At 41.8% G+C, this 72,089-nt stretch overlaps 1 protein-coding gene across 2 annotated transcripts; it reads right to left on the reverse strand.

The window, feature by feature from the left end:
* Positions 1-6,757: 6,757 nt before the first annotated feature.
* Positions 6,758-44,988, reverse strand: MRPS9 (mitochondrial ribosomal protein S9). Of its 2 annotated transcripts, none has more exons than XM_083610918.1 (11): positions 44,832-44,988; positions 35,621-35,800; positions 26,555-26,617; positions 26,434-26,464; positions 24,810-24,889; positions 18,013-18,101; positions 15,785-15,860; positions 12,981-13,149; positions 9,550-9,658; positions 7,941-8,110; positions 6,758-6,962 (listed from the first exon to the last, which is right to left on the reverse strand). In XM_083610918.1, exons 1-11 carry the CDS (start codon positions 44,919-44,921, stop codon positions 6,871-6,873), a joined length of 1,149 nt encoding a protein of 382 aa, XP_083467044.1. In that variant the 5' UTR covers positions 44,922-44,988; the 3' UTR covers positions 6,758-6,870. The 2 variants fall into 2 exon arrangements, with proteins under 2 accessions (XP_083467044.1, XP_083467045.1); XM_083610919.1 differs by lacking the exon at positions 44,832-44,988 and adding an exon at positions 44,674-44,721.
* Between the last annotated feature and the right edge of the window lie 27,101 nt (positions 44,989-72,089).

A 72,089-nucleotide genomic window follows, 5' to 3' on the forward strand; every position in this document is an offset into this window, starting at 1 on the left:
GCCATAGTGGCCATGCTGGCCGGCCATAGTGCATGCCATAGTGGCTTTGACTGGCCGGCTGAACCTGCATGTGAAGGTAGGCTCCAGTGGATTGAATAGAGGAGACAAATAGTGGGTCCAACAGTCGAGAAGGTGCTTTTTGGCTTGTTCACCTGGGAAGGTAGCCCATCTAGGAGAAGGAAAACTCTGATCCTAAACCTCCACTGGCTTGTGGGATATCTTTGGGAGATGAAAAGGCTAAGGAGTGTACCCTACACAAATCCAGAGTGCAGTCCCCAAGACGGTTGGATGGTGCTTTGTACACCTTCCTTCTGGCAACTCCGGCAACTAAGCTGGTGCCAAACATACTGCTCTGCTTTCATTTGGACCACTTCAGCGAGGTCTTGTCTGGGCAGCAGCAGCCCAGGACTTCCATAGTGTGCCCAAGTTTGCATCCCAGGGAGATCACTTCAACACTTTGACTCCACAGATGGGTGCCTTTTCACACCCACCCACAACATAATTGAAGGACTGGCATCCTGCATTCATAGAATCCTAGAATGGTAGGGCTAGAAGGGACCTCAAGGGTTATATAGTCCAACTTCCTGCAATGCATAAATCTTTTGTGCGACGTGAGGCTCGAACCCACGACCTGAGATTAAAAGCCTCCTGATCTACCAACAGAGTTATCAGTCAAGAGAAAACTATGTGGCTCGCATGGAACATTTCCCCATTTCCCTCTCCTTATCACCAACTAATAAATAAAAAGCAATGAAGTGAGCAAAGACAACAAAAACTACATCTGCAGAACATTTAGAGCCACTCCCAAAGCACACAGAGTAAGGAGCTTGCATCTGTATGTAAACTGTAATTGTGCCACTTTCTTCTTGACATTACCATCTTCATAAAACATAATAGATTGCTAATTATCCACTGGAATGAAAGTCAAGCTTCAAGAGCAGCTTAGGTGGGGAAGAATGGTCCACAAGGGAGAGAGGGAAAACATCTCATCACAAGAATCAAAGTCAGGAAGGCAGTGCCACGATTCAAGAGATGCCGGTTTATAAAACATTTTGGAGCATTTATTCATGATGTTTGCATAAAAGGGACCCTGACAACAGAGATCTTTAAGAAGCTTTCTTCAAAATGAAGAAAACAAGATTGATCAGGAACATAGATCCTAAGAGTGAACATTCCTTTTAAAGGGCAACCCAGAGGTGATTTGACAACCACCATACATTAAAGGACAATGTATCTGCAAATATTTTGGGGTCCTCCAATACTTAGATGCAAATTACCGTATTCATGGAAGACAATCATACTCAGTTATGAGTGATCACCAAAGGTCAGTAGTCATGGTGACTCTAATTACTATTGCTTAAACATTTTAAAGCAATAATAATTAGAGTCACCATGACTACTGACCACCTTCTTTCGTGATCACTCATAACTGAGGAAGATTGTCTCCCATGAACACAGTCTTAACAGTGAGTCCGGAAGTAACTGTGCAGGCCACAGTGGGGACACAGGTTTCCGGGCAGGAGTTGAACACATTGAGGATTTGCCAAGCGTGCCTTCCTCTAAGCTTGTTTCTTCTTTTTGTCCTGAGTTCGTGCTTTTTCAAAGTCCATGATGCTTTTGGTAAACGCTCCCCAATTAGGAGCGCTCACAGGCCAGAGTTTCCCAATTTTCTGTGCTTATAACTGCATTTTTAAAGATTTGCCTTGAGAGCGTATTTAAACCTCTTTTGTAGTCCACCAGTATTTTGCTTTCCATTCTACTGACTTACCTTACAGGGTCCTTGCTAGTGCTACGCTAGCGATAATCTACAAGCAGATTTGTCCACACTATCAGGAATACTGCAGTTTTTTTGTGTCCATCCCACTTTAAGACAGGCTGCAGCCGCTCCAGAACTCTGCAGTGATTTTTGAGTGGAATACCTGGACATGCAGCTATTACCTTTATGCTGAGGGAAAGGCACTGGCTACTGACTAGTCACAGGGCCATGTAAACGTTTATTAACATTATAAAGCCCACAAAAACTTTGGGGCAGGGTACTCATCTCAATACAGACTTCTAAGATCACCCAGGGAAACGTTACTCATGGCACCACTCTACAGAACATAGGATGATGGCTCTAAAATGGGCATTTTGTGCTGCTGCTACACCACTTTGGAATGCCTTTCACTCTGCCATATGTGAAGCAACAATTATTTGCTTCAGATATCTTCAGATGTATCTGTTTGTGCCAGCTTTCCCTGATCTCTGAATCAACGGGCTTCTGTTTTGATATTGATTTAAGTGTTTTTCTGTTGATTCATACTGTTGCATACCACTTGGAAACGTTTAAAACATTAAGCGGTTTTGAAATACTTTTAAATTTAATTCAATAAATACAATATTCTAAGGGGGAAAAATACTTTTTTTAAAAAAGATGGAAGAGTAAAGCTAAAGGCATTGTACAGGTGTCAAGCCTGTGTTACTCTTTCATTCTTCTGAAAATTCCCTTTTTGGCAGAAGAGCCATTGAGGAAAAACAGGATGACAATGATTGGATGATGGCGTCGTGTAAGTGAAGAATGGCAATTCCACTCTAAGCACATGGTGTGGAAGCATCTTCCCCACAATGGTCAGAAGAAAGTTGTGTTCCAGCTGTCTTCTCTGCAAAATCTTCTGGTGCAAATTTAAATTTCAAGGACTGGGTGTTCTTTGGTTCGGTTCAGACATGCTGGTCTAAATAGCTTGTCAAAATACTGGTGCTGCTGGCTTCTCATAGAGGAATGCTGTGATTTCCTCTTTTCAGAATATGCTTTCCTCTTGTGCCTTGAAGTACATTATTTACATTGGGAGGGTAGGCAGCTGCTGTCTCTGGGCATCCTTACAGGTGATGCAACAACAAAACAAAACTGGTTACCCACAATGCACTATCCAGCTTCTTTTCTTGCAACTACTGCATTGTCACCGGTGTAGGCCGTGGTTCCATGATGCTGGGGCTGCTGCCCAGCCTTTCACAGGCTAGGCTGTATAGAAAGCCACTGTCCATAGAAAAGCTTGTTACGGAAATTACGGGGGGGGGGGGGAGGCATCTTTAAAGTTGTTAAATGTTACAAACATTATGCATAAATGTATCCTTTCGACTTGACAGGGAAGTTACCTAGCTTTAAAAATCATATAAAATCAACTCCTTTGCTAGTTTCCTTCATTCCACCGCCAATTTGCTTCATTGGCCAAGGACTTGGAAACCACTCAGTCCCCGCCATAATCCCTCAAGCTGGAGGTCACATACTCACAGGAGTACTCACTCATAGGTGTCAATTGCTGGGCAAAGGCACTCCTCCGGACTTGCCCAGGTGTTGGCATGTATGCAAACCAAAGTTCTATTGTCCCTTTGTAGTAGGTGCTTAGAATGTACTTCCCAATACATATCCTGTATCCGCCTGTTGCCCCAACACATTCCTCCTATACTAATCATGTATAACCCTCCCCTTTTCTGATGTAGCAATGATGTAGTGATGATGATTCATGAACCGTATGCTGGGATAAAACAGAAACTTTTAAAAGTCCTTGTCACCCCATCCTTGGGGTTCAAAATTCCTATTTGAACCTGCTGCGCAGTAAACTTTGGTCTACAGCTATTTGCTCTGGTTGGTGGCTGAACTCCATCCTTTATTCCGCAGGGACCCGTGGGCTTTGCCTGATGAGCTGAGTGACTGAGCAGGCTCGCACCTAGATTTTTCCGTTACAGCTGCTAATTGAATTTATCAACACTGTTTTAGATTCCTAGAATTGTAGAGTTGGAAGGGACCCTAAGGATCATCCAGTCCAACCCCCTGCAATGCGGGACTGTGCAGCCGACCCATACAGGGATCAAACTTGCAACCTTGGCGTGATCAGCACAACACTCTAACCAACTGAGCTATCCAGGCTGTTGTTTACAATGGGAAGAGATAATGATCATGCAATGCACCAATACAGAGACATGTTATTTACCGTATTTTTCGCTCTATAACACGCACCTGACCATAACACGCACGTAGTTTTTAGAGGAAGAAAACAAGAAAAAAATATTCTAAACAAAACAGTGGATGTATGATTTTTGTGGTTCATGCTGTGGCCACAGACGTGATCTGACGGTGAGTTTGGGGTAGCCCAATGCAAAAATCCTGAGGATCCATGTGGATCCATGCTTTGTAACCACGTTTTTGCGCCATTGCAGCCCCATGAAACAGTGGGTGCGTGTGTGTTTTTTGGTGCAGGCTGTAGCCATGGATATGCTATGTGATCTGATGGTGAACTTGGGGTGACCCAGTGCAAAAATCCTGAGGATCCATCTGGATCCGTGCTTTGTAACCACACTTTAAGTGGGGAGGGAAGGAAAAGCATTCAAGGGACAAGGAGCACGTGTGGGATGTGTGGAGAAGGATGCTGCTAATAATGCAGAAGAGGGGTTTAAGGGAAGAAGGAACACGTGTGGGGTGTGTGGAGAAGGATGCTGCTAATGATGCAGAAGAGGGGTTTAAGGGGAGAAGGAACACGCGTGGGGTGTGTGGAGAAGGATGCGGCTAATAATGCAGGCGAGGGGTCTAAGGGGAGAAGGAACACGAATGGGGTGTGTAGAGAACGATGCTGCTAATAATGCAGGAGAGGGGTTTAAGGGGAGAAGGAACACGCATGGGGTGTGTAGAGAAGGATGCTGCTAATGATGCAGGAGAGGGGTTTAAGGGGAGAAGGAACACGCGTGGGGTGGGTGGAGAAGGATGCTGCTAATGATGCAGGAGAGGGGTTTAAGGGGAGAAAGAGCTCGAGTGGGGTGTGTGGAAAAGGAGCTTTTCGGCGAGCTGAGCGGGGAGGGGGGAGGGAAAGAGCACTGTTGCTTTAAAGGAGCCAACCGGACAGCAGCCACTTACAGCAGTGTAAGCAGCTCCTTTTCTCTCCCGCTTTGCTCCTTCTCTCCCTCTTTGCTGCTTTACGCAGCTAATGGCGAATCCCCTGCAACCCAAGTCCTGCTCAGCAGATCAGCTGAGACGCTGGGAGAATCGTAATTTCCCCCTCTCCCTCATCCCGTGCCCTCCTGTCCCCAGCAGCCTTTTTAAAAAGTTTTTTACTGGTTTTCACTGCGCTCGTGGCTCAGAGCCCTCCTGTGCCCTGCCGTCCCTCTGCAGCCTCATTGCTCCGTTTAGAGAGCACACGGACCTTTGCTAGCTGAGGCTGCAGCAGCTGTTGCTGGCTACGGGGCGCTTTTTCCAGCTCGCTATGGCTCCCGTCTGTCCCTCCTCGCGTGTAAGCGGCTGCTGCCCGCTTTGCTGCCATGGCTCTCCTTCCCTCTCTCCTCCTTGGCTCCCCCCCTCCTCCTGGCTGTAAAGCAAGCAAAGCTAGAGCCGTGCAAAGCCCTGCAAGTGGCTCCCGCTTTGCTTGACTGACGGCAGCCATGGCTCCGGTCAAGTGCATTCGCTCTGTAACACGCACAGGCATTTTCCCTTACTTTCTAGGAGCAAAAAAGTGCGTGTTTTGGAGCGAAAATTACGATACCTACTGCCTGAATTCACTGTATCTGTTCCTGTATAGCTCACACAATTATTCCTCTATCCTCAGTGGGTCTTTGACATTAACGTAAGTCTCCCACAGCATTCCTCCCCTCCCAAATAATAATTGTTAGGGCTAGTAATTAAGATAATCATAGTACATTAACTGTATGATAATTGCATAAATCTGCATACGAATAAAATAATTCTGGAGAGAGAAAAAAAACGCATTCTTCACTTTTAGATAATGCATACAGGTGTTGAAGCACAAATTATTTTAGAGAAGATGTCTCTTAAGATGCTATCTGCTTCCTGGGGTTTTTGTAATGACTTGTATTAAACACAGGCTGCCTGATTAACAGGGACACCTTTTTAGTTTATCAGAAGGTTTGCAAATTGATTACTCTAACCAATCAACTAATTATTGCAACCCTCATAATGTTCAAGCAATTAAAAACCCTCCAAATTAGTGACCTTACTTACACTAGTTAGGCAGCAATGCAAAAAAAAAAAAAGTATTGTGTAAAACGGTCTGGGCTCTAACAATAACTGAACTCATGATTTAAATAGTTTCATAAGCATATGTGTGTGAAAAAGTCTGATGCAATTCTACACAATCTCCACATTTCCTTATTTTTGCCCCCTTTGGAAACCTATGTAATTTAGTATGGTAGACTGTAAACAGCTCCATCTTGTGGTAATAAGGTTGTATTGACAGCCAGAATTAAATTCAATTTTTAAAACTGATTAAAATAGTTTGTGTGTGGATTAAAAGCCACAAAGAAGGTATACATTTTTCATGCAAACAGTGACTTGGGGCATCACAGATTCTAAATATGGCTTGCATATGATGACAGAACATGCTGTCATAGACCAAACATGCTGTTTTCAGAAAGAGGATTCCTAATAGTTTCACCAAGGAAGAAATAATTCATCGTCCTGCTTTTTCATACTGAAGGCTCGATACTTTTGTACCTTCTGCTTTAACAACAAATGGCAGAGCTCTTGAAGAGCAACTCACATTGCCTCCCTATTCATCCTACAACTGCTGCCTCGTTCTGCACTTCCTTCCATGTTTAGCTGCCTCTATTCTGTTCCGCTCTATCCTGTCCCCACGTTTATTAAAGTTAGTTCCCGCTGCTCATTCAGCAGGAAAGCAACTTTGACATCAAGCAAGTTTAATACCTCCAACTGATACCTCTTTTTGTTTTGTCCTTTTCGTAAAAGAAGAAAAAACATGAACGGGAATTGGGGGTGGGTGGGAGAGAAACAATTTAATTACAAATATATAGATATATATTTACACGCATCCACATGTCTAAAATTTATCCATCGCAACAGCTGCAATGCACTTTGTTTCACTTCTGAATTTAGCGCTTCTGCCAGGTGAACTTTTTGCGGGATCCCGCTTGGCCGGGCTTCTTCCGCTCTCTCACCCGTGGGTCAACTGCTAGGAGACCAGCTGCAGGGGCAAGAGAAAGGTTAGAAGAAGTTCAGTCACGGTGCTTCTATATTACACTCAGAACAGCAGCTGAACTTGGGAGAAGAAAACGGGAAGGTGCAAGCTGAAGCCCAGAGGGGTGAGATCAGCTAATGATGAGATTGTACACTTAAAAATATGAAGTACGTTTCCATTGTTTCTGGATTATATTTTTTGGTTTTTGTCTTATCAAAGACAAATGTTTAAATGATTATTTATGTAGACAAGGATTAAGCGTAAGGTATTGGTTGTGTTTAGAATAGATTTATGAAAGATTTAGAAAACTTATTGATTAGAATATTTGTATGAGATTGTATGGGAAAAATACAGAGTAACAGATACAAATTTGCTTAAAATGTATATAGGAAATGCAGTGTAAGCGATGGAAGTCAATCAATGAAGTTTTATTGTTGAGATATTTGTGGAGTGAATTTGGAGGAAATTCTTCCAATTTTTCTCCTTTTTCCAATTTTTCTTCTTATTTTTCTTTTTCCTTTTCATCCTTTTCTCTTTTTTGTTCATTTTTATGTATGTGTGCTTATCTGAAAAATATATGTTTGTATGTATTTGTATGTATTTTGCTTGTCTTTTGTAATAATTATGTTAAACAAAATTTAATAAAATATATATATATATGAAGTACGACCACTTTTAATGAGTGGGTTTCAAAAGAGTTGCAGCCAATGGATTCCATGCCTCAAGGAATAGATTTCTGTTCAGGCAGCAAGAATTCCTCTTTTTCTCCCTCCCCCTCATCTGCTCTGGACGGTTAGGGGACCTTCTGGAGCAATTGGAGGGGGGGGCGGGTACAAAGGGTTTTCTGGGGGTGGAAGAGGAAAGAAGGCTGAAGTCCTGCTGTGTGAATGGATGTCCACTTAAGCAATGCTTGGATTCAGCCCAAACGTATCTAATGTAAAACACACAGATGAGCCAGGGCAACTTTCTTCTTCACGACTGTACCTTGCCTCATGGACTCCACCTCGTTTTCGGTGACGAAGCTACACAACGCTCTTGCGGAAGCTAAGCGGATCGCTCCGGCCTGTGATGCTCTTCCTCCCCCAGAAACAGAGCAGACCATGTCGTGCTTCTCCAGGCGATCGAGAAACTGGAAGGGGAACATCAGCTGTTCTCTGAAAAACATACAAATGAATCCAGCATTACTGGCTCGCGTAGTCCAGTTGTAACACCAGCAATCAGGGAGACAGGTAGAAATGATCTAGATCAGTGGATCCCGATCTTTCCCCACATAATTGTGGAGGGTCTGGGTGGACCGCTTGATTATTTTTCCCCTCTGTTGTATCAACTGTAATGCACTGTGCTAGACGCTGTATGGTTTGTAATTGCATTTTTATCCCTCCTTTCACTTCTTTTATGTTGCATATATATATTCCATAAAATTCAGCTTGCCTTTAATGGCAAACATAGCATGGTTGCCAGCAAAATGATGTTACTATAAAACTATGTCAAATGAAAACTCCCAAGGCAAATATCTAGAACAGGCTCATTTGCAAAGAAAGAAAGAAAGAAAGATAACCAACATAACCCCCCCCTCTTTTTTGCAGTGCCACAGACAACAAACAAATGAGTTTTCTTAAGCTTCTGGAAGGCTGCATTTGGCTTGGTGGGGAACAACTTATGCAGGCCTCTATAGATCAGTTTCCAATAAGGAAACTGCAGCCTTCTTGTGAGTTTAAATGCATTAATCTAGCCTTAGTTACAAACAGGATGCCTTTGGTCCAATCTGGTAGGGGGCTCTTGCATAAATGGCACCTAGGATACCCCTCTGTTCCAATCTGTGCCCAAGATTAACTAGACTAGATGCATTATATCTCTGAAAACTTGGCTTGATAAATGGATTTGCATCATCACTCTCTCACGTTGCATGGAACATTTTCTCAAGTGGAACAATCCACTTGGTGAGAAGATGAACAAACACAGAGCTTCAGATCAGCTTCAAGGTGGCCCCAGGATTCCGACTTGTATTAGGTGCTATGACAAAAGTAAGAGCATGCAGTTTGAGTGCAAAAAACAAAAACAAAAATACAGTGATAGAAGGAAATAGTTTAGCCCAGGAGAGAACATTTTTTATTTTTAATATACAGTATTTATGCCACTCATTCAGCCATAGTCTAATTGTTTACAAATGCTTTTGGCTTTGGTGTTTTTCAGTGCAATCCTGCAATCGGGGATCCCAGGTTTTATCCGGTGGCATGGAAGAGTCTCCAGGTGAGATCTCTTTTGTCCATCATCTTCCTGGGCGGTGTTCAACTCAGACATTTGTGACTTTGGTTAAACAATGGCAAGAAATAAGATGCTCCCATTTTTTTGTAAGTATTGATGGTAGGGTGGTGTGCACATGTAATGCAACCTCAATCTTTAAACAAAAATGAAAACTGAAGAAACTGAGAAACCTATTCAATTCATATCCCTACCTTCCTCTCGAAGTCACCCAGGGCAGCAGCCTTTGCTAAGACTAGACTGGCTATAGTCTTTGTTTCAGCAACATATTCCCTTGAAAAATTCTAAATAAAATATATATCTACAGTAAACACTGACTTAGTTCACTCACCTGTCCTGCAACACTGGAAAGTAAAGTATATAATCATCTCCATTTATAGTAATTTTCCCACTTCCATTGTCATAAACCTTAACGGTTGCTTTTGCTGTCTTTCTCCAGCCTTGAAAAAATAACACACATTTATATTTAGCATCTCAAAAATCACACGTGGCATGCTCATCATGGGAAAATCCTTGCAAAAGTGAAATTCTCTCATAATAAATATTATTTATTCCAAGTTCATCAAACAGCATTCTTTCCTAGCCAATTGCAATACTGCCCATGTTTCTTTTTCCTATGAGGCAAAGTTTCTATTTGTAATGTAACAAAAGCTATTTTATCCATCCTGGGGCCCAATACTGATTTAGTGCCTAAATTTGTTCCGGAATAGGAAAGACTTGAGTTGCCAGCCTTTTGACACTTCCGTATGGGTGAAGCTGCCTCAGATGTTCAGGTAATGGAAACAACAGAGAGTCCATCTCATAGCCAATAAATAGGGACTGTTATTCTAGGTATTGGCCGTTGAGTGGGTTCTGATGCTTCCTGTTTATCTGTGGTTGCTAAAATGATACCAAGGAAATTTGCATTATTATTATTATTTATTATTTAGCTGCTGGGAAACCCAAGTGGTATGGCTAAGCCCTGAGATTAGTATTATTGTCTTATGGCAGAAACACTAGCATCTTTCAACAACAAAGGCTTTACACATAATCTCTCTCCATCCGTGCAAGTAGTTGTTATAAAAATACTGAAAAGATTTGAATAAATTGAAAAAAGGGATAAACAGCAAGAACAAAAATGTCTCATCCCATTAAAGAAAAATGGGACATGGTGGATAAAATATTCATATTGCCGCCATTGCTATGAATATTTCTTTTTTTCCTCCAGCAGAGGGAAGCATACTCTGAGAATTCAAAATGGCAGCCAGCATCTTCAACAGAGAAACTGGATTTTGACAAGATAAATAGTTAGTTAGATTCAGACCTTTGCAACATACATGGAGAATTATTCATTAATAATGACCGAAAACTCTGTTTAAGCATAAATACTTAGCAGCTCGTCTCATTTACTTCAAATGAAATAAGATATGCTTAAAGCCATAGGACTTCAGATAAAGTGATTTTTAAGGTTAGCTCAATGTGCCACTGCAAGATTTTAGGGCAGTGAGATTTCCCCAGCTGTTGATTATTGTTGATTAATTTCTGTTTGATTTTACAATTTTTAAAACTGTCGTAAGCAGCATTGAGAACAGCAAATGCAATGGAATGGTAGGCTATAAGTATTTTAAATAATAAGTATGAAGAAATGATGGACCTGGACCTTAAGGCAACTTGTTGCGAACTGGGAAGAACGTTTATCAACGAAGAAACGGCACATTAGCCCAATCAATGGCTGTGTTCGTACATCGTAGTAATTTATAGCTAATGGTTTACTGTGAATGTGCAGATGCACACACAACACCCTTCCGCTAGGGTGAAAAGGAGACCAAACCACAACCCCCGACTTAGCATTACTTCCAAACTAGGGATCATGGTTTGCAGTGGCGTAGCGTGGGGGGTGCAGGGGGGGCCGGCCGCACCGGGCGCAACATCTGGGGGTTAGGGTTAGGGGGCGCAAATCCACGGGTTAGGGGGCGCAAATTACTTGCCTTGCCCCGGGTGCTGACAACCCACGCTACGCCACTGATGGTTTGTTCAACTTCAAACCAACCCTGATTTGAAGCCAAGTTTTTTCTTGGCTTCAGATCATAGTTTGGAGTCAAACAAACACAGCTTGTTACAATCCCCAGTTCAGATGTATTGTTAAGTTAGAGATGGTGGTATGTTGCTCTTGGTATGGGATGAGCAATGTGGGAGTAATCTCTGTGTTCACAGTAAAACAGTAACTGCAGCTTACTATGGCCTGTGAACAGGTCATACATGGGACTATGTCTATGTTTTTGAGACTGCAATCCCATATTCACTTTCCTGGGAGTAAGTCCCACTGAACTCAGTTACAAATTGTTTTGATCATGCCCATTATGCATTTAGGGATGTAAGAAAAGAAAATGATGCAATCTACTACTGATACAAAGAATCCTTTCAGAAACGAATTCCTTACTATTATGTAGAGGTTTCAGATAATCTTTACACATAGGAGACTGAAAATCTTTAAACAAAAGATTATGCTTTTCAACAAATACCAGTATTTGTTTGATTAAGTCTTGTTGGTATGAAAATTTCACTAGCATGTTTAGAAGATTCAGCCCTAGTCTTTAATCTTTCTCAGCATAGACTGTAATATTAAATAGAAGAATTAACACACACACAAGCCCAGAATGTTATCAATCCGAGTCACTGTGGTGTTGTGAAAACTGGGTTAACAACAGGTGAAATTTAAACAGCTTTGCTTGTTAAGAAAATAAGGTACTGAACTAGCCCAAATGAACTGTCAGGTTAAAAAACCCCCACATAAATGACAAACACCGCTTAATAGATAGTCATAATGCATTGTATTCTTTTATCATGAAACCAGGTGTGAATACAGCCTGATCGTAAGCCTGTGTGTTTACTCAGAAGTAAAACCCAGTGACTTCAATGGGACTACTATGTGCCATTTTTCCGCATACGTCTGCCAAATTGTTATCTGCCCACCCAAGGAAAGCTGCTAATGGGTCCTTATGCCCTAGCAAAACAATTTCATGAAACAAGTACGACAACATAGGCTCTAGTTCAAATTTCACCTCAAATCTTGGGGCAGCATTTCTTGGTTCAACATCATAGGAGAATAGGAAGCTGCCATATGATCCATCTTGCACAGACCTCTAATCCATCTTACACAGTATTGTCTACACATTGATTGGCAGCTGCCCTTCAGAGTTTAAGACAAGAGGTGCTCACAGCACTATCTGGAAATGCTGGGGAATTTGAACCTGTGTCCTTCTGTAAAGGTAAAGGTAAAGGGACCCCTGACCATTAGGTCCAGTCATGACAGACTCTGGGGTTGCGCGCTCATCTATAGGCCGAGGGAGCCGGCGTTTGTCCGCAGACAGCTTCTGGGTCATGTGGCCAGCATGACTAAGCCACTTCTGGCAAACCAGAGCAGCACACGGAAACGCCGTTTACCTTCCCGCTGGATTGGTACCTATTTATCTACTTGCACTTTGACGTGCTTTCGAACTGCTAGGTTGGCAGGAGCTGGGACCGAGCAACGGGAGCTCACCCTGTCGCAGGGATTCGAACCACTTCTGATCGGCAAGTCCTAGGCTTTGTGGTTTAACCCACAGCGCCACCCGCGTCCCTCTGTGTCCTTCTGTACACAATGCAAATGCTCTAGCCCTGAGATATGGCCCTTTCCATGCTTGTGAATGGACAACCAGGAAAATACTAGAACATCTTTGATTTCTCAGGTTTACCAGGAACTGCCCTTCTCTCTACAAAGGAAAAACAAGAACAAAAAGTTACCTTCTGCGGCACTGAAGGCCAGGCCCTGTTCATCATACTGTAGGGGTTCTATGTTCTGCTTTTTGGATTGCACAGGTAATTGCTTACGGAATTTTTGCACATAGTCATCTTCAATCTCATGGCACGGTATTGCGACCAGTTTTTCTAGCAGCTGAATACACCGTGAATACTGTAGACAATTAAAAAAATATCATTAAGGGGTGGGGGTGCAAGTGTAATTGCATTTGCCAACAACTTCTATTTTTACATGCTTGATCTTTCCAGTTCTGCTCTTATTGATAACTTTTGACAGGATGACACTTCTGCATTTGCATGCTGCTTTCAAAACAACATGCAGATGTATCATTTTCTATGCGAATAAAGATACCTAATCCTTTTTTTTTTTTAACCCTAGCAACAAATGAATCCAGAATTCAAAAAAAATACAACCAACCTCTTTGTAAGACGGGATTACCACATTAAAATGAAGTTCATCTTAATTTTCAAAGAAATATTTTGCAGGCCTCAAAACAGAATCCAACTCTTTGCTGAAGAGTGGCAAGAGGTAAGCTTCACAACTCATTTCAAACAAGTTGATATGTACATTTAAATGGAAATAATTTTATTTTCCTAAACGCCACTTCTTAGGTGATTATATTTCGTAATACATACGGAAAATGTGTATCTATGCCACTGGCTGTTCAGTCGGGAGTTACTTTAAATGTTTATAATTTTCTTTTTAAACCAAACAATCAAGCTTCTCAAAAATTCAAGAGATACTTGACTTAAAGGGCAACCTCTTGAAATAAATTATCCTTTGCTACTGTGTGCTTCGCTCCCTACATCGTGAACATGTGATTAGAAAGTAAAACGCTGCACTGCTAGTACATGGTCTTGTTATTAAGGCTTATCTGAAGGCCTTGTGGCAACAAGAAATTTAAGAAGTGGCTGTCAGTATAAAGTCTTTCACACACATGTTTGTGTCGATGACGAATGTTGTATTGATGACCACAGATCTTAAATACCTGTTTAGTGCACACACAAAAGGCAGAAATAAAGAACATAATTAATTGGGGGGGGGGGGGAGAAGAGAGCAACAGAGGTGACATAATGAAGATGCAGGTAATTCTTTGTTGTACAGAGTACCTGATCTCTCATCATCCCCTTTTTATTACAAGTAATCCAATTGGCAGACGTAGCAGTATTTGTTTGGCATAAGCCCTCTTCATTTGTCCCTCCCCACACAATTATAATCACATGGAGAGAGAACATGGGGCTGCACCCACTGCCTTTGGGGTCACACCAACCTTGCCCCTTCCTGCTCTCTACATATTTTGGAGCATGTTGTTAAAGAGAAGCCTGCTGAATGCCCATAAACACTTCCCACCAAGTGGGGAGAGCCTGAGTGTGCAATAGGCTTTCCCTTTACAAACATCCCCCCTAAAGCAGCGGTTCTCAACCTGCGGGTCCCCAGATGTTGTTGGACTACAACTCCCATCACCCCTAGCTAGCAAGGCCAGAGATCAGGGATGATGGGAGTTGTAGTCCAGCAACATCTGGGGACCCACAGGTTGAGAACTGCTGCCCTAAAGTGTGAGCAGTGGGGAAGGCAGGAGCAGCAGGGGACCCAATAGTAGGGACAGGGGTGCAGCCCTGCATGCTCTCTTCACACAACTACCATCACATGGAGACTAACAAATGAAAAGGTTATCCTAAGTTCCCCAAAATATTCTGCATATTACACACTTACACACACACACACACACACACACACACACACTGTTGGACATTTGTTTAACACCACCACCACATGCTAGGGATTATATAGGGCTAGCACATTACGAGCCATTATTATTTTGTTTCTGCAGTGTTCTTGTAGATTTTATGTTTCTCTTAATAAATAAACTCTTTGTTATGGGGTTCCCTGCTGCACCAACGCTGTGAAAAGTGCCTTCCAGGTCTCCAACCTTTAGGTAGTACTGCCCCCACCTTGCTTTTAAGTTTCCAAGTCAGCAGGCAGCAGGAAAGCTCACAGCCTTTAAGCGCTTATCTTGGGATTTAGGAAATCGCCCACTTCCTCTCTTCATATTCCCTGCTTCCACAAACCTTGAAGCCTGTTGCCAGAGTGGCCAGGCTCATGGGACATAAAGCAGTGAAGTAAAGTGACTAGCCAATCCTCCTGTTTTCCAAATAAGAGTTCATTTAAGGGAAAAAAATAGTGAATAAGAAGAATGCATATCAAAATGAAAACAAACTTAGGATCTAGCTAGCTAGCCTTACACTTTGAGCATGCTAGGAAGTTCAGCTAGCATGCTTGGAATATGCATGACTCTTTGAGATGTTTCAATGAAGCCAAAGAAAATTAAAAGAAACACCTTGGGTGGCAGAAGGTTGGATAGGGAAAAGCCAACCAATGAGGAAGAGAACAGGGACACCAGGAAGCAGGTCAAATAGACAGGAAACTTTTGCAGATGGATGCTTGGGACAATTATCATTTTGTTCAAACAGGGGAAGAAGTTAAACTGGAAGGATCTCCTCTTGGGTTCCTGTCAGACAGATTTAACTAAAGAGAAGTGCTGCTTTGAGAGAATCCATTCAGTCTCTCAAGATTTTAGTGAACATGTTGTCCAAATGTGGCTTACGTAATTTGTATAGGAATCAATACAGATTCTTCAATATGTGTGTTTATGTGCACGAAAGAGACCAAGAACATGAATAAGTCCTGTCTCCAAAGAAAAGATTTTTTCAGAATCCTTAAAGAAAAACTCATGTAGCTGTTCCGTTAAAATACAAGGTTCATTAAATAAAGGAGATTAATTACTCACATCTTGATCTGACAGTTTTTCCACTATCATTTCTTCCAATTCCTCTTTAATCAGCCATCTGCTGCCAATCAGGTTTCTGTTTAAAATATCACATATATTCTCTTTTTAACTAATCATGCAATTAGACTAAGATTGCAAAGGGCCACACATACAGTCACACTTCATTTGGAAATATACTTGTCTTTTACTTTGAAAAAGTGCAAGTTACATTTACAAACTTTCTATTCCCAAAAGCAAAGAGCAGTAGCTCCGGTGTCATAATTTTACTTTATTAACAAGTAATATTTCTAAAGTGGTTGAGAGTTAAAAGTCCGGGCATCAGTTTAGTTTAAAGGCAACTTTCAGCAGCATTCTAATGCGTATGTAAATCAGCTGTACCAGAATGAAATTCAATACACAAGATTTCAAAAAACACAACACAAAAGACCGCAAACATAGCAAGAAATAGTATTTCATCTTCCCCATAACTCTTCCCTTCTATCTAGTGGCAATTTCAGGGTGTGAAGCACTGAAGTAGAAAGGGAATACAAAGTCTTCTGGGATTTCAACACCTTATCTAGATCAGCTCTGGTGCAAGACAGACTGACCAGTTGCCGGTCAATTGCAGAACACTCAGTTCCTGGAGGGATGACGTGCATCAAAAAGAGCTGTGGTAAAACACAGTAGGGGCAGAATCAGTAGGGGCAGCATAGGATTGGATTAGCCACAATTTGAAAACAAAAATAACTATCTTACTGTCTTGCCATGTGCTGCAGGCAAGAGAGAAACCAGGCATTCTCTGGTGTTGTTTGTTTCATACATCTTGTATATCACCACACGGTGGACAGCGGAAAGATGAGCACCCCCTGGGCTTGGTGCCGTTCATTTATCAGCTTGTTCCTCTGCCCTTTGGGCTGTTTACTTTCCTTCTGTTCTTCTCATGCTTACTTTTCCTGAACGGCTTTATCTTTTATCCCTCATTCTACCTCTTCGCTTCATTTTTCAAGAAGAATTCTGTGTCTTCATGCTAACCTTTCCCTCCAGTTGAAACCTATTGAAACCTTACCTTTCTCCAACGCTACATACACACCATACATTTAAAACACCCACTCAAAGGAAAATGGTCACAAAATGGTTGGGAGCTGCAGTTTACCTCACAAAGAGCTATAGTTTCTGGCACCCTTAACAAGCTACAGCTGCCAGAATTCTTGGGGTGGGTTTGCTTTAAATGCATGGTGTGTATGCAGCCCAAGACTAGTCCTAACAAGGGCTGTTGCTGTTGTTTTTTGGAAGTCTTTTAACCTTCTTGTCAGGGATTTCAACAGCCACTGTTTTTCCAGTGCTCGGCTTCAACTTCCTCCTCCAATTTCATTTTCTTTTGGCCTTCCTAATCCACACCTTGGATAAGTCTTCCTTACACCACCACTCCAAGTAATGGCTCATCCTTTGGTACCAGCTGGTTCTCCTCAGCAAACGATTAGTTTCTTGAAGGTGTCCCAGTGCCAATTCATTCTGACATATCTTGGCTCTGCACACAATCATTTGGATGACGATCAATCCAAGGCAAAGAGGGAAGGCATACAGAGGAGGCTGTCCTCCATGAGGAAATCATTTCTAAATGTGAAAGCAAAGCAAAGACTGTGGAGAATCTCTTTGGGGGCTGTTACATTCACTACAGCGATACTAGCAAAAGTGACATGTGCAGTTTCAACTCTTAATCAAGGAGGTGAAAGGCAAGTCTCACTGCCAACACTGTGTTTGCTCTTCATTCCTGCTCTAAGTTCTGCTCTTCTTCCAAGCTAGGCAATTATTATACTCTTTTCCCACAGACTCTTATCACTCACTGTCTGAGCGATCTCTGCTTTAACTTTGACTCATTCCTAAAATCTTTCACTTCATCCGTCTCCCCCATAGACCACCGAAAAGCTTACATTTAAGAAAGGATAAACACAATAAAGCCAGAGTATCTATCAAGTCTCCACTTCTCAATAGTCTCCTCTGCTTACCTCCCAATTCTCACCTATTTCAGACCATTTTGCATTGACACCATCTCCTCCCACCACTGGTCCTGCTAGTTAGGAATGATGGGAGTTGTAATCCAACAACATCTGGGGACCCAAGTTGAGAAAGGCTGGCCTAGGCTAATAATACCACATAGCATGATATATCTTGAAAATCTTGTATGAGAACTGCATCTGCATCCCTCATCCCCAACATACTTTCATTATGATCACAAAGAGACAACTTACAACTGGGATTTCTTCTCAGGCGCTAATAATCCTTGAGCACGCATTCGTTCTTGGTGTTCCTCAATATGAAGTAGTTTACCATACAATTCCTAGAATAGGTACAAGGGTGAGTTCCACTTAAAACCTTCTGCTGAAAATTTTGGCATCAAATATCACTTAGAAGCTCAACATTAATGTCTCACAATTAATGTAACTAATCTGTAGAAAGGACTCTATTACCTGAAAATGGAAACAATGTACGTGCTTTTGTAACCCAAGAAAATCCTTCATAAAAACAATAATTTTGTGTCTGTGTGTGTTAGAAGTTCAACCACAAGAATACAGTACCATAACTCCCATATTCTCCCCTCCCCGAACTGTGGTACAAAGGGGCATAGCACATACCTTAACTAATTTCAGTTATGACAAACCATTGTGACCAGTGGTTTGTCTGTAGTAATAACCAAAAGAAAAACAATGTAATTCTTCAAACAATCCAGGCTCTTTAGTTGTAGAATCACCCCATTTAAGCCAGAACACAAAAGAATAAAGACATTTATCCGATTACAAGGATATTTATCTGATTACAACTTCCTAAAAAGAGGTTCTGATTGAGCACTTGACAATGGTGTATTTGTCTCTAAACAAACCGTAAGTGATAAGCTGATAACAAACCTTGCCTTCCAATTGTGGTTTGTTTGGAGAGAAACAAACCACATGTCCAAGTTGCACATAATGGTAAATCAGCTGTTGGTTTGCTTCCTCCCAGCACAGCAATAGCAAGAGCCGGGGAGTAGCACACTATAAAGCAGTATGCTGCTCGATCATATAAAACCGTAGTTTATTGATTTATTTTTAATTATGGTTTAAATTTTAATGTTATATGTAAAACAGGCCTGAGTTTGTGAAAACCAAATCAAGAAAGATTATGTCAACGGGGCAGGGCTGGCTCACTACATTTCTTGGCTCATAAGAAAATTATTCAGCAATTGGACTCAGCTATACAGCTGCCAATAAAACATTTTAAGTGTGTTTTAAGTACAATATAGAATGTGATACTAGATGGCGATGGAAAGCCTTATGAAAAATCCATTGTATTTTTAAAAACACTTTTAAAAAAAGTATTTTCAGAATTTTTTTTTTATGTGTGTAGATTCCACCTTTGAATCAGGTTCCAGGAACTGATATAATTTCTATTACATTCTTCTCTATGTACCAGCAACCCAGGCAATTCAGGACCTTTGGAAGAGGGTGGGATAAGAGATGGTCTTGCCCATGTTAGAAATACAACACTGCTGACTACCCTTTTAAAATGGAAGCTTGTCACATGAAGCTAGCCAAACCATAAAAAATACAGTGCACACTGGCACATTCATCTCTATTCTTCTCTATAACAATCTGATAGCAGGCTCTGAAAACTTCCTTCAAGCCTATGGGGGAAGATTACAGGTTGCTATGTCCCATTATCCCTGCGAGGTCCTTCATTCTTGAGATTGGTAATGATGCTCTACATGGATGGAAGAAGAGGAAGATGTTGCTTCACTTATTGTGTTAGCTGGAATTATAGTTCGTTCATAAAGCTACATGGCCACTTTTACTCCATTATGATTCTAACCACACGGTGAATTGCTTGTTTCCCATTTGTAGCCATGCAGTGAACAAATGGTTACCTACACTTGGGATCTGTCTTGTAGTTTCTCAGACTGAAACCTTTAGACATTTGCACACCAATATGTTTTTGGAGCCCTTACCAAATAACCTCTCTAGTTTCAGAGCCTTCAGCTTACTATGCCTGGACATTTTCAAGTTTCTCTGTGAATTCAAGGACTGCAAACTTTTAAAAAGAGTCAAGCTGTGCACCAGACTCACAGCCAATGGTGCATGCAATGCAAACACAACCTTGATAACCATGCTGTCTTCCTGAACACTGGCAAAAAAATCCCTTCTCCGGGCCCTGTTATAATGCTGTGTGAATGTGGATAGGTCATAATTGCCCACAAGATATTATATAGCTCCTCAAAGGATGGGCATTTTCAGTTCACCTTTGGCTAAATGTATTTCACCACCCTCACTTATTTTTCTCAAATACAGTCTGCATGGGGGAAAAAAAGATAACCTAAAGAGTTTTTATCTACTGACAAGGGTACATTGTGACGTGGGAAGTTTTACTTGCTCATTTCAGATCCCATTTCCTTCATTCCTCAAAACACTCTGGCTGTTCTTAAATTTTATTGATGTGCATAGCTATAAAGGAAGGCATGTGCAAAATTATTTGCAGGATAACAAATCAATGGACAGGATAATGATGCATGCTATCTTGCAATGGTATAAGAATCTGAGAGGCATGTCACTCGGCAAACGTTCACATCTGAAGCATTTCAGAAAGGAATTCTTGCTTCTTCAGAACGGATAGGTGAAGATTTAACTAACAGTTTCCAGAGGCAACAGCAAAGTCATAAATATACATGCCTATATCCCTTACAAATGTGGCCATTATGCAGTAGATTTTATAAGATACTTGTGAGCCATATATATATTGTCATAAAACAGGAGGACTGTATCCTCGATCTTGTCAATTAACAAGACAGACAGTTTTAAACAAAGCTGTTGCTGAATAGTAAGTTAAGAGCAAGCACCAGGCTACTGGATCTTTGAAATATATCTTGAACAAACATAGTAGGTTATCAACATCATCAATACATTTAGACTTAGTTCTCTTGCCCCCAGGCTCAGAAGCACTGGAGAGAGGAAATAGGTGGAGTTCATATGCAACCAATATCTTAAAATGCCAGACACAGATTCTATAAATTGCTGTTAGTTGGAAAACATCCTTCTGGTCTGTTTTTGTATTCTGTTTCTTAATTTGTTACATATAGCTGTACATATACAACATAACATGTTTGGGTTTCCAATGCCATTTTAAACAAGCCAATGATGCAACCTTGTAAAAGATGAATGATATTCTGAAGACTTCTAGTACAGCGGTTCCCAATTGGTGATTCGCACAAATTTAAGAATTTAAGGGGTTAAGACATTTCAGGATGCAGTTGAATTTGCAACCAAAGAAACCTTTTAGGTCCCATGCCAAACTCTTTTCAACAAACAGAGAAACAAAGATGAAAATGGGAATAGAAATGCTAAAGTAGTAATAAGCTTTAACATGTAAGCAGCATATGAAATGGAATATACAAGATGGATGGTGGTTCAATGTAGATGCTACAAGGAAGCCTATTCATATTGCATCAAGTAAGCTATATAAATGGCAGGGTGGTTGGCTCAACTGAAATAAATAACTGGAATATGACAGTAAAGCAAATAGTAATAGACACATGTAGGCAAAATGTATTTTATCAAATTTTTAAATATTGCAAATTATAAAAGGCTATGAGCACAAGATGCAGTAAAAAAGTGAAATTAGTTTACATTTACTTTTTAAAGTGACGGTTTGGCACTTAACAAGTATCTCTCTAATTTCCATTAGCCTATGATTCTCATCTTTAACACCCTTACACATATTCACATTTCCTGAGCAGAAGATGGGATGAGTCCTGTTTAATGAAATGATTTATATCACTCTTTTTAATGAAGACATCTCTAAACGCCCTGACACGACTTAAGTAAATTTACAAATATTCTACAATGATTGCATTTCTGTTTGTCAAAAGGATTTCGTGTGCAGGAAGATTTTAATCAAGTGGTGAGCACAGCTATTCTCTGAAAAGGCCGTGTGTCTCAGGAAAACCTTACATGCCGCTTTCAAAAGGCAAGCAATGGGTAAAAAAAAAAATAAAAGTTGGGCGCCTTGTAATATTTTTTTTTAATTTCTTCATTATGATGGAATGCAACAAAACATCTTGCCCTTGGCTTGCTCTGTTTCAGCCAAAACAAATGCAAATGGCCTGTCAGATGACAGCTGCTTGATAAGGCTCCTCGACAAGACCTGCATGCTTTACTTTTTTCCGTGAAACTTGGGATGAAAGGCAGAAGGCAGGAAGAGAATTAATGTAGCATACAGTCTAAAGGCAATGCTACAACCGTGATTAAGTAGAAAAGCTAAAAGGCACAGATTTTCCACAGCCTCTCTGCGTGCAACCCATCCGTGTAACAAGTTGACAGGCCTAGCGCGTCAGCTCCATCATCCTCTCCGACAGCTAAAACGCAGCGCTGCATCCCTTTTCAGAGAAAATTTGCGTCTGCACCATGAAGCGTTGTACATTATTTCTTAGCACTGCAGGGGGCTCAAGTCCATATGGAACCTTCACAAATATTACCACAGATCAAACCAGCAGCGTTTCGAGGCAGATTTGACATACCTATTTAAATGAACAGTAGGGGTCCTCAGGCTGCCTCAGGCTGTGCAGGAGAAAACCTCTCTGGAAAGCCTACGCTGCAGCTCCATTACTCAGCAAAGACACACTCTACATTTATCATTCATTTCATTTCTGCCAGGGCAAGAAGCTCATTTGCCCAAGGTCAACTAAAAGAAAAAATAATTCCTCTCTTCTCCCTCTACAGAAATAAATGTGCCTGACAAGTGGGGATTTTGTCCTTTGGGTGTGTGGAGTACAAACACACACCAGATAATTCTAAAATGCACAGTAAAGCCACGGTGTTTTTTTGTTTTTGTTTTTTCAGAGGAAGTCCTCTAAATGGTACTGCAACCAGAAGTAGATACCAAGGGAAACAAGAGTTCAGTGGCATCACCAGGCTGAAAAGTTATCAATCAGATTACAATATATATATATATATATATATATATATATATATATATATATATATATATATATATATATTTCTATAACTGAACTTCAGTACACAATTCATTCTACCGTGGACACTTGGGTTGCAAACGTGATCCGTACAGGAGGCACGTTCACAACCCGCAGTGTTCGCAACCTGCAGCGCCATGTCTGCGCAAGCGCGGGTCGCAATTTGGCGCTTCTGCGCATGCGCAAAGCATGATTTAGTGTCTCTGCGCATGCGCCGAAACCCAGAAGCAACCCAATCCAGTACTTCCGGGTTCAGCACGGTGCGCAACCCGAAAACGCACAAACTGAAGCGTCTGTAACCCGAGGTATGACTGTACTAGATTCTTCCACAAAGTCAGTGAATCAAGTTCTACAAAGAGACAACATGCATCAAATACTATCAATATGTTCCTTCTGTAGGAAATAGGTTTAGAGATTCTTTAGTGATGCCCTTCGGATATTCTTGGACTCCAACTCCCATCAGCTACAACTTGCATGGTCAATGGTCAGGAACGATAGGAAATGTAGTCCTGCTATATCAGAAGGGCACTATATTAGCTACCCACGCTTTAGTGGATTGTTATGTAGGAGTCACTAGAAATCACAGTATGGGCTCAACTAAGAACTGCCATGCTGGACTGACCAAAATTCCATCTGATCCAGAAATTCAGCTGTGGCAAGCTAGACAGACTTAGTGTTTCTTAACATGGATGTCTGATGCCTAGCGATTACAGTTAATAGGCATGGAGAGATGTTTCCTCCTGTACCTTACTGGGTAGTGTTGGACAATACTTGAACAGACTTTCAATCTACCTACTAATTTTTACAACTGCTGGTAAATTTCACAAAAAAGCCTTTCTGTTAATCCCATGCCCACACTTCAGAGGTGTCATTTTCTTTTGGACCTGGGGAAGGAACTTGTCTAAGTTCATAAATGCCTGTTCTTAAAAGAAAAAGAAAAAATAGGCAGCTGCAGACTTTCTTCACCATAGTGATGCAGGACAATTGCAAAAAATTTAAGCTAGATTTCTTACAGCTTAGCAAACAAAACAAGTCAAATGGGAAATCAGCTCACTTGTTTAGTGACCACCTAATGTGTGAAGTGAGATGTGCAAAGGCAGCCGAAAAAAGGAAAGAAAGGACAAGCTAAGGACTAACACAACAACCACAATGATCAGGCATGAGGCTTAGGATTTCTACCACTACCAATGTTCATGTCCTAACACAATGCAGTAGTGGGCAACAGCATGTGGGTGGCTCCCACATTCTCTACCCAGATTTGTACCAGCACCGAGTCACCGTCAAAGTGGATTTAGAGAACCGAGAGCCACGAAGTACCCATGCTCTATGGAGAGGCTGTTCTTTGTAGTCTCCGAGTAAAAAAATGTAAAAGTGGTTGAGGCTAGTGCTTTACTCAGGATCCCGATTTTAAACAAAGCAATGTGGAATGCACACCAATTCTCATGTTTGAAAGGGTAGGATAGCTGCCAGTCAAAGCACAGCACTGGCCTCTTGCAATTTTCCTGTGTGCTCAAATGTCAAGCTATTACAAGTAAATGTAAATTAAAGCTTTAAACCTGCTTCACACATTATCTAATATGGCCGTCAATAAGAAACATCTAGCTGCCTTCTGCAACTTTCCTCTCCTTCAAGAATTCTGTACATTTTAAAAAGGATTACCATACAAATTTGCCTCTGGTCATCTTTCGTTAGTATTTTACTTATCACAGTCTGAAATTCTTTCGTAGCAAGACTGGTTTAGTAACTATGGGGGAAACCAAAGCTAATAGTCATTCCTTCCTTTGGTAACGAGTTTGCCCTAAGAAAATTACGACAAACATACACATTATGTAATAAGCAGTGGCGTAGCGTGGGGGGTGCAAGGGGGGCCGGCCGCACCGGGCGCAACATCTGGGGTTAGGGCAAATCCACGGGTTAGGGGGCGCAAATCCACGAGTTAGGGGGCGCAAATTACTTGCCTTGCCCCGGGTGCTGACAACCCACGCTACGCCACTGGTAATAAGTGACCATTATTTTGGTCCACTAGGAAAAAGCCATTAGATAACTTACATGCATTACAGAATAATAGGACTGCTTGCCAGTGTAAAAGAGAAAGTGAAATGGGCGGCCATCTTTGTCCCACTGGATTGCTTAAGGAAAAGAAACAAGGAGGCAAATGTAAGGGTAATCACAGAAGTCTAAAAAACAAACTATAGTTTAAACAGGAATAATAAAACCCCATGCAGCACCCAGAACCCCCTCCCATACTGTTCAGAGAATGCCAGGATATTCTCTGCGGTTAATGTTTTATAAAAAGACAACGTTGGCACCACAATCTCAACTAATAATTTATCCCACTGCTTAACCATGCTAAGGTTATGATCCTGTCTAATATGTGACAGTTCTTCACTCTAAGCTTATTACCTCTCAGCCTGGTCTTACTGGTCACAGAAACTAAGCATTTATAGAAATATTTAGCATATTAAAAATGCACATACTACCTCAGCCTTATCTATTTGCAGTTAAATATGCTTATTTCTATAATATAGCCCAATACTAGCTCCCACTGATCTAAATTGAACTTGCTTCCAGGTGTTCATGCTCTGTATTGCAATCTCAAGTTGGCATCAGGCACATTTACACAGGGAATTATAGCAAAGCACACATAGAAGAGAAACCAACAAGAATGAACTGGTATGAAAAGTGCAGCTCCAGATTAGATAAAGATATACCAGCAATGTAGAGGTGCAACTACGGCAACAGGCTGCGGTCAGCTCTTTTAAAAACATATACCGTTCCCCTCAAACTAAAAAGTCAAGATATTTAAGGACCAAGATTTGTGAACCTTAAGGATAAGATATAAACACTGTGATTAGTGACTGCAGAAAGCTTTAACCACCACCTGCAAGGTAAAAAGTTGCGGAATTCCACTGTCCCAATATTACTTTTTCGTTGAGGCTCGCCAATAAATTTCACGATCTCTTTGGTCAACTGAGAAATGACCATAGGAAGATTAAAAGAAGAGCAAAATAACAAATAAAGGAATCACACAAATATGGCCTGGGATCCAAAGGGCCTGGCAAATTATTCTGCATACCCAAAGAGTATTGAACTTGTTTTATTATTTTTACTATATCCTCAACCCCCAATGACACACAGCAAGCCACTTCTGAAACAGGTATTCCGAAGCAGTCTGTGATGTGTCAAGGGTATCTTTGCTTCCTAGTGAGGAAGGGACCCCTGACCATCAGGTCCAGTCGTGGCCGACTCTGGGGTTGCTGCACTCATCTCGCTTTATTGGCCGAGGGAACCGGCGTACAGCTTCCGGGTCATGTGGCCAGCATGACTAAGCCGCTTCTGGCGAACCAAAGCAGCACACGGAAACACCGTTTACCGTCCCGCCGGAGTGGTACCTATTTATCTACTTGCACTTTTGACGTGCTTTCAAACCGCTAGGTTGGCAGGAGCAGGGACCGAGCAATGGGAGCTCACCCCGCCGCGGTGATTCGAACCTGCCGACCTTCTGCTCTGTGGTTTAACCCACAGCGCCACCCACAACATATAAAAACCCAGTGGGCATGGCAAAATTCCAGATGCACATTTAGTAGCTTTTTGTATCCCAGCTTTCGTGTACATGTGAACATAACAGAAAACAACTTAAGTGGTTTCACATACACAGTCTACCTCCACATACCTCTTTGCTTTGGAAACATTTCTTCGGGATGCTGTTTAAAAATATAATAAAATAGAGAAATGTTAGCACAACTTAATACAAAAACTCTCTTTATATCTACAGCACTGAATCGTGTTCTTACCTTCATTACAGGTCTGGCCCTTTTGTCAAACAGACCAGAAGGAAAGAGATAGGCAATAGCTTTCTGCAAGAAGAGAAAAATAAGAATTTGCTAAAAATAAAAAAAAAACAAAAAACAAAAACCCTTTATTGATGATAATAAGAGTCATAAATTACAGCTCTCATTTCAGGAAATCTAGCACAGAGATGGGTAGACTTTATGCTTGTGGGATCTCTACCCTTTGACTTTCTTTTTACTAGATCTCCAAGTTGAGGTAGATAAAAAATACTACTGGAGAGGCAGATGGACCAACATACAGTATTTATTGAGAAGCAAGGCCTATGAGCACATGCTAAGCCCCAGAACAAAACTCACAGTCCTTTCACACACAAATTTACTCCTGATTTCCTCCTAAGCCTTCTTTGTTTCAGGAGTCTTATTTTGGATGGAAAGTACCCTTTGTGTTCTTGCCATTGTTCAATGACTGGGAGACAGAAACACTTGTCAATCTGCTGCAAATCACTCTGAGGTCTACTGGCAGATCATGGTCTCCTTTCAGCCAGCCACATAAATTTGCCTACGATTCATCAACTAAGATAATATTAACTGTCAAGGTTAAACTCATACACTACCTTCCTAATTTGGGAACATGTATAATCCAATACCCTCTGTTTGCTTTAGGATGCTGGAGCAGGGAACAGAGTGTCGTTTACCAACAGCCAGCGGGAGTTTGCCAGACAATCTTATTTTGCTTTGGCCTATGCTTCCAGAGAGAGGAGAAGCCCTATCGTGATCCTTGACATCAGCGGCAACTTTCTCTAAAGCATCAGTACATCATCATCATGTGACTTCTAGAAGGTCAAAATAACTGGCCCTGATACACTCTTATTGGCTGCTGCCTTTTTTATCATCACCAATTTTATGATTTGCATTGTTGTGAGTTGCAGGGCAGGAGGGAGGCTATATGCCTGAGTCCCTTCTAATTCCTGGATCCAGTAAGGGTTAAAATCTAAGTAGGGATGGGCCATTAAGGTAACAAAGGAAGTGGCTCTGTGCCAGACAGCCCCCTCCCTCAACTCACTGGGAGTCAGAAAGGCAAAGGCCAGGGCTGGGATTTGTGTGTGCGAGCTAGAAGCAAGAAGCTTCTAGCTTCTGCAGGGCAGACAGCTGGGAGAGACAGAACCATGCCTGACTCCTGTTTGAATCAAAGCCTGCAGCTATGAGAGAAGCAAGACTCTCTTGGAGTGTTAATGCTCTGAGTCCCTCCATCATAAGCTTAGGTTGTTTATATGTGTAAATAAACCTTATATCTTAAAGACACCACAGTATCAGCTATCCCTCATTCCAAGGAAACCAAATCCTGGGTAAGCGCCTGAAACCCCGCACCGCTCAGAGATTGGCGTGTATGCTTCTGGAAAGAAGTACCTGATTTCACTGTGTTGTGTCCAGACACCCATCCTTAAATAGGAAAGACATTGTCTTTTCATGGAGGGCACACAGAACCAGTGGAGGCTCCAGATGAAGAGTGGGAGGTGGGTTTTGCCAGTGAGTTCTATCCACCAACAGTTTAGATCCAACCCATTGAGATCAACTTGTAGGAAATAGCTCCAACTCTGTGACACCTCAAGTCTGCATAAGGTCTGATGCACACGCATGCATTTTCCCCACTTGGTTCAGGCTGCAGGTGAAAGCGCTTGCAAGTGCTAGCTATTCCAACTTTTCAGCGAACAAGGAAGTCCGTAATAGCTCTGAGCTCCATGTCAGCAGAGTGCACAAAGCTCTGAGTTGGGCTAATGTGTTTACATTGGTGTGCTAGGAAGATATCTAGTATGACATTTTAATAATTTTAAAGCTATCTAATATAGCATACCTGTGCTACAACGTAGCACAGAGGTTACATAAAATTATGTAAAATTCATTATGATTCTGAACCTTGAACTGTTGCATAAAGAAATACTAGTGCAAGCAAAATTTGTCTACAATGAGAAGAAAAAGTCTCAAGTCTGCAGTTAATATTTCTCTCTCTGAAGAATTGTGTTGTATTGCTGGTTACATTAACTCAAGGCTATTACACACTGATAATATTTTCTGTGGACACAGATTGGTTTGTCAACGCTATCAACCCACTTAATATGCGTGGAGTGTATAAAGACCTCACCTATTACTTTATTAATACCCTATTGGCATTCCAAACAGAAATTCTCAGAATTCAGCAGCAAACAGAAAGGATTAACTTGATTTTCTGGAATGGTATTTTGATTCTCTTAGTGACTTGATGAATTCCCATTTGTTAGTCAATGGGGATATTGTACATATACAGAGTAGGTGAACATTCATTTGTGAACAAATGGGGATTAATTATAATGACAATAGAAAAACCCACTGCAAGCCAACGGATATTAAACACCATATAAAATAACATATCAAAAGAATATATTATGGAATACTGGGACCGACTATGTATACTTATTAAGTAGTCTCTTCAGTGCCAGCTTCTGCTTGATGATTCAAACAATAATTTCAGCTACAAGAGCATAAACACTGACTGTTACATATCTGTAATTAAAGTAGAACAGCATATTGCCTGTGTACATGCTAAAGAGGTAGAAAACGAGGCGAAGGCAATGATGAGCACAAACTATGAGCGCTCTGCACAAGACTTTTCAATGACCTGCTTCTTTCTTGGTGGCATTCCCACGTCACTGAATGGTAAGAGATCCACTTGGCCCCTCATTGAAAATCTGAACTGAAACCAAATGGCTAAAATGGATTCACATGTGCATGCAATCCCAAGTAAGGAATTTCCAATAAATTTTCTATCAAAAAGATTGACAACAGCAAAACTTTCTGCTGGTTTACCATAGAATGGTAGAGTTGGACGGGACCAGGAGGATCATCTAGTCCAACCCCCTGCACAGCAGGCATCTTTTGCCCAACATGGGGCTCAAAATCACAACCATGAGAATTAAATTATCATGCTCAACCTGAGCTAACCTGCAACCTTAAAATCATACTTTTGGGGTGATCTGAGATAGCAAGGAGGACATGTTCATCTAGACTGCAGGCACAGGAAGATCCAGCTGCTAGTGCTGCTCATATCTATCCTGCAAACATATGGCACTCTAAAGGACAACGACCTAAAGGTGACTTACTGTGCAATGCTAGAATAAGAAAACTTGCTCCAGCATGTGCCAACATCATGACTCCTTCAATTAGTGCTACTAGGATGCTGAAATCTTAAGTCAGAACCCCGTTACTGTTCTACAGATCCACACCTTTTTTTACCTTACTCTGTAGCTTCCAATGAAAATTCTAATGTTTTCATTCATATCATGTCATCATGAAGCCCAAGGTACTATGTACATAGGGCTCTTAAGAAGTCCAGTCACTGGTGATGCTTAGCTTCAGCAAGGCTACTGCAATTGGTGCCCTCAGACCACAGCACTTTTTTGTTTTTTAAAGAAAACTTTTAAATGGTTAAAATCACAGCAGAAAGCCCCATTTCTTGTGGACATCTGTATATATGTATATATGAAGACCATGCTTTACAGAAGCAGCTCACCACACCTAACTCCTTAAACTCAGGGCAGCTTCAGATGTGATCTTTGGTGCAATGCAAGATCCTGATGCTGAATGAAATAAGAGAGAAACTGTGGCACACAAGCTCAAGTTAAGAAGGTGCTTTGTTTTACAAATGTGGTTCAGTATTAATATGATGAAAATCTTTGGAGGCCCATGTATTTCTCCAAGTGTCTTAGGGTCATAAAAGCGACAAAATACGCTGTGCCAAGATTAGAGGTTGGGACTTCAGTAGCAGACAGGTGCCTCACGTTTTCCAAAAGGTAGCTACTAGAGCAGTGCTGGTGAGCTGACCAATGCATACCATCACTCTACAAATAACACTTCTAAGTCTATTCCTTCTATGAAAAAGAAACAAACTCCTGATGACTCACCTCTCATTTCTTCTCCACCAAAAAGTTCTAATTTATTTTTTAATCGAGACTTTAAAGAAAAGGTGTGGCATTCAACTAAGTTTTACTCAAAGTAATCCCACTGCCGTTAATGTGGCCGGGGCAACCCAGCCAGATGGGTGGAGTATAAGTAATAAAATTATTACTGTTAATGGACCTAACTTAGTCATGTTCAGTAATTTCTCTTATTTTATTACTTTATTTATTTATATTCCCCCCCCCTTTCCTCACATTGGAACTCAAGGCAGCTTATACAAATTGAAACAGCCTACACTGAGTACGGCTTAGTTGACTACCACTCAAATAATTCTGTTCAAACAACTAAAGAAGCAGAAAGAAAGCATCCAGTCCAAATTACAGGTGTCTTGAAAATATTAATTACCAAATGTTTAATGCATATGTATTCAATACTAGTCACAATTTTTTTAAAAAACCGTTTGATTCGTATGCAACTATGGCAACACAGTTTTCCAGTTTTGATTAATCTGATTGTTTTTGACTTGTCTGTCTCTTCTTTGGATAAATGTGCAAGCAGCAGCAGAGCTTATCTTAAGTCTGAAGGTGGGCTATAGAATTCTAAACGACCTAATATTATTTTATTGTAAAGTTAGTAATATGTACTCATCTAATTTGTGTTTGATTTGTTTCATAAAAATGTGTTCCTTTATAATTATTATTTATATTCCAATTTGATATTGGGGTGGGGAGACAGCAGCTTATGCTGAAACGGATCTCGAGAAATGGACCCATACATGCCAAATCAAATATCAGCAGAAAAGAAAGATGAATAGGTAGGCTAAAACTGCTGCGGGGGTTATATACTCCCATATATTCAGGACCCAAATTACATAAAAACATTACTCTGGATAAACGTTAAGGGTAAAATTAATGTAGACTTTGGTACCCTTTTTTAAGTGAGCTGCAATCACATGTTCTGATGGATCCTGAAGGAAGCAGGAATTACTATAGCCTCACATGAAAAGAAAATAGATAAACCTCCCCCTTGGTAGATTTGCAGCAAAAGGGGGGGGGGGCAGGGGAGAGACATGTTCTTTTGGAGCAAAGGAAGCTTTCCCTACACCTTTTATTCCTTTTAATAAATATGCTTTACGCAATAAAATTATTCGTCAGAGAGAACTATGCTGCTCTGCCTCTTGGAAAAAGGCATTTGTCAATGAAGTTAGTTTCTTAAAACATTTGTTTTACATTTATGCATTAGACATTAGGTCATTATGCATTAGGTTGTGGGTTCTAGCCCCACAATGGGCGAAAAGGGGATTGGACTAGATGAACCTTATGGTCCCTTCCAACTCTACAGTTCTATGATTCCATGAAATGCTACAGGCAGTCTACAAATCAGTACAATCCAGACGTTTGGCTTACCCTACCCACAAACTTATTTAGTGCTCACATATACCAACAACTCTCACCTTTCTTTATCAAGCTTTGAACAAGGAAGCAGTCTTCAACAGAGGTCCAAAATAAATAACAGGATGATGTGACTGCATTTAATGGATTATAAAATATCATTCCAAGTTGGCTTGGGCACTGGTTGGGCTACCTTTTTTTGAATGGTTATATGTTAATATCATCCAACTGTTCAAAGCTAAGGTGTGTTTGCACCATACATTAAAAATGAAATCACAAAATAAAAGGATTACATTCTCAACCCAGGGAAAAGCACTAGGTCAGGCCTGCAATCTCTATTAATTAGGTATCCCAGCTGGGCAGCGGGTATGCAGCTGTTAACTTGATCAATGACTTACCTAAATGTCATCTCTACTGATTCGCTTATAAATTACCAGCAAGTGAGACTAATGTACAGGTGCTAATTTATTTAAACTGTTCTCTACAGTTCTACATAGCTTTATAAACTGCATCTGGCACCTAATGTTAGCTGTCAGTTGTACTTAGACATGCCTGTCCTAACGACTCTGTTCATTAGAAATGAGCACAAATTATGAAATATTGTGAAAAATGATACATCAAATGGAATGGGCAAAGCGAATCAATTAGAGAAACTTCATACTGCATATTCACACATAGGAGAATAAAACATCCGGATTTCAGAGCACGGTCTATAATACCAATTAAAAAGCAATTGGTAGACTTCTGCAGAGTTATATATCAATTTACTGGAGTCCCCCCGCCTCTCCCCAAGACACACAGTTGTAATTTATAGCTTAACTTTTTATTTCTAAAAAATAAAACCACCAGGAAAGCACTACTCTGCGCAAAAAATATCTCGTGAAAGCAATGACAACCCCGTTAACATATTTCTCTGTATGATTTGTTTCAAAACACACACATCTAAAATGCCAGTAAGAAAAAGAACCCTGGGATGTCTACTTTGGAAATGTACGACACACACTGATTAACAGTAGACGACAGGAGATGCATAAGTACTCATCAGAAGGAATTATTACCATTCCAAGTGTAAAGCCTGATAATTCTGCTGCCACTGCTAAGCGGCTTTTATATTTTTATAACAGAAATTTAATTATGCATAGCAGACACTGTTATACAGCCTAAGTATTTACAACACCTGATGTTATTTGAACAAGCATTACAAGTACTATGCTTTGCTAAGTAAAATGTTGTTCTTTGTTGTCTTCTCTTTTTTTAAAAAAAGATAACGTGTTGAACTGGTCTTATACTTGACATCTGCAAGAAGGAGAAAATGAGATTTTTCAGGATATACCTCATTTTTCTAGAGGAAAAGTTTTCTTGAGGAGGTAATTTGCAATAAACTAGACTTGGGCCTAACTCCTAATTCACAAAGTTGTATCTAAAACCTCCTGTGTTTCTTGGCCACAAGGTTGGGGTTTGGTACAGGGTCTTAAGATTACATCATATTAGGGCTCAATATAGTTTCAGGTGCCTTCCCCCCCCCCCCCTCAAAGCATCTAATATTATTGGAAGGAACTGCTGGGGAAGAACTGACATTTGTGAGTTTAAGAGTCTATCTAACTAGACTGTTTGGAGGCAAGCTGTGTTCTAAAACACAAGGCACTAGTAAATACATATAAAAGCAGCAGTGTGGTGGGGAGATCATTTTTTGCAGAGAAAAGAGCAAAGAGTGTCACATTCTACCCATGCCTCCTCCCTGCAAAATGAATGAATGAATGAATGATCTCTTCCCCAAATCCTTTTTCCTTGGCCTGATTTCAAGATCAGAACTTATCCCTTACAAAGGTGGGAGGGAGAGGCAGGCAGGCAACCAAGTTAGGGGACTGAGGGAAGAAAGCAGGCAAGGAATGAGTTCAACTGCCCCATTCTTGCCCACTGCTTCGTCCCCTGTTTTTGCAAATACACAAGGGAAAGTAACACTTTCCATTTTGATTTTTACCAGTCCCAGCATTCAGATAGGGATGCTGGCAATCACTTTGGCTGCTGAAATTTCCCACTGCAGGATGAATCGGAGTAACTGTCCCTGGCTAGTGTAGATCAAAGCTTCTCCATCCTACGTATAAGTTGTTATACCCTCATTTCCAGGCCAGTCTTCCTTTCTGCAGAAAGAATGTTGGAGTCATCACTGACCTGTTTGGGCTACATCACTAACACCTCCTGGCTGCTGTGGCATATGCTACCTAGGATCAGAGAGAAAAGCACCCCAGTATGTGTTTTGAACCAGTGGCATTGTTAGGAGTAGGACAGGAGTCTGAGTCCCAGATTTTTTGGCACTGGGCTTACAGAATCACCCACCATTTTCAATTGACCAGAGCCAAATCTGTGCCATGAGCTTGTGCCCCAAATCTTAACCATCTCCCTTCAATCTCAGGGGAGGTCAACAAGCATTGAATTGGTCTGTTAGCCTTAACGAAGTTAATAAACATGAGGAAATGCAAGTAATTCAAGCTTAAAGAACTGACTTGCTTATCATAAGGTTTTTAATGCTGACACAGACTCTCTAGTGTGTGCCTTTACATCAAGGCTGCTCAGAGATCAATGCAACTCCATATAAACATGGCTTCATGCTGAGGCATGCAATGTGGAGGTCAAAACTTGAACCAGTCTAATAAATAAATTTGTACTGGGGGGTGGCATATTATAAATCTCTCCCTTTGTCCCAGTAGCACAAGAGCTTTTGGCTGTACACTGTAGAACCAACCAGCAAGGTGCATGTGCCATTCTGGAAAGAATCAGGAAAAAGGATAGGACCAAGAGGGAAGATAAGACTATTTTAAAAAACTGAAACAACAAGGAGAATTAAAATTGCCCTGCTAGATCAGAATAGTTGTGCAATATTTTGTTTTCAACCATGGCCACCTACACAGCCTGCTTTTCAACATTTGTAGGTAAGTTAGTGTGCTTCCATCTTGCTTGTCACAGCACCCAGTATTCAGAGACAATCTGCTTCTTTATGTGGAAATTACATTAAACTGCAGTGGCTCACAACAACTGACATTTTGTGCCATACCATCAAAAAATAACACAGGGTAGAATGTGGTGGGGTGGGAGAGATTAGATTGGAGGGAAGAAGGAAATATTAGTTCCAATGATTTTTTTTTTATTATTTGATCAGCAAAGCACCTAACACAGGGGCAACCAGAAAGAATTAAAGCTCAATGTCAAATATGTACTTGAAGTCACAAATCAAAAGCGGAACAGGCATGTTTACTCTGAATAACCTCCTGTAGGTCTTGCTCCAAAATAAGCATGCAGAGTTGCAACCCAAGTGTTGGCCCTAAGTGTTGAAAAAGGTCACTTGCCAATGCTAGCTGTTATAGTATCATACATGAAACCCCAGCATAAGTCTACCCAGCAGGTCAAATTACGGGTAAATGCTTCCAAATGCTATATAAACCTTGATAGTGGTTCTTACGACCTCAGATCAAGGGGATTATCCATTAGTAGTTTTAAAAAGAACCTGCTGTGCTTTAGCAAGGTATAGTATAGAGTTCTGCAGTGTGATGTCTGACCTCGCACAGTAGTAGGGGTAGAATCTCTATTCAGAGCCACAGTTGCAATGTTTTCTATGTATAGTAGCATTCGCTTGTACGCTGACAGTTCGATTAAAATTCACAGAGAGCTGAGGGGCTCATGCTGAAGCAAAGAGCTTTCAATTCTGAAACCCTGCAGTAAATTACTTCTCCAACTGAGCAACCATACTTACATCAATATCCTCTTGGGTAAAAGTTTCTGGATCTTCTCCCATCATGTTGGCTAAATGTCTCTTTCCTATGTTGAAATCTTCAGTCTGTTTTTTGATAAAAGCTTCTGTGTACTTTTCAGGTCCTGAAGCGGCAACATTCTTCCTCTGCACTGTTGTGGTAGTGCAGATCAGTCTTAATGTCTAGGGAAGGGAAACACAGATCACAAACCTCAAAATAAAAAGGACAGCATGGATCAAGGCACAGAATATGGCAACCGTGCCGAAGCTAAGACAGTCTGGACTCCTCAGTGCCTAGTCGAGACACTACCAGGGAACTCTTTTTATGCTGCCTTTATTTCACTGACAGAAGATAGATAGGCAGGATATAACTGCAGAAAAACACATATACAGATGTGAGCTCATTTGAATTCTTGGGTAAATTATACTGTCCCAACTGCATAACCCATCTCACAGGGCTATTGCTGTGGAGCTAAAATGCATCTTAAACTCCAATACATTTTAAAATTTAATACATGTTAACATAAGGCAATCCACTTAATTTTCCAGTTAAATACTACTGGAACACTTCCAGAGATCTGGGGCTTGTGATTTATATGAACTGAGTGAAATTTCATTGTTCCTTTCAAACATAAAGCTCTAAAATAGTGGTAGGAAACTTGTGATCCTCCAGATGTTGGATTCCAATTCCCACCAGCATCAGCCAGGAGGAGAGATGATGGGACTTATAGCCCAGTAGCAACTGCAGGGCCACATCCCTATTCTAGAAGAAGAAGAAGAAAAGCACTATTCTAGAAAAGAAGTGATGTGGCAAGATTAATTATTGCTCTGTAAATATCTGGCATCTGCTCTGTAAATAAATTCTCATTAGGGGCTATTGTTTTCCGAGAAACTTGGTTTTCTGAGACAGATGCCACAATGAAGCAAGTAATCATTTGTTTTTCAAAATGCCTGCCTTTAAACATACAAGACGTATTTTATTTACATATCCCCAACTAATATAACTAATAATCAGGTAACGTGTTCCTATGATATTTCTGGCAAGAACACAGATAAGGAAGGTGGAAGATAGGTCTAGGTCACTTATGGTAAGTGTTGGCAAAGAAAACAGGGGTGGGATGGGAAGAAGGAAGAGAAAAGGAGCTGTAAAGAGAGTCCACTCCTCTAGAATTCTATGTGCCTAAACCTTCAGTAAAACAGGTTACTTAGTTTTCAATATTTTCATGCACCTGATTTTTCAGAAGCAAATGAAACTCAGGACATTCAAGAGGCCAAATTTCACACACTCAAATCCAATCTGGCTCACATCCTCTTTCATGTGTTAGCTAACAGATGTAAAAAAAATAATGATAGAAATATATATTTCTTGAGTGCACTGAGAATATATTAAGGCTGCATTTCATAAGCACATTTACTTGGAATAAGTCTCACTGAACTCAGTGTAACTAATTTACAAGAATACAGTCTTAGTACCATATACTGTATTGAATGTATGCGTGCAAACACTTATTTTTAAAGAAATTCTACACCGTTCTTGGTAAATGTTGACCAATTCTTAAAACTTCAGATTATGAGGACTCAAAGCTTTTTAGCATATTTGCCTACCATATTGACTAAGACAGCCCATTTTAAAAGCCTGGCTGACAGTTTTGGCTGAGCAATTTACTTCCTCCCTCTTAAAACCCTAGTGCGATTGCCATCAATGCCTACTAGCGAATACAATTTCTGCTCAAAACAATGGTCCAAAAGACAGTTATCTTCTGGCTTTTATGGAATCCTGTAAGATATGGCTAGACAGATTTGTTTTTCTTTTACCAAGATAATCAGTGGGTAAGACAACTGTAATTTCAATCAAGCACTCTGCCAAAGGAACAGAAGAATCACTGGCAAAGCAGTAATGGCTCAAGCTTGGCAAAGAGCCATCCTTATGCACTACTTTATTTGTCCTGTGTTCATATTAACAAAGCTTCTCAGCAGTCTAATTATTCCATAAACAGATTACTGGAGTTGTCTCCCTGGAAAGAAACAAGAAAAAGAAATGGGAGGGTGGAAACGAAGTTGGAAGGTGAAATCTTGTAGATCTACTCAACAGTTTTGCTAGAGAGCAATTTAAGGAGTTAGCCATCTAGTGGTCAAATCTTTTAGGCTACAATGTGACACATATTCTTATTTCAGTTTGAGTTCTGTGCCTTGCGCGTCTAGCTATACAGATCTACCCAAAAGAAAGTCCCAAGGATTTCAAAAGAGGGCCTATTCCCAACAAGTCACAAGCTAAAGTTTCTGGCAAAGAAAGAGATGCCTTTTTTTGCTGTCCAATATCTGAAGTGCTGAATTCAGATATGAAATATTTTCCATAGCCTTTCATAGAATCATAAAATTTTAAGAGTTGGGAGTGACCCTAAGGATCATCTAGTCCAATGCCCCACAACACAGGAATATGCAGCTGTCCCATACGGGCACTGAACCTGCAACCTTGGTGTTATCAGCAACATGCTCTAACCAATTGAACTATCCAGGCCTTTCAACAGCAACAAACGAAGGTCTCATGCCAAAATAAATAAAGGGTCCTTCCTTTAATTCCTTGTATTACCCCTTACCAGTAGCACTCGGTCATAAAAAGCAAGCCCCAGTTATAGAACCAATGGCATCTTGTCCTGATGCCACACAAGAGCATTTCTTTGGTGATATCCCAACCATCTTTTATGTAGTTAAATGTGAGCTTTCAAGGTCTGAAAACCACTGCAGAAACAAGGACAACGATGAGTCCTAGGGAGGCAGAGCTCAGTGGCTCTTCCCACTTTCCAGGAATAGAAAATGGTACTGGGAAAAGTGATTTCTTGGCTTTTCTCTTTTAACCTGGATAGTATTTTTCATCCATGACAGATAAATACATTAGCCTGCCCAGCTACTTATAAGTATTGTCACGTGCTCCCTAGTTCCAAGATATGAGGTGTTCAAGAGGCAGAACACCAGGGATTTGGATGAGAAGGGCACTGGAGGTTTATGGTGTATTTGTAATATTTGCATTACTTAGAAATATATAAGCAGAGCATTAGCAGGATGATCAATCTGCCTTCAGAAGGCAGATTTTGCATAAACTGTGGCTCCCCCCTACAGGCTCCACCAACTAGACTGAAACTGTTAGAAGCTGGTGAATAGACAAGAGAGAGTGCTCTCTCTGTCTCTGTCATACACACACTTGCTTTTAGACCCGACCCCTGTAGGTGAATTGTCCACACAGGGAACCACCTACACACATTATTTTTTAGTCAAACAGAAGCAAACTCAAAGAGGCTTATTTCTGAGTAGACAAGCATAGGATTTTACAGTAAGAGATGTTTACTTAATTATTTGCAGGTAATTCTGTATTATAGCTGCAAGACACTGCTAGCATTATTTTGATCCCTAATTTATTACAATTATGTTGAAAATCAGCGGCGTAGCTGCGCTTTTTTTAGACAAACCCCTACGCTGTTGAGTTTTTTGAGCCAAAAACATGATTTTTAAATTGACTCCTAAGATCCAGGACAAAGCGCTACCTTTCAGAAATCCGCCCTCCCCCCAACTTTGAAATCCCAGTAATGTCCAGGAAAATCCGGACGTATGGTAATCCTAGAATATGGCTATATTGGTATTGGTAGTACTACTGGGTTGCAACCTACTTTAGGGCAAGTTGCAACCCAGTAGTAAGTCCTAGTCCACCAACTGAAGACCAGTGTCCCGTCTGTTCATCCTGGTAGTACAGTTTTGTATATTGCATTGTCCTGAACAATTATGTTATTATGGCCCCTAGATTTGTAAGCACCCATTCATTAATGTAAGGCGTAAGTTGTATTAATCAAAATCTAAGTGGGGGAAGAGTCAGAGCTGAGTGGGAGAGCATCTGCTTTGCATGCATCAGTCCCTAGCATCTCCAGGTAAGGCTGGTGAAGACACCTGGAGACCCACTGTAAGAAAGCGCAGACAAGCATCTTTCCGCAGGGCCTGCAAGACAGAGCTGTTCCACCAGGCCTTTGGCCAAGGCACAGTCTGGCCCCCTCCTTTGGTAAACCTCACAGAACTCTGGCCCAATGGTTGCCATTAATTTGATTTTGAACTGATTTTAAAATGAATTGATTTTAGAATGCTGTGTTACTTTTTTTGTTGTTAGCCGCTCTGAGCCCGGCTTTGGCTGGGGATGGTGGGATAGAAATAAAATTTTATTATTATTATTTTTATTAAATACTGAGTTAGATGGACCAATGGACTGATTCAATATAAGACAGATCCTACCAATATAAGCCTATACATATTACAAAAAACAAAAAACAAGCGGGGGCCTTTCTGTGGTGGCACTTGAGTTTTGGAATTCCCTCCCTCCCTCCCACCTCAAATGTGACAGACACCAATTTTATTTGGTTTTAGCTACCAGTTAAAAGCTCAATTTTTTTGCTGATGCATTTGGTAGGGAGGGCTTGTGAGAAGGTGCAGACAGTATTGATTGTGGTGTTTGCAGGAACAGTTAGGTACTACTATGCTGAGAATTTTAGTGTTGGTCACATGATACGATAGCAGCATGCAACAAGTTTCTATTTCATTAGGTGACCCTGCTCTGGGACAGAAATTAATTAAATAAAGCAAGCAAGGAGAAATACGTACTGAGTTACATTCCATTTGCCAGCTTAAGGAGTTCTTAAATGTTTAAATTCAAACCAGAACACGGCTGCAACATTTCATGTAGCAAATTGGGAGAGCCCATCCTTGCAAACTGTTACATTTCATCAATTATCCTCATATTGATCATGGCTGCTCTCCACTAGCACCTCAGCACCCACTTGTAAGGGTAGGGGAATTTGCTGTGCAATGGCTGAACAGTAACATTTCATTTTTGCGCCAAAGAACGCAACAAGAAAAGTATACTGATAACAATAATGCTATTAATAATATTATCAGTCCTTCTGAACATGCATTTCAAATAATATAGCTTCTTAAATCATTTTTAAGCAGAACAATTACATTATCATTAATAAGTAACTTAAAACATATAAAACTATACTGAAATGTTGGGGGACAAGAATTTCTTTGACGATACAGTAAGAATGGGGACCAAACTTAAAGAATTTTTTTGTGTCCTTATCCTGTTTATTTCAATATTAAGTAATATTTTAATTTTGACATCACAGCCAATTTCCAAAGCTTATTTATCCTGTCACTAATTTGAGGAGGCAATAGGTGAGTTTTCAGTTTCTGGGCAAACAACATCCTTGCTGCAATGATCATCTCTAGATTAGTTGTAGTCTAAATATTCTCTTCGGATTAAAGTGTAATTTAGTAACAAGAGCAGAAGAACTCACAACATAGAAATTTACAAAATTAACATCTAACTGTTATTGTTATTGTTATTGTAAGTAACTTCCTCATCCTTATTCATCACACTTAGTACAACTGAAGTTAAATACCACCTTGACATTACTTTGAAGCAGTTTTCTCTTATAGTTTGATTTAACAAAAAGAATGAGCTCTAGCAATTTCCTGATTTCCATGGGGATCCTATTTCCAGTATCCCGCACCCATTTAATCATGTAATGAGGATTCTCATTCACAATCATACCTCTGTTTCACAAAATAAATTCAAAACAATTTTTATCTTTTTTAGGACAGTCTCCTCAAACTGTTAAATCTCTTAAGAACCTATTAAATATAAAATTCTTTTAAATCTCTTAAGAATCTCTTAAACGTCATGTAACAACACAGTGTATATGAAGTATTTAAACCATAATAAATTCTCAGGATGCAAATAGTTTCTAATTGTTGAGTAATTGATCATATTTCTGGTTTTTATTAATCTTTCTATCTAATTAGGTTGTTTTTCCAGCACCAAATGTCAAAGTCTGATTTAAAATCAGGTGAAATAGTGGGCTTCATTACATTCCCATATCTTTAACACAGTAGATACAGTTTTTGACGGCTGTTGTTCTACGAGTTCTATCTCCCTACTGTATTTTGTGCAACGTGATTTTAGTAAATAATGATACATGTTGTTCAATTGTGGCCTATACAAGTACAGGCCCTCCTGTCTCACACCTTGGATTATCCCAAGTCCTTTTTGCATAATGATAACCAGGTTTCTTCTGTGCTGTATAGATGCCATATATTGCAGCAAAGGAAAGTTGGCTTCTAAACTTGGTCTTGGTACTTTGCGGTATGATTCTGGCTTGTCCTCTGCCTAGTGGAGCAGGTGTGCAGGTGAGCAATGGCATGACCTCCACTTGCACCTTCTGCAACCTGAAAAGCCCCCCCCCCTCGATTTTTCAGTTACAAGAGACAGAAGCCTGTGTTTAGGATAGCCCCAACCAAAGAAAAATATGCCTCAATAGCTCCAATTAAATGCTTCCTCTGTCTTAGGAGCTGCCTGTCATGAAGGAAGTTCCCTCTACAACACAGACTGGAAGCAGGAGAAGAACACAGCTCTCAACTGCAGTTAGCTTGTTTTGGAAATTGGCAAGGATAGGTGGTGGAGGTGGCTTTCAAAGGAGCCGGCAGATCCAGCACAAGCCCTATTATACTGGAAGGGCAGCACTCAGTCTTTTTTCAAGAGACTACTCTGTATGGTTATACTTTCTATCCTTACCTTTACACTTTGCGTATAACTACCGGAAACCCTTTTGGTTGTTTAGTTACAGCTCTTGTGTGAACCTTATTGGGGATTCCTCTCCTACAACTCTTCCCTACTTTCTTCTCAAATCAGCTTGTTGATTTAAGGATCCTATGCCCTTTTAAAATGGGGGGGGGGGTTGGGAGGGAGGGGTTATTGGGTTGTTGTTTTTATTTGGTTATGTTCTCGAAGCTACCACCATGTGTTTGACCAAACTGCGGCAGTGGAAGACAGAAGTGCCTGGCGTGCTCTGGTCCATGGGGTCACGAAGAGTCGGACATGACTAAACAACAACAACATGTATTTGGTGGTTTTATACAGTGGAACCTCGGGTTAAGTACTTAATTCGTTCTGGAGGTCCCTACTTAACCTGAAACTGTTCTTAACCTGAAGCACCACTTTAGCTAATGGGGCCTCCTGCTGCCGCCCCGCCGGAGCATGATTTCCTGAAGCACTATTTCTGGGTTAGCGGAGTCTGTAACCTGAAGCGTATGTAACCTGAAGCGTATGTAACCTGAGGTACCACTGTATTTTGATTTTATTCTGTGAACCGCCCTGAGACCTGCGGGTAGAGGGTGGTATAATTCATTAATTAGTTAAGTTTTTTTGAGATCTAGGGGGCGCCTGACCCTGCCAGGGAACGGTGTGGTGGCAGTTGAACTATGCAAAACTGAAACTGGCTGATGGGACAGCCCAGCTGGGAATTTATCTGTAGTTGGAAGCAAAGTATACTCAAACAGATGAGACATATTCACAAGTAGAACCACCACATTTATTATTCATTATGATTCATGATGGTTCCCCCCCCTCTTATTCTTCTTCCAATGAAATCAGAGCTAAACATGCACACACTTTTGCCCTTATACCTTAAAAACATTTGGTTTGCAGATTAGGACAGTGAAACAGTGAGCTCATCGCTAGGAAGGGATTTGAACCTGGGTCTCTCTGGTCGCGGGTGGCGCTGTGGGTTAAAGCCTCAGTGCCTAGGACTTGCCGATCGAAAGGTCGGCGGTTCGAATCCCCGCGGCGGGGTGCGCTCCTGTCGCTCGGTCCCAGCGCCTGCCAACCTAGCAGTTCGAAAGCACCCTCGGGTGCAAGTAGATAAATAGGGACCGCTTACTAGCGGGAAGGTAAACAGCGTTCCGTGTGCTGCGCTGGCTCACCAGATGCAGCTTGTCACACTGGCCATGTGACCCGGAAGTGTCTCCAGGCAGCGCTGGCTCCCGGCCTATAGAGTGAGATGAGCGCACAACCCTAGAGTCTGGCAAGACTGGCCCGTACGGGCAGGGGTACCTTTACCTTTACCTCTCTGGTCAGAATCCAACACCCTACCCATTATACCACACTGACCCTCCTGATTTAGGACTGAGAATAGTTTTCCTGAATCCAAGTGTCACAGATAAAGCAATTTATTACTTCAGGCTACAATTCCAATTTCTTCCATTAGAGTCCAAGGCAGTCGTTGGATTATTATTTATTAAATACATTGTCAAAAAGAGAATGAACTTCACCCGTGTCATTTCTGCCTGTGACCCTCTGGGTAGTGTTGGGCTTCTCTCATTAGTGTGAGCCTATATGGTTTAATTGCATTTCATTATTTTACATTGTTGCAATGCACAATTACAGGAATCACATGCGATAATCCTTATTGTAAAAACAGTGAAATGTATATATCTGAAAAGTATAAATAAAATAAAATGAAGAAGTTGCTCCATAGCACAAAAAATAATAATACAGGGATCCCTTGTGATGAGGAGCAGAACACAACATTTGTAAATAAAAATACGATGGGCGTGGGAGGCGTATGGTCTTCCAGATGTGACTGCAGACCCAACTCCTATCCTAACAGCACAGGGGCCATGTGTGTGTGTGTGTGTGTGTTTGTGTGTGAAGAATAATTTATTTGTACCCCACCCATCTGACTGGGTGTACAGTGGTACCTCTAGTTGTGGACACGATCCGTTCCGGGGTGCCATTCGCACCCCAAAAAGTCCGCAACTAGAGCGGCGCTTCTGCACATGTGCAAAGCGCACAGAATGCTTCTGCGCATGCGACAAAATCCGACAAACACTTGCTGCGTTTGCAAGCCGAAAAGACACATGAACCTAACGAAACACGAGGTATGACTGTTTATATGTGTGTGTGTGTCTGTGTATGTACACATAGTGTGTGTATAGATATATACATATTATATATGCACATACACATATAGTGTATGTATCTATATGTGTGTCTGTGTAGAGAGAGCCGTGACTTTAATGCCAAAGTACGACCGCAGGCATTTCACAGCCCTGCCACATAAACCTATTGACAGGCATGCGAGGTGGGAAGGCAGAAAGCGATTTGACTCGAGTCAACTTCGGGCTACGGAGCAACGTTTTCTGAACACTGAGGAAGGAAAGGTTTCGGGGACTGAAGTTACCTCACATGGGACTTGGTGGGGGGGAGGTGGCATGGGAGAGAAAAAACAGCGCATGCGCCGCCGAGCGCTCAGAAACCGGCAGCTCTTTACGTGAGCGGCTACTCCCCTCCCCTCCCCCCCGCCGCGCTCTCTCTCTTCCTCCCTCCCTTCTCTCTTACCTTCGGCCCCGCCAACCGCTTCCCCGTCCTCACCGCCCCGCTCCACGCGCGGCTCCAGAGCAGCACGCGCCCAACCGCCGCCACTACCATATTTGCTAAGGGAGAGAAGGGCGGGGCAAACGGAGAGACCCCTCCCCTATCTGCCGTATTCCGTTCAGCGGTCCTCCAACTGTCGCACACGCAGCAGCACGACGGCGGAGACGTCGCGCCTGATTGGCCGCAAAACGCGGCGAGCGGGCGGGCGGGGGGAGTGTTGGAGGGATGAAGAGAGGACGCTCCGCCCTCAGGAGGAGTCATGTGACTCTCGAGCTGTGAAGCGGCAAAGCCATTCATAGTTATGTAGCCGCGCGTGCAACATAAGTCTGAGTGGGAAGGGGAGCAGCATATATATATTTTGCTTGCCTGTTTCTGTTTTGAACCCCGGGGAGCCGCAAAACCCCGAGGAAGGAGGAAAGGCTGCTATTTTTTCAGGACTGTCCGCAGTTGCCAGATGTTTAGAAGAAAAATAATGAGTGGCTGCTGTGTAATCTCCCAACCGTTGGATATTCAGCATTATTAAGGAACATCTATGGATAACCGACTGGATCTTCAGTAGTTCTGCAATAAAAAAAAGTCGATAGGGTTGCAGGCGGCTGGTGTGTCTACCTACACACTGTGTCTTTAAAACGCATTCAAAGCTCTTTTTCTGCCCCTCTTCTCAAAGATTTCTAGGTACAGTAGTTTGTTAAGCGGTGCTGGGAATTGTAATTCTGTGCAGGGTGAACTTCAGCTCCCAGAATTCTTTGAGGGGGTGGGGAATGTGCTTCCAATGCTTCTTCATGTCTTGTTATTGTTCATTTTATTAGGATACACACTCTAGTTTCAAGGCTCGGAAAAGGTAAATTAAGGCTGCCGTCTTATTCACACTTGCCTAGGAGTATAGGACTGAGTTAAACCTGGAAATGTGCAAGAAGGAATGCAAATTTGTGTGAACCATCAAATTTGTGCTTCTTGGGGACAGTTGGCATTCTGGGAAAACGCCCAAATGTAATGAAGTCAGCATCTTTCCCCGCTTAGTTGAAATTCTTTTTTTTTTGCGTGATGCAACATTGAAAAGGAAAAACAGCCACTAATAGTCACTCAACATTAATTACCAACACTGTTTCCTAACAGTCAGTCCTTTGGCCCAGGGAACTCTGGGAATTGGGGCTCTGTGGAGCGATGAGGGAGACCCTAGCAACTTTCTGCACTCTTAAAAAACTACAGGATTCGGCGGGGAATGGGGGAACTACCCATGACTGTATAAAGTGGTATAATACTGCATGTATAGTGTGTATAGTATAGTGTGTAAATGTATAGCGCAGATGGTGTCTATATTAAAATTCAAAAAAACAAAATCTTCATACAATTTACCACTGATGGTATGCTAAGCAGACCTGGATTTATCCATGTTTGTAAGACGGAACCGCAGCAAGGTGAAGAACAAATGCTTCTGGAATCCATAGTTCTGCAGTGAGTGACATCCAACATTGATTTCAATAGATCTACTCTGTATATGAATCATGTCAGATACTGCCCAAAATGTTGTGGCCACTGTTAATCAAATGCCTGATTTGACCTCCAGAAAATGGTGCAACCTGCTGGGACGTCATATGTATTTAAGTTGTTTGATTTTTAAAATAATAATTTTATTGGGCTTTAGCTGCTTTGGGAACCTGTAGGTCGAAAAGCAGCATATACTGAATAAATACAGTGGTACCTCGGGTTAAGAATTCTTAACCTGAAACTGTTCTTAACCTGAGGTACCACTTTAGCTAATGGGGCCTCCCGCTGCCGCCGCGACACCACCATGTGATTTCTGTTCTCATCCTGAAGCAAAGTTCTTAAGCTGAGGTAGTATTTCTGGGTTAGCGGAGTCTGAAACCTGAAGGGTCTGTAAACCTGAAGCGTCTGTAACCCCGAGGTACCACTGTTAAATAGTAAATCAAAGGCTCTGGCTCAGAGAGCACATGCCTTCTAACCTACAGACAGATGGGGAAGCAGTAACGTGAAATCTAAAAACCCCGCAATCAGTTGCTATCCAATCTACAGCCAAACACCACGTCACTATTTCCAATATATTCACTCTCCCTTTTCCAGAAGATGTTGGCATCTTAACTGCATAATTGCAGCTAAATGTAGTGTACCATCGCTGTCTGGGGATGTTGAGTGCAAACCTCTTTCCCGTTAGAAAGAATGGCCAGTGCATATTACATCCAGCAATGCTTCCGTCATTCCAATTGCTATATAGGCTGCCCCTCTTGCCAGGGAAGGCAGCTGCAAATTCAAATGTGCCTGCGTTAATGGGAAAGATTTCAAACGCAGGTAGTTAGTTTAAAAACTGCCATTTCTTTTGCATGCACTGATAAAAATCAACATTTATTCAATGTGCAATTTCCTTGATTACTTTGAATATTTTTGACTTTTCAGAAATGACACCACACCTATCTGTGAGCTCTGTACACTGGTTTTGGTTTACTCAAATGCCCTTTCTACAGACCTCAATTTCAGGTTCTTCCCTACTAGGATTGCAAGCCTAGAGAGAATTAATGATCAAGAATGCAATATCTGGATCAGAGGATTTCTTTCTGTTTCAAGTGTACAGCAATTACGATTAAAAAATATGCTTGGCACAGAAAAAGAACAATGTTTTATCATTTTTGCATAAATGTAACATTACAAGAGGGATGCGGGTGGCACTGTGGGTTAAACCACAGAGCCTAGGACTTGCCAATCAGAAGGTCAGCGGTTCGAATCCCCGCAACAAAGTGAGCTCCCGTTGCTCGGTCCCTGCTCCTGCCAACCTAGCAGTTCGAAAGCACGTCAAAGTGCAAGTAGATAAATAGGTACCACTCTGGCGGGAAGGTAAACGCCGTTTCCGTGTGCTCCTCTGGTTCGCCAGAAGCGGCTTAGTCATGCTGGCCACATGACACGGAAGCTGTACGCCCGCTCCCTCGGCCAATAAAGCGAGATGAGCGCCGCAACCCCAGAGTCGGCCACGACTGGACCTAATGGTCAGGGGTCCCTTTACCTTTACCTAACATTACAAGCCTGTAACACTGAATAAAAGAAAACCTGCATGATGTTTAGGCTACAAAACAGTGGAGATGGGTGACCTCCAATTTGTATTGGAGGTCATAGCGTTTCTTCTTTGGATCTAATCCATGCCTGGCCCCTTCTAGAATTCTGGAGCCGCAGGTCATTGTTGATTTCAGAGGTCAGCTACCTCATACAGCGGCAGGAGAGAAAGACCTGTGGCCCTCCAGTTTCTGTGTTGGTGGGATTCTTAACTCTCATCAACTGCAACCGCCAAAGCCAATGGTCAGGGATGAAGGGAGTTGTAGGAGATGTTGTTACAGAAAAAGGTTCAGAGAAGTAAAAAGAGAGTAGACTGGCCTTTGCCCCTTCTCTACCAAACCGATCCTAAGCCAAAATGATAAAACCACACAATTCTCAAATCTTTTTGCCTCTCATTCTGAAAACAGTGTGATTCTGATAACGACGTTATACTGTCGTATGGATGTCCCATCTGTAACTTTGGTTCTCTGAAATCCTATGATTTCGTTTGCTGCTTGAATAAGGAGGGACGGAATGGTGGTTCTGGCGGGGCTATTCCTTCCACATCTCCGTCCATTGTCTCTTCGCCACTTTTCTTGATAGGCCTATTACTCTTGTCTTGATACAGGAATTTCCCCTCCAATCTTGTCAGGGCCATTTCTTAATCTTCACCTGATAATGATCTCCTTTTTCCCCGCTCACAGTGCCACAGCATTTTCCTTATAAAAAAAACAACAGAGACATGTACTTTACTCCTAAATAAGAAATTGGATGATAGCAGTACTTTCTTATAGTGTCATTTCTTCCCTGGATCAAATTAGTCTTTTCTGTAATAGAGCCATCGAGGCATGTGGCGTTTCAACAGGACAGAGCTGTTAAGAACACAAGAGTCCTGCTGGATCAAACCAAAGGCTTATCTAGCCTGGCATCCTGTTTTCACAATGGCCAACCCAAAAGCAGGATCTGAATGTGTTATGTACTGAGTTGAATAGGATCCAAAATGCAGCAGTCTGATTGGTCCTAGAACAATAGGATCCAAAATGCAGCAGTCTGATTGGCCCTAGAACAATAGGATTAAGAATGCAGCAGTCTGATTGGTTCTAGAACAATGCAGCAGTATGATTGGTCCGCAGGAGTCACCCAATCCAGCTCCAGGTGGAAGTGAATCCGCAACCTGATTGGCCTACAGGAGAATCCCGGAATTAGCCAACCACATGCAGCCCATTGTATAAATAATGTATATAAAGCAGATATTTTGGGGAAAATTCCATTCCTCCTCACCACTATGAGCTGAATAAAGAGCATGGAATCCACTCTCGACTCCGAGTATATTTCAGAATGCAATAGCACTCTCTCTGCCCAAGTTCCCCAGCAATTGGTGTTGAGAGGCATACTGGCATAGTGCAAGCCATAGTGACTAGTAGAGCTTTATCCCCCAGGAATTTGCACTAACTCCCTTTTTAAGCTACCCGCGTTGGTGGCTAGCACTACATCACGTGGCAGCAAATTCCAAAACTTAACTACAGTGGTACCTCAGGTTACATACGCTTCAGGTTACAGACTCCGCTAACCCAGAAATAGTACCTCGGGTTAAGAACTTTGCTTCAGGATGAGAACAGAAATCATGCTCTGACAGCGCAGCGGCAACAGGAGGCCCCATTAGCTCAAGTGGTGCTTCAGGTTAAGAACAGTTTCAGGTTAAGAACAGACCTCTGGAACGAATTAACTACTTAACCCGAGGTACCACTGTATATGCTATTTGAATAAATGCTTCTTTTTGCCAGTCCTGTTCTGAATCATTAGGAAAGGTAGGTTGTGCTTTTGATTACCTTTAATAATAATAATTTTGTTATTTATACCCCGCCCATTTGACCGGTTGCTCCAGCCACTCTGGGCGGCTTCCAGCAGAATATACAGAACCACAACAGAACATCTCACATTAAAAGCTTCTCCGATACAAGGCTGCCTTCAGATGTCTATGGAAGGTTGCATAATTATTTATCCGACAGGAGGGCATTTCACAGGGCAGGCGCCACTACCGAGAAAGCCCTCTGTAACCTCACCTTTATATCACTTGGATTTTCAAGCAGCAGTTCTCAGATAAAAGAGGGGAAGGAGAACTGGAAATGTAACCATGAGTCCCTGAGGAGGACTCTTCTTAAGATCCCATAGGGCTTTTAGGATGCAATTCTAGATAATCTCTTACCTCAGTGCTTAATTGTGGATTGCAACCACTATGCACCCAGACTTATCTTGTGATCCGATAGGTTTTAAAGCTGCATTCCAGAAATGTGTCAATGTGGGAGAACTATGATAAGATCTCCCAATATTTTCCTTTTGTTCAGCCACTGCTGGTAGGCAGCCAGTTTGCTTGGGCAATTATTGGCGATATGGGGAGAAAGATAGGTTTAACCATTCCACACGTGTTGTTGTTGTTTAGTCGTGTCCAACTCTTCGTGACCCCATGGACCAGAGCACACCAGGCACTCCTGTCTTCCACTGCCTCCCGCAGTTTGGTCAAACTCATGCTGGTAGCTTCGAGAACACTGTCCAACCATCTCGTCCTCTGTCGTCCCCTTCTCCTTGTGCCCCCCATCTTTCCTAACATCAGGGTCTTTTCTAGGGAGTCTTCTCTTCTCATGAGGTGGACAAAGTATTCCACACATACCCTGTGTCATTTTCCCATTCTAATGTACACCCAAGCTGTTGTTACCTGCTGGGGGAAGTGGAGTGAAGCATACAAGCCATAGGTCCAGATCTCATAGCTGTGACTTAATCCTTCGAGTGTTTACACTGGTACTAACCCTTTGCCAATTATCTGGCGCTTCTGAGCCTGCCTTCATATTGACCTCTGGAAGCTACACCAGAATGTTAGAGGACCCTCTATGGTTTTTTCTGGACCGGTGTAGCAAAATGATCTCAGGTCAGAATGGAATGGAATGGAAAATCCAAAATGCATATGTACAGAATCACATAGCATGGCATTCTTACAATCAGCATTACTCATAATAAGTATGAGCTTTATCTTGAAGGTCACTGCAGTTTGTTTAGTTCTCCAGCAGCAGTTTAAGGATTTGTAATACAAACCTATCTATCTATCTAACCTAAAGACCTTGGCTTTCACTCTTATGCTTTCTACACTTTAGGCAATGCAACAGTAATGTCTCCGATACCCAGTCAGAATAATTTTGAATGAAAACTGCCTATTTTTCCTATGAAATATTTGGACATACTGCCCAACCATAGTAATTATAAAATATATGTGTATATAAAAATAAATGTGGATAACTCCATCAGAACCCGTTTCTTATCCATTATGTATATAAAGGAAACATGAAATTAATATTTTCTGTATTCAGTATTATTTGCTGTACATTCCTTCCCTGCAGCCTTTTGCTGCTGAAAAATTTGTGATGGCTTTCTAACTCCTGATGTTAATCAAGTGTGTGTGTGTGTGTGTGTGTGTGTGTGTGTGTGTGTGTAAAATCAGGCATATTATGCAGCTCTACACGATGCTTTCCACACAGTTTGTTCTGAAATATTATACACATCTCATTTCTTAGACTGATTATATGCTTATTATTTGAGGTTATACTGACAGAGAAATAGCTTTCTCAATGGAACCGTAAAACAGCTGATTACTTCCTGAAGTACCTCTTTAAATAAGAGCCCTCCCAATAAAATACCTTTAACAAATTCCTTTAATCTTGGAATACAGCTTTTAATCACCTTCAAGAGCTGATGCTGCAGCCTCCGAAAGGGCAAAAATGACCGTCTCTAGACTGATATATCTTTTGAGCTTTAAAACTAATGTTTTTCTGGTGTCTTGCTTTAATTAATCACCTGTAATTAAAATAGATTTATTTGCATTCTTTCTTGATTTGGAGTGGGAGACTTGAAGGTGTGTGCTTCACCCCCACAATGTTGATATGTAATCCTGCTCGTATCTATAATAGTAAACAAATAGATCTCAATGGTTTAGTTGTTGGAAAGTCAAGGCACACTAGTCCATATGATAATATTCTCTACATTCACAAAGCACAAGGGCTACCTCCTCTTCCTCCTTCATTTAAAAATAATGTTTAACTAGATTTTGGATCAGTTTTAGGGATAAATTGTATCATGTGAGTACCTCTCCAAATAATGGATTTCTGATTCTCCACCCTCCTTATAACTGCAAGCCACCCAAGGCCACACAACAGCATATTGACTGATGCCTAATTTCCCCCCTCAGACTACCAGACATCCTGGGAATCTGTGTTTGCTGAAATAATGGCATTGGTTCTTAGGTGATGGGAGGCACGTTTAGCCCTCCAATTCTCCTCTGAAAATATAATACAGCGGTAACTCGAGTTATATACGCTTCAGGTTACATATGCTTCAGATACCCCACATACCCCACTAACCCAGAAATAGTGCTTCAGGTTAAGAACTTTGCTTCAGGATAAGAACAGAAATTGGGCTCCGGCGGCGTGGCAGCAGCAGGAGGCCCCATTAGCTAAAGTGGTGCTTCACGTTAAGAACAGTTTCAGGTTAAGAACGGACCTCCGGAACGAATTAAGTACTTAACCTGAGGTACCACTGTAATTAAAAAATGTCTGAGGATATTTCAGGGAAGAGTTGGTCTGCAAGGGAAATAGTTCCTTTTCTCAATGTGTTGGGAGTTTTGAAGATGTATGGTAACTCCTTCCATGATGTTACCAATTATGCACTTAATTTATTAGATTTATATCCCACCTTTTCTCCAAAAAGGTCAAAGGAGCATACATGATTCTGCCCCCCCCCCCATTTCACCCTCACAACAAACCATGAGATAGGCTAAGCTGAGAGACAGCAACTGGTCCAAGAGTCACATACCCCTCAACTGCCCCGGAGAAAATGGGACATCCCATTTTGTCTCGTGAGAGGACAGTGGCAAAAATGGGTGTCGTGATCTCACACAATTTCAGGCTGCACTTTTTTCGGGCACAGTGGTCCAAATCATGTGTTTTGGGGTGCCGCATAAGATTGCTGCCCTGAAAAAAAATTGTGCATAAAGCACAATCCTACCAGAATAAAATAATAGAAGTAGAAATATAGTCCAAGTCTTGGATTCCTTTCTAAGCATGAAATATGTAACGGTGTTGGAACATAAACTGAGCAATCATCTAAATCAAGGGTAATCAATGTGGTGCCCACCAAATGTTGTGTAGAGTCCAACTCCCATCAGCCCACGATTGTGGATGATGGGAGTTGTAGTCTACAACATCTGAAGAGCCCCATATTGACTACCTCTGACCGAAGGGATTTCAAATAATAAGTCACATAAAGCGCATCCTCATCACTGGTGCATTAGCATTATCATCTTCTGCTAAACAAGAATAGTTTCCAACATGTGCGACCACATGTATAATAGAATCTTCCTATTCTAGAAGTTGACACCTAGTCAACAGATTCTATAGGCCCTGAGTTGGGGGGGGGTTTCAATGGCACCCCCCTTATATAAATTTAAACACTGTTTACAATAAGCCATTATCATTAATTTGGTGCAAGAGCATCTGGAATGCTGACTGAGGGATTATTCACACTACACTGGAAGTTTCTTGATGGGGTTTTCTCTGACAGTGGTGGCCAGATGGTACATGATTTGGTTCTACCAGGGGAAATTTCCACTCTCTTTCCCCTGCAATTGTCATAAACATTGTAGTAGAGAGGAGGCCCACAGCTGTTCTAAGAATCATAGGATGCAGTTTCTCTTATCTTCCTACATGACCTTTCTCCTGGTGAATCATGGGTAGTTTGAAGGGGTTTTTTTTATTTGACATTGTCACTTTTGTCATTTCTTTCGGCTGGTAAGCAACATCCCCTTTAGAACAGTGGAACCAATTAGTTGTTGACTCTTCTTGACCCAGTTTCAGCATTGAGGGTCTCCTGAAATAACCTCTTGAACTATGCAAACTCTTCTGCTGTTGGAGGCCTACAGATGTACAACAAAATGGATTGAGAAACAGGAGCCAGGAAGAATTTGATATCTTGCTCATTTGTGCGTGGTGTTATGGAGAGTCTAGCTTTTGAACCATAGGGTGGTGTCATTTTCTGCCAAGGTGTCCTCTGGTATCTGGAGGTGGAGCAATATCATGGAGGGTGACTCTCATGAAAGTACAGTATATACTATTCTGAGTACATGTGCTTCTGTCTCTCATTGACCCTGTTATTGTACGTAGGTCATGATGATGGACATGGCTTTTCAACCAGTCATTCACGTTTTGACAAAAGTAGAAGTCCCAGCACTCACCAGGTTATTGCTAGGCTGGTGGAAGATTTCCACTTTATATTGTTACTAGAAATGGTGGAAGAATCCACAAAACTCGCCTGATTTGATCCAGGTGACCACTTCTTATTTATTTAACAAAAATTAATATGACCCACATAGGACCACGAGTCTGTTAGGATATAGGTCTATTCCACCTTAAAAGGAGCAGGCATGACTGGTGTATCACATGCCTGTTTACTTCCAGCTCTCGCTGGGAACTTCCGTTTGTATATAGCTTTTGTATTCTGGCTGTTTTCCTGGACACTTAGGCAAGCAGTCATGTTTTTCCTTTGTTCTGAACTACGTTGAATAAAGCTGTAAATATGCTCTCTCTCTGTCTGCATCTTTCGTTGTGGAGACTCTGCAGAAAGGGTTTGCATGGGTCTTGGAATGTCTCTGAGGCTTGTGTCGCTAACTGACTGATGCTGTTCCACGGGAGACCGGTGATCGTCCAGAGACAACTGGGGGCCTGCTTGATGCCTCCGTCTCCCTGGCAGTATCCCATCAGAGTTCACTTCACTTCACTTTAGAAGTCACAGTCCTGCACATAACTTTTTGAGATGGTCCAAGGCGCCAGCATTTTCCGAGTCTTTTCTTTTTCAAGTTTTCCTTTCAGAAAGCTTCAGTATAAGTCATCCAGCCACACACAGCCTAGAGTGGATACAGCACAGGTTTTCTTGCCCACTTTGCATGGGATAGAGCAAATCCCCCTGGGAGCAATTTTTAATGACATCTCATTGCTCTCAAAGGGAATTGTACCCAGGGGGCGGGGGAACATGGCTGTTGGACCTATGTCTTTAGTGACTGCTAGCTACTTGGCAAATGATTTCTAGACACGTGTATTTTTAGTCATGGAAAGCATTCTTCCTGTTGCTGCTCCCAAACTTATTTTTAGGCCAGCCTAACTCATTCTTTAGTCCAAAGTGCGGTGCTAATAAGTTCTGTTGCAACTCTTTATGTAGAGGTGAAATCTACTTAACCAGCAGAGGCTAGTCATTCAGTCCTGGTGTTTGAAAGTTCATTTTCTCCCATTATCCCAGACATCAGACTGTGGTGGGTTCTCCTGTCCATTATGCCCCTGTAGCTTGCAGGCTTCCACATTATTTCAACTGTCTGGGACACTTAATGGGGAAGCAGCTGGCAAGAACGTGAAATGCATCTTTGTTGAAACCAGACATGAGCTGTGAAGCTTCAGTCTTGTACCCACTTACCTTAGAGTAAACCCATTGACTTCTGAGTAACGCTGCACTGAAAGACATTTGTTTTCAGTCAGGGGGTTTGATTTCAAGCTTACTTCAACCATATCTATGCATCACTCTGGACCGTACAATTCCTTATATTATGTTTCACTCTATATCCCCCCTCATCCATTTTCTAACTTCTACCTTTGAGCATATGTGTGTGTTTGGGTTAAATGAAGAGAACCTTTGCAAATAATAAAATCAATGCATAAAAACAAAACATATTCATAGTATTGGACCGGCTCTATTTTAAGGATTAAATATCTTGATTTTTCTTTCTTCTTTCTTTTTGCATTCATTTAAATTTTATACTTTGCTTTTTCATTTTGTTAAAAATGAATTGGGGGTAGATTTTGTTTTTTTAAAACGAAGTTCTTACTTCAGCCAGGTCATGTGACATGGAGAATAAGATACATATTGTCAGAACAATCAGAAGTCTGCACCCTGGTAAACAAATTCAGGGTTTTATTGTGTGGTGTTTTATGTTATTTCATTTTAGGTAATATTCCTATTGTGATTTTCTTTTTCACCATGCCAAGGTTTATAATTTTTTGTTGCTGTTTGTCACATTTTGATATATATAAATGCATGGCTATTACAAGGGAGATGCAAAAAATTGCTTTGCTTCCAGATGTAAATCAGCTGTATTCACACATTTCAGAGAACATTCCATTTTCATTTCTGGTATACATTAGCCGACCTCCACAACTCCAATTTTATTTAGAGTTACTTTGAAGAGGATTTTGCAGTGTCAAAGCAAAGAAATCCAGGGTAGGCCCACTGCAGCTGCTGTTTCTGTTTCCTAGTGAGATGTTGTCCAATAGGACCCTGTTACCACAGGGGCATGAAGGATGCTTCTTACAGTATTTCCTGCCAGGAATGGGTACCAAAGGGGGAAGGAAGTACAACTTTCTTTTATTCCTTTTAGCCCTATCAGTACTGGACTGTAGGGAAGGGCCATAGCTCAGTGCTAGAGCACACGCACCTGTGAGATGTTGCAAAAATATTTGTTCCCAAACTTTGTCTCCTTCACCTTCTTCCCCCCTCAACACTTATATCCAAAATGTGTACTAATCTTGAGAGCTAGTGAGTGCCAGTATGTATCATCCATAAAAGTGCCAATTTCACACTGATTCATTCCAAAGTACTCCAACTGGAGAACAGCCTTTACCAAAGGTGTCATGGACTTTGAAGATGCTCAAACTCAGGACGAAAGGGGAAAACGCGCTAAGAGGAAGGCATGCTTGGCAAACCCTCACCACGATCAACTCCCGCCCAGAAACCTATGTCCCCACAGTGAAAGGACATGTGGATCCAGAATTGGCCTCCACAGTCACTTACAGACTCACAGTTAAGACTGTGTTCATGGAAGACAATCTTACTTGGCTATGAGTGATCACCAAAGAATTAGTTAAAGGTGCTAATTTCACACTTCTTTTGACTGGCTCATTCCAAAGTACATATGGGACCTGCCACAAAAATGTTCTGTGTTTCAGCCAGCCAGTCTATCCCTTTTCCAGAACACTCTTTTGTCTTCTTCTTTCTCATCCATTTTTCAGTTCCCTCCCTCCAATAACCAGGCAACATTTTGTGCTCACTAAGCGCGCTCCGAGGCTGTTTTGGAGTGTCTCCCCCTTAGGTTCTCTCCTCCCAAATAATATTCTGTTCAGACTTCTACAAACCATGGGGCACTCCCGAACCTGCAGACACCTCCCTCATGTGGAAGGTTGGTGCCATTTTGAGCAAGGATCCACACTGAGCAAATGAGTTTGCTGTTAGTATGTAAGAACCCTAGAATTACGTACATTCAAAGAGAGAATGAAGTCATATCCTATTCCTTCTCATTTAGAGGATGCCACTGGAATGGAAAAAGGGTATTTGTGATCTGGCCAATAGTTTATGTGGTTTATCTCAGCCAAGCATGCTCTGAGACCCTCTTCATATGAATTTTGGTTTCTCATTCTTCCGGTATGAACATACAAAGGCTGGAACATATATTGCCCTTCTTCAATAGTCTGCATTTTCCTCCAGTTGACAAATATGGCCATTATTCCACTTACCTTGTAATAAGAAAATAGCCAGCAGGCTTTAAGTTGAGCAGCAAGTAAGATGAACACCTTCACAGTGGTAAATACAATCCATTGAAGAGGCTGAGGCAATCTGAGGAATAGCATCATTGCAGAGGACACAATTTGGCCAGGATCCTACTCTCTACCATGGGAGGATAAAAAGTCACTATAAACACTAATCATTCAGTGTTTCCCTAAGAACAGGCAAACATACAAATTGTTAGCACTGAGAAATAATGTTCCCATATAACTCAGCTCGGGGCAGAGTCTGAATAGTGTCATACCTTTCTGTCTTCTTCCTAAGGGGAAATAATTTGTTTGGAATAATGCATGGATTCTTTAGTAGAGAAAGTACCTGAATGTGGCCTCCTATGTAATTAAAGTGATTATGCATTTTTTCTGAGATTCTTGAGTATTATTCCAGAAAGTGGGGGAAGAAGGTGAAACAGGTTTTGGGGAATTCCACAATGTTTTTCCTTTTGCCCCATACCTTTTCATATTCCGCACTTTCAATATTAGGCTCCCACTATTAGCAATGCAACATCACCAGTAAGCTATTTCCACCTTTCCTGAAAATTCTGATAACAATAATGATGCTGTTTCTATTTGGGAAACTCTGTTGTCTTCAATAATATTGCTTATAATTGACCCCATCATAGGTGAAAGCAGGAAGTGAAAATGCAGGTACCTCTTTCTGAAATGTCATTGAAAATCACATTCTTACTAAAAAGGAATGCATTTCAATTATGAATTTTTGAGATATAGCTATATATTTAGAGAGCCTAATCTGCCCAAACACCATTTGCAGTCAATATATGCCATAAGTGCCAGCTGATTCTGAAACTGAGGACAAACGTAGTTAAACTTGTAAATGTCATTCGCTATATCTCGTTTAATAAAATGACCCTTTTCTTGTCTCTCATTTTAAACTATCGGTAGTGCTTCTCTCCATTCAGAATTAGAGCAAACACAAAAGCACAGCAGTAATCTTAATTTCTGAGCCTTGTTGAAACTCTAAACACACATATCTGACAGATACAACCGAGATTAATGAGCCATGACCAGAAGTTTGATTTTTCTGTCAAGTGCTCCCATCCGTTTTTAATAAACAGAGGAACAACATAAACTCCAGAACTTGCTCTTTGCTGTTTAAGCAAAGCAGGTTCCTTTATAGCTATATGTCAAAGCTCTGTTATGGCTCTGGCACCCAGATCCTAAAAATATGCATAGCTGCCACAGTGCATCAATATAGCTACATCATCATTCTGTTAAAAGGCAGCGGAGCAGTTCTGTCTTCCCACGTTATGTCAGTTTCATTCCAACCGGTAGCTGTAACCGGATTCAAAGGCCATTATAGCCCTCTTCAGGCGCTACCATTAAGAAAACATATGAGGAGGGCAGTGGAAACTAACACGCTAGCTCTGGCCCCCTACCCTTGTTGTTTTCATTGTCCACCAACCCAAGGAGTGCAACAATCTGAAGAGGAGAGCTTTCCTTCCACCTGGAGGCTGGCTTTGCATTTAAGAATCCTGGTTTTCCTGGGTTCCAAATCACATAAAGGTAAAGGTAAAGGTACCCCTGCCCGTACGGGCCAGTCGTGTCCGACTCTGGGGTTGCGTGCTCATCTCGCTCTAGAGGCCGTGAGCCGGCGCCGTCCGAAGACACTTCTGGGTCACATGGCCAGCGTGACAAAGCTGCAGCTGGCGAGCCAGCACCAGCGCAGCGCACGGAAACGCTGTTTACCTTCCCGCTATAAAGCGGTACCTATTTATCTACTTGCACTTAAGAGTGCTTTTGAACTGCTAGGTAGGCAGGAGCTGGGACCGAACGACGGGAGCTCACCCCGCCGCGGGGATTCGAACCGCCGACCATACGATCGGCAAGTCCTAGGCACTGAGGTTTTACCCACAGCGCCACCCGCGTCCCTCCAAATCACATAGGGAATCCCAAAAAATCCAGGACACTCCCCATTTCAGACATGTTGCCATATACTCCACACAGAGGCCAAATGCAGAGCCCAGAGCCAGTGTGGTGTAGTGGTTAAGAGTGGTAGTCTCGTAATCTGGGGGACCAGGTTCGTGTCTCTGCTCCTCCACATGCAGCTGCTGGGTGACCTTGGGCTAGTCACGCTTCTCTGAAGTCTCTCAGCCCCACTCACCTCACAGAGTGTTTATTGTGGGGGAGGAAGGGAAAGGAGAATGTTAGCCGCTTTGAGACTCCTTCAGGTAGTGATAAAGCGGGATATCAAATCCAAACTCTTCTTCTTCTTCCTGTGGGGAGAGGTGTTCCTTGAGGTATTAGGGCCCTGAGCTGCCTAGGCCTGTATAGGTTAAAAAACAGCATTTTGAACTGAGCTTGGAAACTAATCTGTAGGCTTTGGTTTGCATGCTCAGAATGTCTTGCCACGGTCAGGAATCTGAATATTGCATCAGATGCTGTTTCCAAGCCATCTTCAAAGGCAGCCCCATGTATAACACATTACAGTAATCTAACCTGTGGTTACCAGAGCACATACAACAGATGTTAGGCTGTCCCTGTCAAGAGAGGGCTGCAGCAAGGGCACCGGTCGAAATTAATGGAAGGTAATCCATGCCACCGAGGCCACCTGAGCCTCAAGTGACAGTAATGGCTCCAGAAACACCCTCACATCTTGGCCAGACTTGAACTCTCTCTGAAGGAACAGGTTTGCAGTTTGAGCCGTCACTGTCACTGAGACACAACCAGAATATGGAGAACCTTTTATCAGGCCCTAGTTTTTTTACTGATGGAGAAACAATTTGTTATGTTTTGCCATTTGAGTGACCATTGCATCCAGTAACTGCTATTTTACTGGTATGACTCATAGGACTGGGCCTTAAGCCACTCTGTTTCCCCTCATCTGGTCTGTCTGGGGATACTTTGCCGATACTATCATTTTCTGTCTTCAGTTTGGCCCATGCCTCTTCAGAAATGATGCTTTAACCGTTTTGTTTTTAACATTTCCTGTATCTGTAAGTGGAATTAAAAACTACATTGATTGGAATGCATATCCAATTTCAAAATGGCTTTCTTCCATTTTTCTCGATCACATTAATTATGTTCACCATATGATGTATTATAGACTAAAAGCCATTCTTAGCATCATTTATTATATATATATATATCTCCAAACAGATCTATCCTAAACATGTTCCACAGAAGCAAGTTCATTTGGTCACAGTTCACCTTCTATCCAACTAAGAATGAAAAGAGCTGCAAACTTAGTGGACATTCTCTCATATGTGTGGTGCTACACACACACACACACACACACACACACACACACACACAGCTTCCACAGCAGTGCGTCTCTTTCCCCCACTAATGTCTCCTCCACTCACAGAGTTAAGTGCAGCCCTAAAGTTGCGTGAATGTGCATCGATCTGAGCCCATGCATTGCTATGCACAGGGCAGAGACTGGAACGTCCCCTACAGTTAATATATACATAACTGAGAGCCAGCGTGGTGTAATGGTTAGCGTGTCAAATCCCCACTTGGCCATGAAGCTCAATAGCTGCCCGTGGGCCTTATTGCCTCTCTGCCTCAACTACCTCGCAGGGTTGTTGCGGGGATTAAAGAAGGAGGCGGAGAACCATGTATGCCACCTCGAGCTCCTAAAGAAGGTGGTATAAATGCCGCAAAGAAATAAATGGCAGGGATGCGGAACAGGTGGCCCTTTCTATGCTATTGGACTCTCCTTGGAAAGGTTGTTGTTCAATGGCAGAGCATCCACTTCTTATGCAGAAGGACCCAGGTTCATTCCGCAATATCTACCCGTGAGAGTAGGACTAGGAAAGACCCAGTCTCTGAAATCCTGGAGAGCCATGACCAGTCAGTGTAAAGCAGGCTTCCTCAACCTCGGCCCTCCAGATGTTTTGAGACTATAATTCCCATCATCCCTGACCACTGGTCCTGCTAGCTAGGGATCATGGGAGTTGTAGGCCAAAAACATCTGGAGGGCTGAGGTTGAGGAAGCCTGGTATAAAGAATACTGAACTAGATGGACTAATGGTCTGAGTGTGTGAGACAACTTCCTTTGTTCTTATTGCCCAGGTTGGCTGGGGTTAATTGGAGTCAGAGTTGAACAACATTTGGAGGGCCAGAGGTTCCCCTTCCTTGTATTTTGGCATAATTGCTCCTCTCTTTTTTTTCTTTTTCTTTTTAGCCCAATAGAAATGCCTAAAGCCAAACAGTATTCCCTGCGTTTTATTCTTTCCTTGACTTGAATATACATTTTTTACTTCCAAGTACAAGGGATTGGAAGCAGGCAAGAAGAAAGCCTAAGCGGTTTATTGCAACATCATGAGATTCTTTGTTCTTGCGTGTCGTTTCTTACATTACATTTATTCCCCTGAAAAATGCAACACAAACACATTTGAGCTAATCTGAAATTAATGTTCGAGTGACTTTATACTACTGAAACACGAAGCCTTTCCTTCTCATTCTCTTTCCTTTTCACCCACTTCCTCAAAAGATGAAAGGAGCTGAAAACAAAACAGAAGATTATCGTAGGGCATTTGACACCCTGGGGATTTGCAAGAAAAAAACCAAGATGCCATAAATCTTACTGACCACTGAATGTCACTGTTTCTCCATACTTGCAGAGGTGGGAGGGAATTTACCTGGTAATGTAAAACAGTGTTCTTAAGGTAGAAACTTTTGGTAAGCCTGTGTGCAAAGAGATTCAGAGAGGGAGAAAAAGAACCCCAATTTTTGCCCAGATTCTCAAGCTTTGAAATTCAGTGCAACCAAGAAAACTAGAGCTGAATTGGATTTCATGGATCTGGCACTCAGCAGACATAAACACTGAAACAGTGTTCTTTCAGCAACTCTTCCTCCTTCTGAGCATGTGCAATACAAGGTCTGAAGACTCCCCCTCCCCCCGCTGTCATATGATAGGGGTACTATTGCAGTGCCATGACACCCATGTGCAAAATATTCCTGGTACAGAACACTCATGAAAGGCAGACTGCTGTTGATCAGTTCAGATTTACCCCATCAGATAAAACAGAACTAGAACAGTAGCCAATTAATAACCGCAGTATTATTTCATTTTTAAAAATCTCATTTCTCATTAGAAGCGATCTCCAGCTGTCTAATCTTTGAGTAGGGATGGGAAAGGGGTGTGCGTGGATGAATTAGATTCAGCCTTCATTTAAAGGTGACTTTACCTAATTTGCAGTCTCTGAAACGTTAACCGTCCTTTGAAATTTGTGCTTCTCTGAATGTTGCGATGCAGTTCTTTAACTAAGTAACATGCCTAAAATGTATATATTAGTGAAAATTAGTATTTAGTAAAAAAAAAATGCATTATATTAGGGGAAATTGTATGGGAAAAAATGTGTATTGTAGGAGAAATTTGCACTAAAATAGTGACAAATTTTCATGCGGACTTAAAAAAGGGGGGGATTCACAAACTATTTTGAAAATGTGGAGTACAGTGGTATCTCGGGTTACATATGCTTCAGGTTACATACTCTTCAGATTACAGACTCTGCTAACCCAGAAATAGTACCTCGGGTTAAGAACTTTGCTTCAGGATGAGAACAGAAATTGTGCAGCGGCGGCACAGCGGCAGCAGGAGGTCCCATTAGCTAAAGTGGTGCTTCAGGTTAAGAACAGTTTCAGGTTAAGAACGGATCTCCAGAACGAATTAAGTACTTAACCCGAGGTACCACTGTACTGAAGTGAAGACTGGAAAGGGAGAGAAACTGAAATTGACAGATTTTCCCATCGCTACCTTTGAGGTGCTGAGGCAACTGGAGAACAGCTTCCCAAGATGATCTTCATGGACAGACAGGTTCATACGGGCTCTGCTCCATGTCACATCTTCTAATTCCTTTCCATGTTTAAGTAAGTTTCACAAAAGAATTAGTTTTCTCAGCACCTCAGAAAGCTCACTTATGCTGGCATCTTAAGACAAGATGATCTTAACAGTCAGGAAGGGATGTTTAATTGGCCTGAAGTAGTGATGGATTCGCTGGGAAGTTGACAAGCATTCATTTGGTCTTTTTAAGATACATATGATCAGAAGTGGGGGAAACCTCTAAAGCGATCACCTCCCATCGTGGCAATGCCTTGAATTTCTGTGAAGCTCTGGCTTTCATTTTTATTTCATCGCTTCTTTGAAGGACACATACTCCTCCTCTCCAGTGGCAGAGTGCAGATCTCATAATTTTTGCAAAATAGCAAGCCAACTACATATGTAATATGTATTTGTTGTGTGTTTTCTGTGGCGAGGAAGTTAATTTTAGTGCGTTTTTAAAATCTATGTTCCTTTGTTGTTCATCCTACGGAAATCTGGATTATCCTTACTTTAGGGGAAATAATCTTAATAAACTTCTGAGGGAAGGGAGGGAATAAAATGATGGGGGCTTCTCGGAGCATCATGAGACATTTGGGCCCTCACTGCAATCGCATGTAAACAGTCACATGATGGGAAATGGGAGCATGCTGCCAAACCCCGCCCCCTCTGGCATGTCACTTTTATTTCTGTGTACAGCCATTCACTGGGACGCGGGTGGCGCTGTGGGTTAAACCACAGAGCCTAGGACTTGCCGATCAGAAGGTCAGCGGTGAGCTCCCGTTGCTCGGTCCCTGCTCCTGCCAACCTAGCAGTTCGAAAGCACGTCAAAGTGCAAGTAGATAAATTGGTACCGCTCTGGCGGGAAGGCAAAGGGCGTTTCTGTGCGCTGCTCTGGTTTGCCAGAAGTGGCTTAGTCATGCTGGCCACATGACCCGGAAGCTGTACGCCGGCTTCCTTGGCCAATAAAGCGAGATGAGTGCTGCAACCCCAGAGTCGGTCACGACTGGACCTAATGGTCAGGGGTCCCTTTACCTTTACAGCCATTCACAAGTTGGAAGGCAAAGGTCTGCTGTGAGGGGCAGAGGTCTCTTCTATGTGTGGAAGCACCCCATGCGATTCAGGTTCCTCCACAATCCATGTGGTGAATTGATGCAGCAAAGGAACAAATAGTTCCATTCTATTCTAGTCTGGTCAGACAACATCTGGATTCCTGTGTCCAGCTGTGGCACCCCATGTTAAGAAGAATGTTGACAAACTGGATTGTGTATACAAAGGAAGCTGACCAGGAAAGGGGGAAGTGTCTGGAAACCAAGCCCTGTGAGGAATGGTTGAAAGAGCTGGGCGTGCTTGGCTTGGAGAAGGGAGGAACAAAAGGAGATATGGCAGCTGCCTTTGAATATCTGAAAGGGCTGTCATGTAGAAGGTGGAGGGAAATTGTTTTCTGTTGCTCTACCGCCACAGGAGTGTGCTGGCAGTAAATCACACCATTCACAGTTGGAGTTAACTCTTTATTAGCAAAACCATGATCTCCACAGACTTGGTTGAGTGTCAGACCTAATGAGCAGAGCATGTAGCCCCATGATCAGTTGCTGACTCCCTGCCTCCTCGCAGTCCCCTCCTCTCCATGGCTTTCTCCAAGCAATCGGAGACTGCGCCTGCATGCAGCTAACCTTTCCTCTGCCCTTTTCATACCTCTTCTGGATCTGGTAGACAATAGGGGAGGGGAGTTTGTCGCAGTGGGAGGGGGAGACACTTGTGACTCTTCACCAGCCAGACTCACCTCTGCCTCTTGGCCTCCCTCCTTCCACTCTCCTGCTTCAGCTTCTGCCTCTGATTCTGGGCTTCTCTCTGCTACAGACTCTCCCAGCTCACTAAGGGGTGTGGAACCTCTGACCCGGGGGGCCAGATGTGACCTTTTTCTCTATTTGGCCCTAACACCACACCCCTTCCCAGGTCACATTTCTCCTTCCCGGGCCACACTCATCACTCAACCAGCTTCCTGCCCACATCATGCTTTCGCCTGGCCTGAATGTGTCCTGCTATCCTGGGCACCTTCAGGAGGAAGGGTGGAATTTAGATTGAATAAAGAAATAAATAACTGAGTTGTGATCAGGCTGCTTGCTTGCCTGGAACATCTGGCTTTTGCACAGCAAAGTTCATATCCATTGCTCCACCCACTTTTGTGTCTGGCTCCACCCACCACTGGAATGCCATGAAAGGTTCTCCATGAGGAAATGCAGCTCCCAGGGTGAAAATGGTTCCCCCCCTTCTCTGGAAGGATCTATGGACTTCAAGAAGCGCAACCGTACAACCCTTTACAGAAGTTAGCCTCTCTGAGTGAAGTGGAGCTCACTCTCATGTAATTGCTGCCTGAATCTGCCTACTTCCACTTCCAAAATTTCTATCCTTTTCTTCTGAGGTGGGTGTGAAATCTCTGTGTTTGTTCATCCTGCACATTCCTGAAGGGTGTGATGCGTCTGAAGTGTGCAAAGCTATTGGTTTGGGGCTGGCGTGTTTTTCTTTTTAATCTTTTAAACGTAACTGGTTTTTATTAAGCATGGCTTTTGTGTGTGGCTGTGCCGTATTATTATTTTTTATCTGGTAGGCTGCTTGACAGGGCTTTTGCCCTTAAAAGGCAGCCTCAAAGTATTTTCCATAAATTAATAAAAGAAGGAAATGGGGCGTGAGAGACCTACTCCTGCTAATGTTGTGGCTTTCTGTTGGATCAGAGCAAATATCTAGCATTCTGTTCTGAAAAGAGCTATTTTAAATAAATAAACACGTATGCATAAAATAAAGTGCCTCCATTTCTATGGAATGTGAAGAAGATAAAGATGAAGCAGCAACAACATCAACTCTGAGTACCAGGAGGAAAAGACCTATTTAGTATGTGTGAGTGTACAAAGGTATCTTTAAAAGTCTTACTATGTTCACTCCTCTTCTGGAGAGATCTAAGTTTCTCCTGCCTCCACAGTGCTGTTTGACTAAGGGCATTTCCAGACAACCTGATTATTGAACATTCATCATTCTGATTTGTTTGCAGGGATATTAGATGAAGTTGGCTATTTAATGAGCTTTCATTCTGATTTTTGTGTGTGGAGAGGTTAACTGATATCCAGTCAAAGAAAGTATTAAGCCTACACATTCCAGAGCATTTCCTCACTACTTTCCTTCTTGCAGAAAGCCCATTTGTTGCTCTCCCGGCTTCAGCAAAAGGAACCCAAAGCCTTCGGAGCGCAGCGCGAGTTCCCGCTGCGCTCCAAAGGCTTCAGGCGGCTATCCCTGAAGCCTGGAGAGCGAGAGGGGTCGGAGGGAGCACTCCCTCTGTGCTTTGGAGGCTTCGCGTTGCTATCGCTGAAGCCAAGGAGCCTGCATTCACTCCATAGGACGCACACACATTTCCCCTTATTTTTTGGAGGGGAAAAAGTGCGTCCTACAGAGCGAAAAATACAGTAAATCTCCAAATCAGCTTCTGTTGCCCAACACAAATTTGCCAATACATGACTGAATCCCACCAAAATATAACGGTGGTCTGGAAATGGCCCAAATTCCTGCTGCAAAATTCCGTTACAAATTCTTGCGTTTCTTGGAAGAAAGGTAGCATACATACACACAAGACATACGTATCCATGATGAACCGCATTGTTGGAACCCTTGAAAGTATTGCTAAACTAAATTGAAACATTGCAGAGTTCAGTAAACTTGAAGAAGGGCGACAAATCTCTCCTACGTAACTGCCTGTCCCCTGTTCCCTTTTGATGTGGATAGCAACAACACGTGAAGGAGAAGAGGCAAGTTGCTTCTGGAAAGAAGCCTAACACATTTGAAAAGCACAAACCACTTTCCTTTTGAATAATTTGTTCCAGTTGGAGGCCACGAACCCCCGCAAAGAAAGGATACAATCAAAAGGCTTCAAGAGAAGGGGGGCTGCAGAATATAACAACCCATTGCTTTTAATAATCAATACCAAAAAAGGGGGGGAGGAATGAGAGGTCTGAGATCCCTTAACCCTGATAAATAAGCAACAAAACTAAACTAAATTATCTGCAAAGACTAATTGGGGTGGTGTAAGCGGTGCTAACAGCCAGAATTCGTATGTCCAGGGAACTGACTCGTCACCCTTATTCGAACGGAGATCAGAAGCACAGTGCAGGGATAACACATCCGGCTTCTGCCGGAGGAGAAAGCTGGCTTCTGCTTTGTTAGCCTCCTTTGTTCATTAGCCAAAGCATTGTTCTGGAAATGGCAGCAAATGTAGCTGTCCTGCTTCCCTACCTCTCTCCCTTCCTCCCCCGCTGAGAAGAGGAGAGTTGCTGACAAGTCCACTTGACAGTAAGGGCAAGGCGGAAGAGGAAAAGCGAAAGCAAAAAGGGGGGGAGGCAAAACATACGTCGGAGGCCAACGCCGGCGCGCCAGTTGTGTGGAAAAGCACATTCGTTGTGAAGCGAATCTTGCCTGCCCACGCGATAACGCCGCACCTCACCGTATGTAGCATTCCTCCCCCTCCTCCTTCCACATTACACAAAAATCAAGTGAGAACTCAATTGAGGTCGCCGCTTTCGCTTTATGATTTACATAAATCATGTCAACAGAGCTCAGAGGAACTGCGGGCAAATCAAGCGCACAAGGTAATCCATTCAACTCCCCCAGTTACAAATCTTAAAACAGGTAGAAAGTGTTCGTGGGCCCACCAAATCTTCCGTAATGCAGGGAGGATAATCCCGCTGCAGCAGCTATGTGTTATTACCACTCTCTTGCTTCTTAGCTGAAAGCTGTCTTTACTACTTTGGATGACACTATACCAAAAGAAAAAAAAGGGGGGGGAGAGGGAGTCTGCAGGAAATCTTTGGATAATGTGTGTGTGTGTGTGTGTGTGTGTGTCAGCTTTGCCTTCATGAAACATATCCTTTGAAAGAATTACTCAAACAAAAGTTATACCTGGATGGATATGGAAGTCAGAGGAAAATATCTAGACATTAAGGGAAACATCTGGACCCCAGACTTATTTTTCAAGGAGGGAGAAAAAGAGGACTGATGGAATAGAGAAAGAAGGGGAGTTGAGAATAGCTTAGGCATAAATGCTTTTTTTATATAGACAGTACAAATGTTAACTACTGCGGTATAGTAGGAAAGGCTGCTTCTGTCATCGCCACCACCTTGCTAGTTAATAAGCCCCATTGGACACCTCGGGGATTTACTTATGAGTAAACGTACATAGGATTGCAGTACATGAGACTTAAAGTGCAATTCTTTAAGTGTCGGTTCAGATGTAGGAACCATTGAATTCAGTGGGACTTACTCCCAGGCAAGCGAGTCTAGCACTGTGGCCTTCGCTGTGAATTGCAAAAAGCTGGTTGGAATCTCACCTCAGCCATGAACTCACTAGATAGGCTACTTTCCTTCAACTACAGTCCTACATCTGTCATAAGAGGAATGATAATACCCCATGTATTCTTACAGGGTTGTTATAAGAACATGTCATTGTTGTTGTTTGTTTGTTTGTTTGTTTGTTAGCTTTGTATAAATTTGTTTTGATGTTGGTTCTTGGCAGCCTCTGGGAGCAGACTGTCCGAATGGCCACGGTGATGCAAGAAAAACTTGTTTACGTACAATAATATTGCCCACTCATCACTTTCCTGTTTGACACTAAAGCCTTGCCTGAAATTGTTAGAGTTTCATGAAAACGAAGCAAAAGCTATTTCTGTACTAATATTCACAATACACTTTTTGTTTCGAATTGCGAAGGCATTGGTCAAGACAAGGGATGGAGGGGAAATTCAATTTTCTTTGTGATTTAATGAAAAACTACCTAATTCATACTTCTTGAATCAACACGCAAACCAAGACACAACTACCCTACGAAATTCTCACTTCCCTGAATTTTGCGATGCAGTTCTCCAGCCAAGTAATCTGTACAAAAATGCATATATTGGGGGGAAACATGCATGAAAACACATATTATTGAAAATATCAGACAAAATGCATTAAAGTAGGGAAATTGCTTGCAAAAAAGGTGTGTATTAGTCAAAACTGCATAAAAATATATATTTATTGGGAGAAATGGACACTAATATGCTCACAAACTTTCATGAGGTTTCTTTTTAAGATTGCAAATTGCTGTGGAAATGTGGAGAACTGAATTTATGGATGGAAAGGGGGGGATGAAAGCTACAGAGAAATGAACTGGACAGGTCTGTCCATTCCTCACGATGCCACACTCAAGTGTGGAAGCTTGTTTACAAGAATCAGGTAGTAAGTATTGTGCCTGAGACCTTGGAGAGGCTGTCGCCCATAAAAGATACAATACTGGGCTAGAGGGACAATCTGGGATTAGGCAACTCACAATATTTCTTATTACTTTCTCATCCCTTATATACCCAATCAATCCCTGTGGCCTGCAAGTGAAGCTTAGAATAGTTTGGCCTTTTGTTTTGTTTCGAAGCTCGGTTGCATAAATTAAAGAACAATAATTAGAAAGAACCATGCCGATTTTGTTGTTGTAAGGGCAGAGTTTGAACAGGGAAGTATTAAGTGTTCTGTGGAACCACAGTTATAATTCCATTTCTAGCTCATTCAAGTGCAGGGGTCTCAGAAACACTCAGGCCCCCAAGTGCGGAAAGGATTCTATATGGTGACTTAACTTTGGGAGAGAAACGTAAGGGGCAACTTTGTATGGTGTTGAGTCGCCAGAGCAAAGAAGCACAGCAATACCATTGGGCTGCTATTCTCTCTTTTATATATATACATATAAAAATTATTATTTACTTGTTCAAAAATATACAAAAGTTCATACCCATTACAAAGTATCTTTTTATAATACACTGAAACAGCTGCTTAATTTTAAAACGAACAAAGGCAGAAAGAAGAAAAGGAAAAGAGAGACCGAAAGAAAGAGAAAGCAAAAGAACAGAAGGAGAGAAAAGAGATAAAGGAAGAGAAAAGGATTTCTGGTTCTCTGCTCCGCAGCTAAATATAGTATTCGCTCCTTAAAATCCAACCTCTGTAAACCAGTATTTTTTCAACCTTCAAATCCCAATATTACAAGTTCATTTTCTCTTTCACGCAAAAAGTCCGTTGGAAGTTTGCAGTCCTGAATAAATGTCGATAATGATTTTTCTCTAATTAAGCATGTTAACTTTGTCATCTCAGCCATGTCCAATATTTATATCAGCCATTCATCTATAGTGGGTAGGGCTGCATCTTTCCATCTTTGTGCCATTGGGCTGCTATTCTCAAAAGCCTTTAAGGAAACAGACTCCTCATGGGTTGGAGTTGTGGTTCAGTGGGTTGAGCACATCCTTTGTATGTTCCAGGGGGTTCCAGGTTCAATCCCCAGTGTCTCCAGGGCTAGGACAGACTCTGGCCTGAACCCTGGAGAGCCACTACCAGTCCATGTAGATGATTCTGAGCAGGATGGAGCAATGACAGCTTCTTATGTTTTTAAAAAAGGTTCTCTAGAATATTTCCTTGCCTGTGTTGTGCACATTCCCATATGAGCTTTCCTTTGCCTTGACTTCCATGCCGGCCCAGTGGCTTTGGTGAGGAACGTCCAGAAGACATGGGCTCAGTTTACAGTCATTTTTTTGGGTGACCTTAACTCATCCAAAACTTTCTGTGACAACCACGCTGCACAGAGCCTGCATTTATGAAATATATCCGTTCAGCCTCTGCACTTTAGCCACTGTTGCTTTTTTAGTTGTGTGAGAAAGGTTGAATTCCTGCATTAGTCCAGCTTGTCTTCCATTATAGCCTCCCCCACCCTTTTTGTATGTGTATGTGTGTGTGTGTGCAGGTGTAGGAAATATAGCCCAAGGCAAGAGGGGGGGAGTCTCCATGCGTTTCCCTAAAGAACTTGTGGAGCTTCTGCAGTCCAGATGGTTCCAATTTGAGGCCTACACTCAGTGATGTAGCTGTATTGAGTTTCTTCCCTGAAACCAACAAAACCTGCGTTAGCATTTTGCTTGGATTAAAATATTTGTCCCTTTTTTTCGCAGGGCAAAGAGGGACTCCTGAAGCCACTGAAGGAAGGAAATCATTACAGAGATCTACAGAAGTAGGTCATGTGCTACAGCTGCTCATAGTTTGAGAGGAAGAAACATGGGACCTCAAACATGGAACATGACTCCTTCAGAATGCTTGAGAGCGGCCCAAGAAAAACATCCTCAGAGGCTTATTTAATAAACATTATCTATAATAGCCTCAATGTGTGCTCAGGTTTCCTCGGGAGTTTGCACCTACATCCCAGAGCTAACAAAATTCTAGAAGGGAACAAAAAAATAATAATAATTTACTGAGAAGGGTTCCGTCGTTTGTGTGAAAGCTAATGTGATCCTTTAAGAGCTGTCATTTTGCAAACAATGGAAGTATGTGTCTCTCCTTTGCTTGCAAAGTCTTTAAAGCGGGATTTGTAAACAGCTAGCAATAATCTGCCAGACCTGCATAAAAGGCAATTATACGTGCAGTGGAGGAAATATGTTATCCCTTCTCTTTTTGGGACTGGTAAATCAATTGACAAGGATCACGTGCGAGCATCCATTAGAACACACCACACAAATGGCAAAAAAAGTATATATGGACTTCATTAACAAACATGCAGCATTTGTTATCTTAAAAACACTTCTGTTTTCACAGCTTGCAAAATGCCTGAAGTGAATTGTTAAATTAGCTGAACATTTTAATAAGATCCAACTTGCCACTTTTGGGTTGTGGTGGGGGTCCTCCCCCTCTTCTGATAATGAATTAATGTTTCGTGAGATT

This window comes from Podarcis filfolensis (genome assembly GCF_964270895.1).
Source record: "Podarcis filfolensis genome assembly, chromosome: 4".
NCBI lineage: Eukaryota > Metazoa > Chordata > Lepidosauria > Squamata > Lacertidae > Podarcis > Podarcis filfolensis.

What these genes read in the sequence shown, in the direction of transcription:
- MRPS9 (XM_083610918.1), bottom strand. Translation starts at nt 44,921, where the DNA reads ATGGTAGTGGCGGCGGTTGGGCGCGTGCTGCTCTGGAGCCGCGCGTGG. An exon ending in TTACCCAAGAGGATATTGAT is followed by an intron (nt 26,618 to 35,620) that starts GTAAGTATGGTT and finishes CTCTTCTTGCAG; the next exon opens with AAAGCTATTGCCTATCTCTT. An exon ending in CCTGAGAAGAAATCCCAGTT is followed by an intron (nt 15,861 to 18,012) that starts GTAAGTTGTCTC and finishes TATTTTAAACAG; the next exon opens with AAACCTGATTGGCAGCAGAT.